A 72,089-nucleotide genomic window follows, 5' to 3' on the forward strand; every position below is an offset into this window, starting at 1 on the left:
AATGCTAACACAAAGGTGGTTATAAATGTTTTACATTTCAAAGTTCTTCATTAAGAAGAAATGGTCTTTTTATTTTAATAGATATTGCTATATATATCTGATGTATTTTTTGTAAAATATATATCTATACTTATATATCTTCATGAATATATATAGGTATATACTGTACATATATATATATATATATATATACTGTATGTATATATATATATATATATATACTGTATGTATATATATATATATATATATATATATATATATATATATATATATATATATATATATAGTGGATGAAAAAGAGAAAATCAAAAAGGGCGCACAGCTAGGCACTAGAATAAAAATTGACTATTAGTAAAGTAGGTATGTAGTTTTCAGACCTATGTGGTTATAGTAACAGGATAATAAAAATAATAATAATAATAATGTCCTTGGATTGTTATTGTATTCTAAAGAGTTCAGTAATGTGCTTTAGAATATTCGACACTTCTTTGTCTGAGGTGAGTGGATTTGTGCTTACCAGAGGTAACCTCAATCATATGAGGTAAGTTGTAGACTTGTCTGGGTTAGAGATGTTTCTTTGGCTCTTGTCCAGTCGATTTTGCTTTGTTCTTTGCTGTAGGAATCTTTCCTTTGTTGAAACCCTTTGGGATCTTTGTTTCCAGGTGGCTCCTGGCAGCAGTATGTTGTTTTGAATGAAAATCTTGGACTCTCTTGTATCGTTTGTTGAAAGGCAATGGAAAATCCTGGACTCTCTTTTTCTTCTTGGTGATGAGAATCTGGGTTGTCTCAGGTGTTCATATCGATTGAGATGGAATAAGAAAAGAAAACAAGAACATAGTGTGATAACGTTTAAATAAAAAAGCTCTTTTTAATTAGAACTAAGTAAATGTGCTTACATCAAATGCCCTCAATCAGAGTATGAGGTAAGTAATAGACATTGATTAAGTATTTCGATCTCCTGGTCAGTGCTCTGGTTGGCTGCAGTACAAAGATTGCCCAATGCAGTATTTGAATTTAAAATACAGTTCAGCCTGCTTGTGGGACACTAATGGCTGTATGCTTAATGTGGTTCTTTTAAACAGTTTAACCTGCTGGCCGTAATTTGTGGTTAATAAGACCAATACGTTTATAATGCTGTTAGGCTAAAAAGCCTCTGTTGGCAGTTGGTAAGTTCAAATTGTGCGTATAATATGCTCACAGAGGCATATGTATAAGGAAGGGTACAGTCGCTCAACAAGTCCTGTTACCCGTTGTGTTAAATATGATGCCGTGCCGCAATGTAGCAAAAGGATGTCCGCCCACCTTAAGATAATCCTTACGCGTTTCGAAGTGATCAGTCACTTCTTCATCAGAGGAAAAAAGTGGAATTTTTTCCTCTGATGAAGAAGTGACTGATCACTTCGAAACGCGTAAGGATTATCTTAAGGTGGGCGGACATCCTTTTGCTACATTGCGGCACGGCATCATATTTAACACAACGGGTAACAGGACTTGTTGAGCGACTGTACCCTTCCTTATACATATGCCTCTGTGAGCATATTATACGCACAATTTGAACTTACCAACTGCCAACAGAGGCTTTTTAGCCTAACAGCATTATAAACGTATTGGTCTTATTAACCACAAATTACGGCCAGCAGGTTAAGCTGTTTAAAAGAACCACATTAAGCATACAGCCATTAGTGTCCCACAAGCAGGCTGAACTGTATTTTAAATTCAAATACTGCATTGGGCAATCTTTGTACTGCAGCCAACCAGAGCACTGACCAGGAGATCGAAATACTTAATCAATGTCTATTACTTACCTCATACTCTGATTGAGGGCATTTGATGTAAGCACATTTACTTAGTTCTAATTAAAAAGAGCTTTTTTATTTAAACGTTATCACACTATGTTCTTGTTTTCTTTTCTTATTCCATCTCAATCGATATGAACACCTGAGACAACCCAGATTCTCATCACCAAGAAGAAAAAGAGAGTCCAGGATTTTCCATTGCCTTTCAACAAACGATACAAGAGAGTCCAAGATTTTCATTCAAAACAACATACTGCTGCCAGGAGCCACCTGGAAACAAAGATCCCAAAGGGTTTCAACAAAGGAAAGATTCCTACAGCAAAGAACAAAGCAAAATCGACTGGACAAGAGCCAAAGAAACATCTCTAACCCAGACAAGTCTACAACTTACCTCATATGATTGAGGTTACCTCTGGTAAGCACAAATCCACTCACCTCAGACAAAGAAGTGTCGAATATTCTAAAGCACATTACTGAACTCTTTAGAATACAATAACAATCCAAGGACATTATTATTATTATTATTTTTATTATCCTGTTACTATAACCACATAGGTCTGAAAACTACATACCTACTTTACTAATAGTCAATTTTTATTCTAGTGCCTAGCTGTGCGCCCTTTTTGATTTTCTCTTTTTCATCCACATTCCTAACAGTGACACGGGTACACTGTATCAGAGGCAGCACGCACATATATCACTATTACTACTATTGTTGCAAAAATAGCCATTACTCACCAAGTGTTAGAGTTTTTAGCGCAGGTGCCCCTCCTTTTTTCTAACATATATATATATAGGAATATCTATTTAAAAATAAATTCCCTATGTCAAGAACATTGGAATGTAAAATATTTACAATACATACACAGTAAAACACATTGGGCCAGATTAAAAGTGGAGCGCTAATTAACGCTCCTGCTCGAGCATTAACTGTGCTAGAAGTAAGCTTTTTGCGTGCATCTCGTTGACTCGTATTATGAGTTGGAAGTAAACAGTTTCCCTCGCACGCTAACCCAAAAAGCGCAAAAATCCGACGATAGAGTATTGCATTTTGAGTTCACAAGCCCGAAAAGCACAAATACCAGCAATAAACCCCTTATCGCTTGTGCACAAACATTTGTGACTCGTAATCTGACCTTTTATTAAATATTACAATTTAATAAAAAAAATTTTTTTTCCATTTTTTCAGGTATTTGTATATATACTGTACATATATGTATATATACATACTGTATATATATGCATAGAAATACATATATATATATATATATACACACATATATTTAGACATTAATATGTATGTATCTCTATGTTGAATATCATATACATTTTAACCTTTATGGTTATTTTATTTTAATATTTATATGAATAGTTTTTATTAGATAGCGTTTATATGAGTTTAACACTTTATTTTAATGTATTTATGTTGTTTTTGGTGCAACTTTTTATTTAGCCCTAACCCTTTGCGTGAGGACTTCAGTTGCGCTAACCTGACTAGCACAAATTTATTTTGCCCTTGTGAGGATGCGCTTACTTTCAACTTGTAATCAGCATGCAAATTAGCATAAGTGCAACATTTTAATATTGTGTGCGCACTAACATTAGAGTGCCACTTGTCATCTAGCACAATATCAGTTTTCAGCATTTGCAAACTTTCATTTTTTTAAATTTTACGTTTTAAATTAAAAAGTGTAACCATAGAGCTGTGGTAGGCTTCATAGTGGATCATTTTAATCAATGCTGTAGACTGATAAGGTTAGAGGATTAGTAAATCATTGGTCTCTAAATAAATCTGAAGAGCCCTTGTTCCCTTTGCAAGCAGATAAGCACTAGTGTTGCTGTCAAGTGCAGGCTGTTCCCCTCTCTCCACCTTATGTTTCTCTCTGTGCAGTGATGTCGGCCTCAGAGTAATTAGAAGCCAGGAGGACACAGGCAGTAAAGAACATGTATGAGGAATAGGGGGATCATTATAATCAAATATCAACTAAGCTCCCTCCCTGCAGCGCTCAACAGGACACATATTTTTAACCCCTTTGCAACCATACATGATAAGCTGCGAGCAAGATGTTTACACTCTTTTCCTGCCCCCCCCTCTCATTTTCTATGCTAACCCTGCCACATATATGTCCCTCCCTAATTGTTTCAAACAGATAACTGCAAAACAATTCACTTTATACTTACTTAGGGTTCAGTCACAATCTACCTGTGATTTGCTCTAAGTATTTTTTTTTTTTTTGCTTTCCGGCTTAGCTTGTCATGTTTTTCAAGTGATTACAATGTAAAATGGATCCGTGCAATTAAACCTCAAAGCTGCAAAACCATTTTCAACAGAAAAATTACCAAAAAGGCCATGGGACATATTTATCAAGCTGCTCCATAACCTGCCCGTCTGCTCTAAGGCGGTGTACAGAAATCAACCCGATCGAATACGATCGGGTTGATTGACACCCCCTGCTAGCGGCAATATTGAATCATGTCTGCTTGCACATTAATAAATAGGCCCCCATGTGTTAAGTACTGGTTTTCGGGATAGAAACTGGCAGGTCACACAAAAATTACATATTCAATAGCTGTTTCATAAGGTTACAGTAAAGTGCTTTTGAATTACTCCCTTTGTTCACTGTGTAAGGGAAATGCTAATTATATGTGTTAGAATAACCTATTGCACTCTGATTCCATCCTTACCATTGCTAAATCATCTGAATGCCATTTGTATGTTGGCATGATGGGCATACTGGACATGATTTCTTAGTGATTGTCACTTTTAATATTTTACAAGCGTTTTTTTATAATATTTATATTTATTAATTTAAAAGTTGTGGTTTGGCATGATCAGAAAACTTTATGAAGGCTAAGGGGTTTCTATTACATGGACTTGTGTTATATTCTTATACTTGATTTTAACAGTACTGAAACTCGCAATATGTCATCTGCAAAGAAGATGTTCAAATAAAATTGCGCCTTTTTGACCAGATTTTGTATGTCCTTCTAATAGAAACACGTAGTCTACATCTTGTTTTCACTTCACACCAAACCAAAAATGATGATTTCACAAAAAATAAATGTAAACATTGTAAAAAATAATACCTGCAACATAGTAACATAGTAGATGAGGTTGAAAAAGACCGAAGTCCATCGAGTTCAACCTATACAAATCTAAAATACTTACAAAAAGCTCCAGTTAAGCTTAAATAATACCACTAAAATGTGACCCATTTAATACTAGCAAACATATCCATGAATTTTGTTTCTAGACAGAAATGTATCCAAACAATTTTTAAATGTATTTAAGGTATTGGCATTTACTACCTCCTTTGGTAATGAGTTCCTTAATTTTATTGCTTTTACAGTGAACAAATGTTTCCGTTGCAGGAGATTAAATCTCCTTTCACCCAACCTTAAATTGTGACTTCTTGTCACAAACAATTTTCTTGGCATAAACAGAGCTTCTGCCATCTCTGTATATGGGCCTTGAATATATTTATATAAAGTAATCATGTCACCTCTCAAGTGCCTTTTTTCTAAAGAAAAAAGACCCAGTTTGGCTAGCCTCTCCTCATAGCTTAAGTTCTCTATTCCCCTTATTAGCTTTGTGGTCCTTCTTTGAACTTTTTCTAGTTCTGCAATATCTTTTTTTGCAATCGGTCCCCAGAACTGCACTACATACTCAAGGTGAGGTCTTACCAGTAATTTATATAGTGACAGAATTATTCTTTCCTCCCTTGAATCAATGCCTCTTTTAATACATGCTAGTATCTTATTAGCCTTTGTAGCCACTGCTCTGCATTGTGCACCCATCTTTAGCTTGTTATCTATTACTACTCCCAAATTCCTTTCCTCCTCTGTTTGGCTAAGTCTTGTCCCATTTAAATAATACGTTGCCTGCTTATTTTCACTTCCAAAATGTAGAACCTTGCATTTTCCTGTATTTAAACTCATTTTCCACTTACCTGCCTATACTTCTAATTTTTGCAGATCCCTTGTAACGAAAGTTCATCCTGCTCTGACCTAATGACCTTACTTAACTATCATCTGCAAAAATAGAGATGTCGCTATTTAATCCTTGCTCCAAGTCATTTATAAAAATATTAAAAAGAACAGGGCCCAGTACTGATCACTGGGGGACTCCACTGATTACCTTTGTCCAATCTGAGTATGAGCCATTCACTACTACTTGTTGCTCCCTATCTTTTATCCAGTTATTTATCCATGAGCTAACATTTTCAGCTATTCCCAGTCCCTTAACATATTAAAAGTGACAATATAGCTATTGAGCAATTATGTCCAGCATGTCAAGATAATGATACAAATGTCATGACCCCTCTAATAGGTACTCTCAAATAACAACACAACTCAACATCTGGGTTACAAAGGCTGCAGTTTTTATTTTAACAATTGTATTACAACAATAAATAACTGAACATCTTAAAACCCCAACTTAGTGCTTGCCCCATAGCAGCCACATTTTCACCAGATAAAATTGACCTACTCCTCTCCTGAAATCAGGAGGTACCCATCCAAATGCTATTCCACCAAGCAAGCACTCCGCCAACACAGCTGTGACAAACACATCCAAACCTTAAATTAGGGAGGGAGGGAGCTTTCTTCCACACTTACCCTCTCTCTCAAATTTTCTTGGCGCTCTTACTTGGCCACCCCCACCTCTTTTATCCCAGTTCACCCAAACTCTGCCTATCTCCTCCCCTTAACTCCCAACCTATCTTGCTCACCTATACAGGGGTTAATAGCCCTTCCCCTGCATAGGTGCCGTCCAGGGCTTGACCCCTCTAATAGGTACTCTCAAATAACAACACAACTCAACATCTGGGTTACAAACGCAGCATCTTTTATTTTAACAATTGTATTACAACCATAAATAACTGAACATCTTAAAACCCCAACTAGTGCTTGCCCCATAACAGCCACATTTTCACCACATAAAATTGACCTACTCCTCTCCTGAAATCAGGAGGTACTCATCCAAATGCTATTCCACCAAGCAAGCACTCCGCCACCGGCAAGGCCTAAGGCAGCACCCCGCCAACCAACTCAACAGCATTTGAAACCCAATCCTTCACATTGAAATTAAATAAGTGTAACCCTACTTCGTTCAAATGAACTCCGTCTTTTAAGAAGAAACATTTCCCCGACTCCCCTTCAATTTCAACATGCCGTATTGGCAGCCCACCAACCCTTTTTACGAAACTGCTCATCATCCTATTCACTTTTCTCCGTGATGCATCTAATTTCCTGCCATCCCAAGCTGTTCTCTAATATAACCTCGGTTCAATCTCAGACCACAAGATTACCAATTTAGGAAACAATACCATTAACCTCTTCACATCCCATTTCATCCCATCCACCAACTCCTTCTGAGATCTAGTCCCCAAATCATTTCCCCCAAGGTGAATCATTAAAATGATTACATTTTTTTATAAGTAATTGGTCCCACCTCATGCCTCTGATTCCAAACCACCGTATGTTGACCTCAGCCGATGGAAACCCCAGCTGGCCCCCATCCTCTCTAACCATTGCCGCTTTTCTAGCCCAGTATATATAAGAATGGCCAATGAGCCAACACTGAATCGGACCTGAAACGAGGCAAACAAGCATAACTAGACTAAAGCAGGCCTAACATATGAGACATATTTGTTTGAACCCCACCTACCAATCCTCTTAATTCCATCCGCCCCAATCCCCAACGTATGAGCCTCTGTAGCTGCCCCAATTCTAAACAAATGCGTCCCAAAGTCCCTCAGGTTAAACCCCCCTCTCCCCAAACCTTTTTGAAAAACTGCCTGGAATTGAAAAAGTGATAGCGACGATCCATCCCTGTGCACAAACAATGCCCCCCCCAGGCCTTATGCTAACGAATTCCTGCACCACTTTCACTGGGCAACATGGGCCCCCCATAGCCCTCAGGATTATCTGCATGCCCTTTCCCTCCTGGTCTTTGACCTTCTCAGCCACATTGACAACTTGTCTTCCTCAATCACCACATCTGACCTCTGGATATCCCTCATGTCCCACCTGTTCTTACCGACCAGTTCCGATACCCTAAATGCCCCAAAAAAGGCTATCACGAAAGCAGCTCTAAACAAATCCCCCTCATAATATGAGCTACAAATTGCCGGCAGCTGCCCCACCACTACCTTCAGGATCGAAAAAACTACCGGTCACCTGCCATCTGCGACCACCCTACCTCTACACAAACCTCTTGCCACTAAACGGACCAGGAAATGTTTCGACACATCCTCCCCACCCATCAGCTGAAACAAAAATGCCATAGCAGCAAGTCTCCTCTTGACCATGGACCTTGAAACTCTGGCCTCCTCCCACTCCTGCATCCACACCTTCACTCTTTCCTCAGATGAATTAACCGACCCACGCCCTTGCAGCCTCCTACACCATAACCCCCATACCTGGGTGTATGCCCTCCATGTGCTTGGAGCTAGAGCTCCCCTCACCATGTTCATTGTGCTGACAATGCTATCTCCCACAGCTCCTCCGGACACTGCTCCCCAACTGCCTCCGCCTCTGGAGCCAAGCGATGGAACTGGTCCCACTGCAAACGGGAAAGTGCATCAGCAACCTCATTTAACTTCCCTGGCACATGTACAGCTCTAAACAACACATTGCATTGCATACATTTCACTACAAAGATTCCTAGCAACTGAACCACCGGGTGTGACAATGCTGACAGCCTATTCAAAACCATCACTACCCCCATATTATCCAAATGAAATGTCACCCTTTTGTCCGACAATAGATGCGGCCACACATACAATGCCACTACCAGCGGGAACAGCTCCAAAAGTACGAGGTTCTTCGTTAAATCCAGCTCTACCCACCTCTCTGCCACTGACCCATGCACCACTTACCATCCAGATAAGCCCCGAAACTAATGGCCCCTGAAGCATCCGTAAATAAATGCAGATCCGAATCCTGCACTCCTTCCTCCTGGACCATGCCCTCCCATTGAACTCCCGCAAGAAACCCCACCAGACTTTCAGATCCTCTTTGAGCTCTTTTTTCAGCCGAATGCAGTGAAAAGGCTCCTTCACCCCTACCGTCGCCTGGGACAAACTTCTCATAAACACCCTTCCCACCGGAATGATCTTACATGCGAAATTGAGCTTCCCAATCAGTTACTGGAGATCCCTCAGCTTTAGCTTCTGCTTCCCCAATATCCATTCAATTGTCTCAACCAAATCCACTATTTTGTCCTCCGGCAATCTACATTCCATCCTGACTGAATCAATCTCAATACCCAAAAAACTCAGGCATGTCGTCGGGCCCTCCGTCTTCTCCCCCACCACTGGAATGCCAAAATCCTTTGCTACCCGCATAAATGTTGCCAGGAGCAGCTCACAATCCCGCGACCCATCCGGGCTCACAAATAGAAAGTCATCCAAATAATGGACCACTGTCTCCAAACCCGCCTGTTGTCTCACCACCCACTCTACAAAATGACTAAATGTCTCAAAATATGAGCAGGAGATCGAACAACCCATCGGCATGAACAAATCTACAAAATATGAATCATCAAACCTGCAACCTAGTAGATGATGACATCTGGGATGCACTGGCAACAGGCGAAACGCCGCCTCAACATTAACTTTATCCAACAACGCCCCCTTACCCGCCGACCGGACCAATCCCACCGCTTTATCAAACGATGCATAGCGAGCTGCCGTCAATTCAGGATCAATCCCGTCATTCACAGAAGTCCCCTTTGGATATGACAGATGGTGGATCATCCTATACTGGCCCGGGAATTTTTTGGGGACTACCCCTAATGGTGAAACCCTCAGATTGGCCAACGGAAGCTCTTTAAATGGACCCACAATCCGACCCAATGAAACCTCTTTCAGCAGCTTACTATCTCTGGGAATTTTTTCACTAAATTTAGGTTACCGGACCCTCTTGCCCCCGCCCCCTCCTTAAAAGGAATCCAAAACCCCAAACTAAAACCAGTCAACAGAAGCTCCGCATCTCCCCTCCTCGAGACCCCCTTAGTGTACCGGTCTAACCATGGCACCATCCTTACGACCTTCACCAGCGCCCGCTCCCTGTACAGCCATGTCCGCTGCCCTAGCTGGCATTCGGCCCCGCTTGAAGCACTTCGAGTATGCATGCCCTCCCCCACAACCTGAGCACTCGTGCTTATATTTACATGCCCCATCATTAAACTGGAAACACAGCCCTTTTCTGAGTGCCACTGCAGCATTTGTTCCGGCCCCCCCAGCGCTTGCTCCTGCCCCTCGAAGCAGAGTCATCATCTCCAACGAAATCCCCATGTCCCGGTCATCCCACTTCATGTTCAGGCGTAGCGCTATCCTCTGCCGAAACTGTTCATCATACCGCCACCATGCCATGCCGCCATATGTGCAGTACGCCGCTGATATTTCATCGAAATAACAGAACAACGCAGAGCCCTCTTCTGGGAACTTCTCCGAGTTCACACTAGCCAGGATACAAAAGGCCCGCAAGCAATTTCCAAACGTCGTTGGTAGTTTCCTGTATCTCTTTTTGCGTTCCTCCTCCTCCTTCTTCCCCTGCTCTGCCTTCGGGTCCTCCTTAATCTCCACAAACTGTTCCAGAGGAAGCAACGAAAAGATCTCCAAGAACTCCCTCTTCAAGATCTTCCCTTTGATCTCTTGTGTTAAATGAATACCCAAGGGCCTGATTGTGCACAAGCACGGTCTGCTCATTGCCACTTCAGCCACCTTAATAATGCCCCCCCCAACCCATTCGCCGCTGGGGGGGCTGCACTGTCCCCTGCGCTTTGGGCCCCTTGTTGTCCCCACACTCCGGCCACCCCACCCCCCTCACTACATTGTTTCTCCACCTGAGCTACCAAATCTTTTAACCCTTTCAACAATACCAAATTCAAGCCCCCACTAGCAGCCCCTGTACTGCTATTCCCCTGAAGTGTTAGCCCCTGTCCCTGGCACCTCACCTGCCGAAGCCTGTGCTGTAGCGGGTCCCACAGTGCTGCTGTCTCCGTCCTCTGCCTGTACCGTCCCCACGGATCATCTGTCCGTTCTCCTTCTCCCTTCCCTGCACTGCTCAGGTGAATGCACCATCTGTTGGTCCCTTGCCCTCTCCGGGTTACTCCTTCTCCTGGGAGACCTGTCCAGTCTCCCCCATGTTGGTGATGTCCACAAGGCTCTTTCCCTCCTGGCATCCACTGGCGAGCGGGATCTCACTTGCCGTCTACTGCTCCCGGACCTGCCCGATTCTTGGACCCCACTTCTGGGGCCGTCCTCCCTTCCAACCTGTGAAGAAAACACAAGTTCAGAACCGGACCGACCCATCCGTCCCGTTCCCGGACCAGCCCTGCTGACCACCCTCCGTTGCCTCCTGTCTGTGCCCTGATCAGGACTCCCCACTGTCCCCCCTATGATCCCGGCAGCACCAGGCGACCACAACTATAGCAATTGTGCCAAAGCTCTCATATCCCCTACCTGGTCTGCCGTACTTGGTCCAGCCTCCTCTACCCCTCCATGCCCCTCTTCTTCAAATTAATTGTAGGATTCCCCCAGAAATATGGTGTCCATGTTCATGTCGTTGAAGTCCAACTCTTCAGCAGGCGTCGCCCGCCTAGCAGGCCCGCCGTCACTGGTCCCGGGTCTCTCTGGAATACAAAATGAGAAGAGATTATGAAGGGGGGTGGGTGGGGGCAGGATGAGAGCCAGCCTAACTTCATAGCCTTAGTCCAAACCCTCCCACTCACCCCCATACACCCCCCCCGCCACTGGTACCAGATCCACCGCATGAAGGGGGGAGGAGGAGGGGAGGGGGAATATACATATCACACACACATAATACATGCATATGAACCCATGCATACACATAATCTTATAGGTTTATAGCCTTTACTGCTTAATCCCATAGACTTCTATAATCCCTGGATGGGGATTTCCCCTCCCTATATTTCCCCCATGTGTACTAAACAAGTTCAGGGACAGGGAAAATAGGGGCAGGAAGCTGGTTCCCAGCTTTGGCCAAGGAGCCTGTAGGAACAATGCCATAGTCAGTTTATCAGCACAGGGAACCCTGGTTCAGAGGGAACTGTGTTCATAATCAACCAGAACTGGTTGCAATGCAGGCCCTGCTAACAGACATTTATTCCCTTAACCTGGCCTAACGCTTATGCCCACCAGACTTTTATCCCCTCTAGCCCTAGAACCGGTGACCAGCCCTCCCCTCATCCCTCACTAGCCACTGCCTCCAAAACACTTTAACCCCTTACCGGGCTCACCACCCCCTAACCCCCTAACATGGGGCTCATCAATACCCGCCCCCCTGTCAACACACGTACCCCAATGGTCTCCACAAACTTGACCCCCCAACCCACCAAGAGCACGTCCGGCACACACCCTGAGCCTCCTGCGTACACCGGCCCAGCCAACCTGCTCTCCAACTAACCGCTCCCCCTCACGCTGCCACAGCTAATCCTCCACCACCATTTCCCCGCCTCACTTCTCTCCGCAGCCCCATCCGATGGCTGCCTCTTCTCCTTAGCCCGACTCCCCGGCCTACCACCCACACGGTGGGTGGAGCCGCCTCCAGCTCCTCCTCCTGAAGTGGCCTCCTCAGCCAATGCCAGTCCTGCTACAGCCACAGGCCTAACCGACGTCAAGCTCCTGGAGGGTCAACCCACCGGCCTCCCTGGCGAGGTCCTCTTGCCGCATCCTCTCCGAAGGCTTAGGCCCCTCGTGATGGCCCTGCCCCCCAGCTCCGGGCTCAATCTTTTGGGCAGCCTGGCCCTCCTGCCAGCCTAGTCCCAGGAGGCTGTGTTGTCCCACTCCTCGTCGCCCCATCCACTACCAGAGCAGCCCCTACTGCCTGGAGTTGCTCCATTATCCACTCTGCGCCTCTGGCTTGGGCCAAGGCCGTAAATGCTGCCAACAGGTCCGGGTTTGCTGCCATGGAGTAATCCGGTAAGTGTGCAACAAAGCAAGCAAGCTTTCTTCCACACTTACCCTCTCTCTCAAATTTTCTTGGCGCTCTTTCTTGGCCACCCCTACCTCTTTTATCTCAGTTCACCCAAACTCCGCCTATCTCCTCCCCTTAACTCCCAACCTATCCCCTTGCTCACCTGTACAGGGGTCAATAGCCCTTCCCCTGCATAGGTGCTGTACAGGGCTTCCTTTCAGATGATTAAGCATTGGTGAGGATGAATGGGATTATAATGGATTAATTTAGAACTCATGATTGCACAATCCAGTTTTAAAGACCTGTTATGAAGATGCCAGTTTTGTTAGTGACAATTACAGTGAAGCAAGTGTCACACTCAAAGAGAAGTGTCTTTCCAGGTAAAGACCCAGTAGCTGAGAAGTGACTTTATAAACACTACATAAACAACCATGGATGTGACTACAACGTTGGAGGGATTATCTAAAGACACGATCAGACCAGGATATAGGTTGGTAAATTGCGGTAAAAAGAGGTACCAAATCAGAATCCAAGGTTCAGGTGAATTTGAGACAGAAGTCAGCAACTAGCAGTCAAAGTTAGTACAAAAGGAGAATCCATAGGAATGGTCAAAAATCAAGCCAAAGGTAAAGAAAATAGGTGTTTTACTATAAACAAGCACACCCAGGAATGAAATACAAACAATGGGCAAAAAACAATGTTCATTGTGCCATTACATAGCAGCAATCACAGGAGAAGATTTGTGCTAAAAGTGATGCAAGTGTAAACACAACAAGGCACAAAAAGATTGATGCTATGTTGACAAAAAATGATGAGATGCAATAAAGCAAGTCACCACAGCAACAATGTTGCTAGGAAATTGATCGTGACATGGGAGTGAGTGTAATTTTGAATCAAACATTAACAGAAAGAGATTACTACATGCTATTTGTAAATGTTGGGGTCCTGATCTCACTTTTCCTACTTAGCTGTACAGGATATTACGTACTCAACACATAAACAAATGTAAATTAACCTTTACATATGTAAATGTGTGCCCTGTCCACTGCAGACAGACTATACAATAGTGATGAATAGAGCTTTAATGAATTGATACCATGTAATATTAATACACCTCTAAAATGTCTCCTGTGACCATTACTAGAGTGTTTTTAGAATGTGCAATATAATAGAATGTTTCCAACTTGTCTTAAACACTTGCAAAGATGTCCAAAAGGCCTCTTCAGGGCATTGAGGTGTTGAATTTGAAAAGTCAAAACTGTTCCCAAAAAGGTGTTGATAAATCTCTTGAAAATGAATTGTAATCACCCAAAAAAAATAAAAAAAATAAGATGTTTAGCAAGGAGCTGTAAGCACAATTAAGTGTGCAGGAAAATGCTGGAAAAGGGCTATTGTGATCATGTTAAATCAAATTCTGCCCTTTTCAACCAGAAAAAAAGATGAAAAAGCCTCAGCCAATAGATTGCGAATGACCCCTAAAAGGCACATTAAACACTTAATAAATGCTAAATAGAATGATGCATTCAAAAATAGAATAGTCTGAGAATAACATGTAGATGTATTTTTTAATGTTTCATTAGCTGTTTAAATATTGTTAAAATAAGTGTATAGTTTTAGTGTCTATAAAACAATGGGAGCTGCCATGTTGTAACTTAGGTTACCTTCTCTGCAGTAGCCAATTATAGACAGTTATAAATAGGTCACTAGAGTGTGCAGCCAATGGCTGTGTGGAATCTAACAGTTTTCTGCTCTTCCATTTCTAACAGGAACTGAAAAGCTCATAATTTCAGAGTGGAATTGCAGGAAAAGGGGAGAAAATAAATAATGTAAGTATATTGCAGAGTTCTTTTTATATATACGATTTATCATTTTATGCTACCATCTCAAAGTGTTTAAATGTCCCTTTAATAACTTTGACTAGCCTGTTTTCTGTCAACTCAAGTCTACTTCAAATAAGGGTGGGCTGAATTTGGCTACTGAAAACCAAGTGCAGTAAACAAAATGTTAATTTGTTTTAATATTGTCTACAACTTGGTTGATGTCATTCTATAGCAACAAAAAGGTCTTGTAATTACAAGGTGTTTACAACACTTTTAATACTTTTTTTTTTTTTAAATTTGCAGTTTTTATTAGTTTTTTGTAACAAGAGAATAAGAGATACAACAACTGTACAAGACAATCATACATCAAATGCAAATACACCAAGACAAGTATGCAATACTGTCATGACGTTAATACCTATTAAAAAAGGGGTACCAACATTCCAAAAGGACGTAAAGGAACATCGAGAGGGGGGTGGTGGAGAAGGGAGGGAGGGGGGAAGGGAGTGGAGTATGCTAAGAGGCCTTTTAGGGGAGGGGAAGGGTCATGGGAGGAGCCAGTTCAGATACACAAGAGGAAGGCCAGGCATTCTGCCAAAGTGATTGGGGGTGTACTTTCACCTAGGTGTCAAAGCTGGGGAGTCAGAGAGTGTTAAACCTACTTTTCCAATCGGACCATACTAGTTCGAAGAAATCAGTCCTGCCTGAGGCATAATAAATGCTCTTCTCCATGGAGTATATGTAAGCCATAGTGGAAACAATATCCGACCAGGCTGGGGGGAGGGATCTTTTCCAAGATCTCGCTATATTAAGTTTAACTGCCGACAAAAACGAAATACTAAGTGAACCATAATGTTTGGGCAGTTTGCATGTGCCTAAATGGAATAAGGCTGTCTCAGGTGTTCTAGGTAGGTTGATACCTAAGCTGGCTAGCGTAGAGAAGCATTTGTTCCAGATAGGTTTGAGTCTGGGGCAGCTCCACCAGATATGGATCATGTCCCCTACATGCGAGCAGTCTCTCCAACAGGTGGGGGAGGCTCCAGGGAAGATCTTCGCGAGTCTAGCTGGGACGTAGTACCAATGCGTGAGCACCTTAATGTAGGTTTCAAGGATGGTAATGCAGTGGAGGGTTTTCTTCGTCAATAGGAGTGTACGTTGCCACTCTGTGAGGGGTTTCGTGAAGTCTAACTTCCATTCCCATTTTAGAATATGTTGAGTTTTGTCATCTGGGACAGCACCCTCCATAAGGGTGTAGTGTAGGGAAAGTGGTTTGCCCAGCCTAAGCCCCTGTTGCCATCGAGCTTCCCAGATGGTGAGCTGTCGAGGCGAAGAGGGTTTAAAACCCCACCTTGAAAAGAGGCTGATCACTCTTGAGTATTCAAACTTCATATACAGGGGTGTGGACGGAGAAACCTCAAGTTGGTTGAAGGAGGAGAAGGTTATGGTAGGCGAGGTAGACCAAAGGTCCGCCACTCTTGTGACACCCAGCCTAGCCCAAGCAATCGGGTGTGAATCAGGTAAACCGGACAAGAGGCTGGCAATGGAAGTGATTGGGGACGGGTGGGGGGCCACCTTAGGGTTATGTCGTAGACGGTCCCAGGCGGACAGGCATTCCCGAATAATCGGGTTAGAGGCACCTAGGTTCCTTCTACATTGAGGTGGCGTCCATATTAGGTCCCTCAGGGTAAGATTGTGCGGTAGGGAGGCTTGCTCAATTGTCCTCCACTTGCAGACTGACTCCTTAACTCCCCATTGGGAGATATGGGTGAGCATAGCGGCATCCGCATACCTAAAAATAGAGGGAGAAGCGACCCCACTGTGTATTCTAGGGTACTGTAAAATGTTATGGGCAACTCTAGGGGGCTTACCCTGCCAAATGTATTTAGTACAAGCGCTCTGGAATTGTATGAGAAGGGTTCTGGGAACCCTGATTGGGAGACAGCGAAGGGTGTATGTAAATTTAGGTAGGTAGCTCATTTTTAGGGCCGCTATGCGCCCAAGCCAAGAGACACATTTAAAGTTCCATCGCAAAGGCAGGGACCGAAGCTCGGTCAAAAGGGGTTTGAAGTTATCTTCAATAATTTGAGGGAGAGAATTGGACAATTTAACACCAAGGTGAGAGATATACTTATGGCTAGGGATAAACTTATAATTTTTGCATAGGCTTCTGGAGACCTCCTCAGGGAACCCAGAGGTAAATAATTCTGATTTTGAGTGGTTTAATTTATAGTACGACATGGTACTAAATGTCTCGAGGAGGGACAGGAGTCTCGGGATCTCGGTCAAGGGTCTGGAAAAGAACAGGGTAGTATCATCGGCGAAAAGGGCCACTTTGTGAACCGTACCGTGTAGGGTGATTCCCGAAATCTCTTTATCTGCCCTAATAGCCGCGGCCAAAGGCTCCATGGCTAGCGCAAACAGAATCGGGGAGAGGGGTCAACCCTGTCGGGTGCCATTGGAAATAGAAAAGGGGGTGGGGTCAAACCCCATTCCTCTTACTGAGGCTATTGGGGAGGAATATAGGGCCTTAATTGCGAGTATAATTTGCGTGGGGAACTGGAAGTTCTCTAAAACCCGCCAAAGGTACTTCCATCTGACGTGGTCAAAGGCCTTCTCAGCATCAAGAGAAAGCACCGCAAGTGGTCTATCCAGTCTCTTGGCTTCTAGGAGGATGTCAAGGAGCCTCCTGGTGTTGTCTGGGCCCTCTCTCCCTGGAACAAACCCAACTTGGTCCGGGTCAATAAGTGCTGGGAGCAACTTTGCTAGCCGGCTAGCTAAGATTTTGGCGTAAATCTTAACGTCAGTATTGATGAGCGAAATGGGTTGGTAACTAGCGCAGAGGGCTGGGTCTGTGTTGGGTTTAGGGATGGTAATGATGGAGGCCTCTAGGAATTCCTTATCGAATTTCCCTGTGGACATTGCCTTATTAAAGAATCTGGTAAGCATAGGGATGAGTTCTTCCAGGTACGTCTTGTAAAAAATAGCCTTAAAGACGTCTGGCCCGGGGGCTTTAAGGGACTTCAATTTTTTAATGACCAACTTAACCTCTTGGCCAGTGATCGGGGTGTCAATACACTCTATATGGGTTTTGTCAAGGATGGGGAGTTTTAGGGATTGAAGGAATGAACTGATGTTTTCCGAGGGAGCTTTCCCGGGTGTCGCAGTGTCGCCTATATTGTAGAGCTCGGAGTAAAACTTATTGAACTGTCGGCCAATTTGGGAGGGGAGTCTAAAGGATTGTGTGCCCGGTTTAATTTCGTGGATGCGAGTGGCACCTGTACGTTGCCTAATTTTGTTTGCAAGTAGAGAGTCTGCTTTATTGCCTTTGGAGTATAGGAGGTGTTTTAAACGGAGGAGATTAGATTGTGTCTTACGGAATTCCAGCTGGCAGATGTGCCGCCTAAGGTCTTCCACCTCAGATTTGTTGGCTACAGGATCTGAGGTCCGTCGTTGGGTTTCAAGAACCCGCAGTCTACAGTGTGCCTGGGATAGGGAGAGACCTGCCTGTCTCCTTAGGTGAGCCTGCTTGCGGATAAAGAGGCCTCGGAGGGTAGCTTTAAACGTTCCCCATATTGTGTTCTCGCTAACATCTGGGGTATCATTAGTCTGGAGGATGAAGCGGATCTCCTTCCTGATCTCCTCTCTAAATGGGACATCCGAAGGAGATGGTGCGGCAATCTCCAAGGAGCCCTGGTCTTGGTACTGTGGCTATAGTCAATGTCTAGGGTGACAAGGTCATGATCCGACCACAGGCAGGAATGAATGCTTGCAGAGCGGATCAGATCCAGATCTGTGGGGTGACAGAAAAAGTAATCTAACCTAGAGTATGTAGCCTGTGGATGGGAGTAGTGGGTAAAATCCTTGTCTAGGGGGTGTAGGGACCTCCAAATATTAAAGTAAGTAAACTGGCACATAAGTTCCCTAAATTTACGACAGTTGGGGTCATGGCTAGAGGGGGGTCTCTTAGAAGGGCTGGTTTTTCTATCTATCTTCCCATCCCACACCATATTCAGGTCACCTGCAAGGATTACCCTGCCCTGTTTAACTTTTTCCACATGTAGGTGAACTTTCCTGAGGTACCGAGGTTGGAGCGAGTTCGGAAGATAGACCGAGACCAGAGTATATGTGACATGGTCTAGGTTACAAATAAGAATGAGGTATCTGGCCTGAGGGTCTCTGAATATTAAGAAGGGCTCATAAGCCACTCTTTTGTGTATTAGGATGGCTACTCCTCACTTTTAATACTTTTAATATCACGGCATACCTACTGCTGCCTATATTTTCATTGAAATTCCTAAAATAAAATGGGCCAGATTATGAGTTGAGTTCAAATGTTTGTGTGCGAGCACGGGGCTTATTATGGTTGTTTGCGCTCGTCAGGCTTATCGCTCCTATTAAGAGTTGAAAGTAAATGTTGCACAAAACACATCAAAAATACATTACAAAGTACAGTTATACTCTTAATAACACTATCTAATAAAACATATTCACAAACAATATTATATATAAAGGCTCAAAAATATGAGATATCAAACATATTCATGTCTAAAGATGTATATGTATTTATATTTGTATATATGTATTTACAATGTATTTACAAAATTGGAATGTGAAATATTATTTTATATACAGTATGTATACATATTTATGTATGAGTCTGAGGACAGGGGAGACCCCGTAAACGTTTATTCATTAAAGAATAAACTTATTGTAAAGAGAGTGCCTTCCTGGATGTGGCTTTTTGTATAGTGGCTATTGAAGTGCACCCCAGCAGCTGCTGTATAGTACAATACAGGGAGTGCAGAATTATTAGGCAAGTTGTATTTTTGAGGATTAATTTTATTATTGAACAACAACCATGTTCTCAATGAACCCAAAAAACTCATTAATATCAAAGCTGAATAGTTTTGGAAGTAGTTTTTAGTTTGTTTTTAGTTTTAGCTATTTTAGGGGGATATCTGTGTGTGCAGGTGACTATTACTGTGCATAATTATTAGGCAACTTAACAAAAAACAAATATATACCCATTTCAATTATTTATTTTTACCAGTGAAACCAATATAACATCTCAACATTCACAAATATACATTTCTGACATTCAAAAACAAAACAAAAACAAATCAGTGACCTATATAGCCACCTTTCTTTGCAAGGACACTCAAAAGCCTGCCATCCATGGATTCTGTCAATGTTTTGATCTGTTCACCATCAACATTGCGTGCAGCAGCAACCACAGCCTCCCAGACACTGTTCAGAGAGGTGTACTGTTTTCCCTCCTTGTAAATCTCACATTTGATGATGGACCACAGGTTCTCAATGGGGTTCAGATCAGGTGAACAAGGAGGCCATGTCATTAGATTTTCTTCTTTTATACCCTTTCTTGCCAGCCACGCTGTGGAGTACTTGGACGCGTGTGATGGAGCATTGTCCTGCATGAAAATCATGTTTTTCTTGAAGGATGCAGACTTCTTCCTGTACCACTGCTTGAAGAAGGTGTCTTCCAGAAACTGGCAGTAGGACTGGGAGTTGAGCTTGACTCTATCCACAACCCGAAAAGGCCCCACAAGCTCATCTTTGATGATACCAGCCCAAACCAGTACTCCACCTCCACCTTGCTGGCGTCTGAGTCGGACTGGAGCTCTCTGCCCTTTACCAATCCAGCCACGGGCCCATCCATCTGGCCCATCAAGACTCACTCTCATTTCATCAGTCCATAAAACCTTAGAAAAATCAGTCTTGAGATATTTCTTGGCCCAGTCTTGACGTTTCAGCTTGTGTGTCTTGTTCAGTGGTGGTCGTCTTTCAGCCTTTCTTACCTTGGCCATGTCTCTGAGTATTGCAAACCTTGTGCTTTTGGGCACTCTAGTGATGTTGCAGCTCTGAAATATGGTCAAACTGGTGGCAAGTGGCATCTTGGCAGCTGCATGCTTGACTTTTCTCAGTTCATGGGCAGTTATTTTGAGCCTTGGTTTTTCCACACGCTTCTTGCGACCCTGTTGACTATTTTGAATGAAACGCTTGATTGTTCGATGATCACGCTTCAGAAGCTTTGCAATTTTAAGAGTGCTGCATCCCTCTGCAAGATATCTCACTATTTTTGACTTTTCTGAGCCTGTCAAGTCCTTCTTTTGACCCATTTTGCCAAAGGAAAGCAAGTTGCCTAATAATTATGCACACCTGATATAGGGTGTTGATGTCATTAGACCACACCCCTTCTCATTACAGAGATGCACATCACCTAATATGCTTAATTGGTAGAAGGCTTTCGAGCCTATACAGCTTGGAGTAAGACAACATGCATAAAGAAGATGATGTGGTCAAAATACTCATTTGCCTAATAATTCTGCACTCCCTGTATATATATATATATATATATATATATATATATATATATATATATATATATATATATATATATATATATATATATATATATATATATACATATGTGTGTGTGTATATACTGTATATATATATATATATATATATATATATATATATATATATTATTCTTTCCCATGCAAAATCTTTAAATTATTTTTAACATAAAAAAACTTTATCTTATCTATTATAATTCATTTCTGCAGTTCTTCAATTTATGTCTTCACAAAGCTTTTCTGAACTATTATCATTGTCATCTTGAAATAACTACGCACAGAAATGATCTCAATCTACTAAATTACATCTAGCTAAAATTCTGACAAGCATTTTGCACTGCTAGTTTGAGTTTTTATTCTTGTGTGACATAAATTTAAATAGTTCATGGTTTCATGCTGTTAGAGCTGTGTCTTTGTCATTCAGTAGAGCTGGGGAGTTGCTTTTTTCACCCAGTGAGAAATCTGTCCCTAGGGATAAATTATACAGACATGCAATTCTTGTTAGTTTCAGGGGTCTATTTATCAATCTCCATATGGAACTTGATGCCCGTGTTTCTGGCAAGCCTTCTAAAGACCGCTGCTCCATAACCTGTCCACCTGCTCTGAGGAGGCGGGCAGACATCGCCGGATATCAACCTGATCCAATACGATCGAGATGATTGACAAATCTGCAGGGGGGTGGCGTTGCACAAGCAGTTTACAAGAACTGCTGGTGCAATGATAAATGCCGACAGCGTATGCTATCGCTATAGCGGATCATGTCCGTCCGCACAATGATAAATGAACCCCTCAATGTCTATTTAAACAGTTTAAACACAACTTTTTCATGCAAGCATATATAAAGTTTATTTCATTGTTATAATGTATAAGCACCAAGTAGTAGGTTATACTTTACAGAAATCATTGCAATATGTATTATTCATCATTTTAAAAAGATCTTTCCTTTTATTCCTATTTTTATTTTTAACTTAATGTGTGCAGGGTCCATTACTTCCTGCCACAGCCCCACAAGGAGGCTGGGATCTCTACAGGAGATTTCCCTTTGAAGTGGTTGCTAGGAGACAAATGCACTAGGTCCAGTCAGTTTCTTGCCCATTCTCAGTAAATTTATTTTGCTACAAAAATCATGCGACATTAGAATTCACATTTTATAATGGTTACTCCCTTATCTCACTAAAGGCAGTGGCTACATTGAGAATTTATAAGTGCTTATTTTACAAGAAAACAAGTAAATAACAAAATCTGTTTCCTTTTACGTTTACTTTTTCCCTAAAGCTGCACTGTTTCATATCCTTTTAACAAGTTTAATATTTGCTTCTGAGCTACCAACATACTGCTTGGTTTCTTTGCTTGACATTGTAGTGCTTAATAATGTATGTTTCCTATGAATGATAGTTCTTCTAAAGTGTCTGCATATCATTGTGGATTGTATCCTGCCTGAGGTTCTGCACAAATCAGATTGATCTTTTTTTGTTGTTGTAGGACATGAAACCAAACATTTTTTTTTAAAATATTCGGTTAGAACATACAATTTTAAACCGCTTTCTAACTTACAGCTAGATTACAAATTTTGTGTTATGGTGCGGTACGGCTATACCGCAGGAAAATTGGCCATTGCGCGGGGAATGGCAGGTCTCCCGTATTACAAGTTGCAGCGGTATAGCTATACCGCAACCATTTTAGCCTGTAATGCAACGATCCATTTCGCAATCAAAAAATTATGTTTTTGTGCGGGATTTTCCATAGCGCCATATTACAGGTTGTTCGGGCAGGCTATAACGCTAGCGTTATAGTCTATACCGCCACGATCCATTCCGCGACCTGAGACCAGTAGTAATGGATTTTGTGAAACAAAAATGTTTCACAAAACACATAACTAAAATCTTACAAAGTACACTAACACCCGTAAACTACTTATTAACCCCTAAACCGTCACCCTCCGCATCGCAAATACTATAATGAACCTAAGAACCCCTAATCCACCGCCCACCCACATTGCTAACACTATAATAAATCTAGTAAACCCTAAACCGCAGGCCCCCCACATTGGCAACACTATAATAAAACTATTAACCCCTTAACCCCCGGTCCCCCACATCACTACTAATAAACTAAACCTATTTACCCCTAAACCGCCGGCCCCCCACATCGCAACACACTAAATTAAACTATTAACCCCTAAACCTAACACCCCCTAACTTTAAATTAAACTCACAATATAACTATCTTTAAATAAAAAAAAACTTACCTGTGAAATTACAAACAAGCTAAGTTTAAACTATAATTTAAACTAACATTACTATTTTAAATAAATGAAAGAAACTAAAAATAAAAAAACCTAATATTACAAAATTATAAAATCCTAACACTACGATTAAAAATAAAAAAACTAACATTACAATATTATAAAATCCTAACACTACGAATAAAAATAAAAAACCTAACATCACAAAAATAATAAACACTATCATTACGAAAAATAAAAAAAATTCTAAGATTACAAAAATATTAAACGAAATTATCCAAAATAATAAAAATTACACCTAATCTAATAGCCCTATAAAAACCAAAAAGCCCCACCCAAAATAAAAACACCCCCTACCAGTAGTCAGCAACCTTAGCTCTCCAGATATGTTAGAACTACATTTCCCATGATGCTTAAATGTCTTTAAGCTGCCTAAGCCTTATGGGAAATGTAGTTCTAAAACATCTGGAGAGCCAAGGTTGCTGACCCCTGCCCTAACCTAACAATAAACTACCAATAGCCCTTAAAAGGGCCTTTTGTATGGCATTGCCCTAAGTTAAACAGCTATTTTACCTACAAAAAATTCTAAAGTCCCCCCAACAGTAAAACCCCCACCCAACCAACCCCCCAAAATAAAAAAACCTAAGTCTAAAATAAACCTAAGCTACCCATTGCCCCTAAAGGGGCATTTGTATGGGCATTGCCTTTAAAAAGGCATTCAGCGCTTTTACCCCACAGATTTTCAATCGGATTCAGGTCTGGGCTCTGGCTGGGCCATTCCAAAACCATTCCAAAACTTTAATCTTCTTCTGATGAAGCCATTCCTTTGTTGATTTGGATGTATGCTTTGGGTCATTGTCATGCTGAAAGATGAAGTTCCTCTTCATGTTCAGCTTTCTAGCAGAAGCCTGAAGGTTTTGTGCCAATATTGACTGGTATTCGGAACTGTTCAAAATTCCCTCTAGCTTAACTAAAGCCCCAGTTCCAGCTGAAGAAAAACAGCCCCAAAGCATGATGCTGCCACCACCATGCTTCACTGTGGGTATGGTGTTCTTTTGGTGATGTGCAGTGTTGTTTTTGCGCCAAACATATCTTTTGGAATTATGGCCAAAGTGTTCAACCTTGGTTTCATCAGACCATAACACCTTTTCCACATGCTTTTGGGAGACTTCAGATGTGTTTTTGCAAAATGTAGCCAGGCTTGGATGTTTTTCTTCGTAAGAAAAAGGCTTTCGTCTTGCCACTCTACCCCATAGCCCAGACATATGAAGAACTGAAAGTACTTGCCAGATATTCCTGCAGCTCCTTTAATGTTGCTGTAGGCCTCTTGGTAGCCTCCCAGACCAGTTTTCTTCTCGTCTTTTCATCAATTTTGGAGGGACGTCCAGTTCTTGGTAATGTCACTGTTGTGCATATTTTCTCCACTTGATGATGACTGTCTTCACTGTGTTCCATGGTATATCTAATGCCTTGGATATTCTTTTGTACCCTTCTCCTTACTGATACCTTTTAACAATGAGATCTCTCTGATGCTTTGGAAGCTCTCTGTGGACCATGGCTTTTGCCGTGGGATGCGACTAAGAACATTTCAGGAAAGACCAACAAGAGCAGCTGAACTTTATTTGGGGTTAATCAGAGGCACTTTAAATGACGGCAGGTGTATGCTGACTCCAATTTAACATGATTGTACATGTGATTGCTTAATTCTGAACACAACTACACTTATGCAACCACATTATTTTAGTTTTTTTTTTTTTATTCCCTCCACCTAAAAGATTTCATTTTGTTTTTCAATTGAGTTGTACAGTTTATAGGTCACATTAAAGGTGGAAAAAGTTCTGAAATTATTTATCTTTGTCTCATTTTTTTACATCACAGAAACCTGACATTTTAACAGGGGTGTGTAGACTTAAGTCTCAGGATTTGTCAAACGTGCCAAGTTTAATTAATGTTTCGGGATGTTTTTTCCCTTCTTCAGAACAAACAAATGGTGTAAAACACCCTCTTAAATAAGGCAAGAAATTACAAAGTGATTACCTCTTCCCCTCTGTGAAGGCGCCAAAAAACAAATGTTACAAACACTGGAAAAAATTGCCAAACCGGAAGTAGTATTGCAAGCCACTTCCGGTCCGGAATTACAATTATTTAGAAAGTCACAAATTGTGAAAAAAATACATCAAAATCATTCAATTACAAACCACTATATTATGTGCACAGTGAGCAGTAATAGATCATTGTTTAAGGTGCCAAATCAAAATTGGCTTGACAGATGTCCAAGAAACTGATAAGTATGTAGGTCCACCGATTGAATACTTACTACAATTACTTGAATTCTGTTTGAAGAAAAACTATTTTAATTTTGAGAAATCATTCTTTCTCCAAACGTCCGGGACGACAATGGGGTCAAATGTAGCCCCAGCCTATGCCAATATCTTTATGGCAAGTTTCGAGAAATAATATCTGTAGTCCCAGAATGTATCTCTTGTAATTTTTTACAGGAGATACATAGATGATATTATATTAGTGTGGAGGGGCAATGAGAACAGCCTACTTGAGTGGTTTAACCAGTATAATACTACACTGACCACAGTAAGATTTAAGATGAACTAAAGCATATATTCTATACAATTCCTCGATCTGCTAATTACTAAGAAGGGAGACAGGATTGAAACCTTATTATACACAAAATCTCCAGACCGCAAATCCCTCCTTAGAGCTGAAAGTTGCCACCCACCTTCATTAACAAAGGGAATTGTTAAGTCCTAAATGATCTGCACAGTTAGAAACAATTCAAAGACAGAGAAAGAGGTCTCACAATTATTTGACATGAAGACAAAATTCCTCAGCAGAGGGTACAAGTTGAAAATGAATGATCCTCTCCTTGAACAAACCAAGGGACTTACTCAAGACGATGTGCTTCAAACGCTGACTGATAACAAAAACTGATTATGACTACCATATTTGCTCCTAATACAGCAAAATTGGGCCAAATAGCCAAAAAACATTGGACAATCTTACATTCTGATCCAAAATTGATATTTGCCAAATCAATTACCCCTATGGTGGGATATAAATGTAATGCCAATATCTGTGACCTTCTGGTCAGAACTGATCCTGTAAGTTCCTATGAAGTTGCCACCAAAACCAACATCAGGGGCTGCTATAAGTACCCAAACTGTACTACATGTAATGGCCTTATAGCCACAAAAAAGTTTAACCACCCACACAACAATAAGAAGTACACCATCCTACATTCTATTATGTGCACTACGGAATATGTAGTGTACGTGTTGTTCTGTCTATGTGGGAAACACTACACTGGAAAGACCCAAGTGACACTAAGGGAGTGCATGGTGAACCATAGGATGGCCATGAGACAGGCCATTGAGAAGGGACGGTCGGACCAACCGGTGGCACGCCACTCAATGGAGGCAAAACACCTGGTGGCTTCGTTAAGGGTGATTCTGATTGACCACGACCCAAAACCTTTGAGAGGTGGAAACAGAAATTAAATGCTTCTCATGAGAGAGGCAGAATGGATTCTGAGACTGGAAACCATTGTTCCAAAGGGACTAAGCTCTTTGCCAGATTTAGAAACTCTTATGTAAACACAGCTAATTTTGTGCTGTTGGGTTTAGGGCAACAGATGTATCTTCCGTTAATGGGTGTGATGCAGGTGCCTTAGTGCCTTTAGACATCAGGTATCTGCATTTTTATACCCATTGTTAGTTCTACCCCAGGATTTTAATAATATTTTCTGCAAATATAACATTTGAACACCCACATTGACTCTACTCTCATGGTAGTTGTATATAACTACACCATAGCTGTGACAACCACATGAGACAACGTTCTGTTAAATAACCCCTTTTGGATTTATACCAGTGTGACCAACTACATTGTTAGATATGTATACAATTTTCTATAGTGTACCATGTTTATGATGTAATTTATTACATAGATCACTATATATACCATTATTGAGTCTGTTGTTCACAGTCAGTATCATAACGTTCTGTCTATATGTGTATATGACCCTGAGAGCACATTAATACTGCGCTTGTTTGTTACACATTTACTAACAGAAGGTTGCTTTTCTTTATGTGAGCTGGTGGTTTAAATTAAACAGTTTCACATAAGATCATGTTATTATAAGCAGTTCACATGTTTTAATATTCTGAATAGCGTGTGTGTGACAATTAAGCTTTGTTCATATTGTGTCACCATGATATGCCCCACTTCTGGTTTCTGGAACCGGCTATTTTTAACCTGCACACACAACATGATGCCCCACTTCTGGATTTACATATTCTACGTCACTTCCGAGTTAATTGAGGACACTCGGTCTGGAATTCTTTTGATTTGGCACCTTAAACAATGATCTATTACTGCTCATTGTGCACATAATATAGTGGTTTGTAATTGAATGATTTGATGTATTTTTTTTCACAATTTGTGACTTTCTAAATGTTTGTAACTCCAGACAGGAAGTGTCTTGCAATACCACTTCTGGTTTTGCGATTTTTTCCAGTGTTTGTAACATTTGTTTTCTGGCGCCTTCACAGAGGGGAAGAGGTAATAACTTTGTAATTTCTTGTCTTATTTAAGAGGGTGTTTTACACCATTTATTTGTTCTGAAGAAGGGGAGAAAAATCCCCGAAACGTTAATTAAAGGGACAGTCAACACCAGAATTTTTGTTGTTTAAATAGAAAGATAATCCCTTTATTACCCATTCCCCAGTTTTGCATATCCAACACAGTTATAATAATACATGTTTTACCTCTGTAATTATCTTGTATCTAAGCCTCTGCTGACTGCCCCCTTATTTCAGTTCTTTTGACAGACATGCAGTTTAGCCAATCAGTGCTCACTCCTAAATCACTTTACGTGCATGAGCTCAATGTTATCTATATGAAACATGTGAACTAATGCCCTCTAGTGGTCAAAATGTATTCAAATTAGAGGCAGTCTTCAAGGTCTAAGAAATTAGCATATGAAGCTCCTAGGTTTAGCTTTCAACATAGAATACCAAGAGAACAAAGCAAAATTGGTGATAAAAGTACATTGGGAAGTTGTTTAAAATTGCATGCCCTATTTAAATAATGAAAGGTTTTTTTGGACTTGACTGTACCTTTAAACTTAGCACATTTGACAAATCCTGAGACTTCACTGTTTGTTGTTTAATGTATGTTTTGAGTGTAAGCTCAGATGGTTAACCCAGTAGGGCGGATACACACATTAATTCTTTATACACACACATATATATATATATATATATATATATATATATATATATATATATATATATATATATATATATATATATATATACAGTCATGGCCAAAAATATTGTCACCCCTGCATTTCTGTCAGATAATGCACCGCTTCTCCCAGAAAAGTGTTGCAATTACAAATGTTTAGGCATTCTCATAATTATTTATTTCGTTTGTATTGGTATGACACAAAAAAGTGGAGAAAAAAAGCCAAACCTCACACATTCCAAGCAAAACTCCAAAAATGGACTGGACAAAATTATTGGCACCCCCAATTTAATATTTGGTAGCACACCCCTTAAATAAAATAAATAAATCAATAGCTTCCTGTATCCATCAATGAGTTTCTTATACCTCTCTACTGGAATTTTGCACCACTCTTCTTTCGCCAACTGCTCCAGGTCTCTCAGATTGCAAGGATTCCTTTTCCCAACTGCTGTTTTGAGATCTCTCCACAGGTGCTCTATGGGATTGAGATCTGGACTCATTGCTGGCCAGTTCAGTACTCTCCAGTGCTTTGTCTTAAACCATTTCTGGGTGCTTTTTGGATTGTTTGCTTTAGTACATTGTCCTGCTGTAAGACCCATAACATACATGACTAAGGGCCTATAGCAGGCCTGAAACGTTGTATTTTTTGCTTAAGACCCTAGCTTATGAGAAAATAAAGGTCTTTTAAACTACTGGCGGCTGGAACAATTCTTTGTTTGTTTGTAAGACCCATAACCTCTGATGGAGACCCAACTTTCTGACACTGCGCCCTATGTTGCACCACAGAAACCTTTGATATTCTTAAGATTTCATAATGCCATGCACACAGTCAAGACATCCAGTGCCTCTAAGCAGCAAAGCAACCCCAAAACATCAGTGAACCTCCACCATGTTTGACTGAAGGGACTGTATTCTTTACTTTAAAAGTCTCATTTCTTTTTCTGAAAACAGTAGAATGATGGCATTACCAAAAAGCTGTAATTGTGTTTTGTCTGTCCACAGCACATTCTCCCAAAAGGATACTCATGTAAACACCTCAACTTTAAATACAAACACTTCTGTATGGCCATAATATAAGGTACACATTCAGTGCCAGATTGCATTTAGGGGCACTTTTACGGAACCTACTTTTCAGTACTCTGCCTCTCTTTTCTGATCCCAAATTTGGCTCCCAATTTGGCTCGCCTTTGGATTCCTCAGGTAAGTTTTGGCAAACTCTAATCTGTTTTTTTTATGTTTCTGTGTCAGCAGTGGGCTCCTCCTTGGTCTCCTACCATAACGTCCTTTTTCATTCAGATTGGAATGTATAGTGCAAGCTGACACATTTGTACCCTGTGCCTGAAGGTCTGCTTGAATTTGTCTGGAAGTTGATCAAGGTTCTTTATCCACCATTCGAACAATCCTTTGTTGCAATCTTTGATCAATTTTTCTCTTTCATCCACGTCCAGGGAGATTAGCTACAGTGCCATGGGCTGTAAACATCTTGACAATGTTGCACACAGTGGACACAGGAACATTTAGATCTTTGGGGATGGACTTGTAACCTTGAGATTGTCCATGCTTTCCCACAATTTTTGTTCTCAAATCCTCAGATAATTATTTGCTGCTCTTTCTCTTCTCCATGCTCAGTGTGGCACACAGAGACACACAACAGAAAGGTTGAGTCAATTTTTCAACATTTTAATTTGTTGCCGGTGTGATTTCTATATTGACAGCACCTGTTAATTGATACAGGTTAGTTTAATAACAAATTACAGGAGCATCAGAAACTTAGAATGCAATTATTTCTTACAATTTTGAGAAGGTGAAAATAATTTTGTCCAGTCCATTTTTGGAGTTTTGCATGGAATGTGTCAGATTTGGCTTTTTTTCTCCATTTTTTTGTGTCATACCAATACAAACAAAAGAAATAAAAATGAGAATGCCTAAACATTGTAATTGCAACAATTTTCTGGGTGAAGTGGTGCATTATCTGACAGAAAAGCTGAAGCCATTGTAACAGTGCAGGCTCCTTACAGTGTGGGAATGGTAGTTAAAGATTTGAAAAACAGCTATGCTTATTTAAGTGTTGAATCAGATGCATCTAACCATGAAGGTGATGAAAGTGCTGCTGCAATTTCAGAACAAAATTTATGATCAGATATTGCCAGCTGGGTACTGATACTTCATAATACAGCTAAAAAGGCTTCTGATGTCTTAAATTGTGATGTGAAAAATCTCATTTTGAAATTATATAATTATTTTTCAATATCAGTCAAGAGAGTTTCCACACTGAAAGAAATGTTTGACTTTGTTGACCTTGAGTGGTCAGAACGTCTTCGCCATGTACCAACAAGATGGCTGTCTCTTTATCCAGCAATTGAGAGAGTTTTAAAAAAAATTGGCCTGCTGTAAAAGCTGACTTCCAAAGCATAGGTGAGGATGAAACACCTAAAGTGATATGGCAATTTATTATGGATGAAGACAACAGAACTGGACCCGCCATTAGTTCCTTAGTTATATCTCCAGTTTTTACACAACTGCTTGCCTATTTTTTAGACACCCATATTAAAACTGGAGTGAAATGATTCGATTGCAGTTGTTGTTTATGAGATCATGACATCAGTGAAAGGCAAATTAATCCAAACACAGACAGACAATTTTTTGGGATACCTTCTTGGGAAAACTTTAAAGAAACTACCTCATCTGCAAGCAAAACAAATAGAATCAGAATTCCTAAAATTTTATCAAAAAGCTGTTCAGTATTTAGAACAGTGGTTTGATTTTTCAGACAAAAACTATTTGTCTAACATTCGGTGCTTAAATTTGAAGGAGAATCCAACATTCGATAACCTGGTGGCAGCAGTTGAAGCTCTGCACTTAGCCTCTGACAAGAAATACACATTTAAACATCAGTGATACTGAGCTGGTACCATGTGGTCTAATATGGAAGGATTTGATTATGGTCATATTGCCATGTGAGCTGAATTAGAAAAAGCATTAATATTTCAGAGATATTACATTTACTATTATAATTTACTAATTTGTTACTAACTTTACCTTGTTAGTATTATATTTTAAAGAATATATTTATAGTAATACATCTGTTATTTACACATTAAGAAATACGTGGATTTGTTTCTGGTTTATAATTTATGGTTAGTAATAAAAAATCATCTTGATACATAAATTAAAATCTATGACACCTAAAGGCCTCAATAGGGAGTTGGACCTCTCAGTATTCCTATAGAGAGTTTAAATTAAGATGCATTATCTAGTCTTAGTAATTGGTTTAGTTTAAAATGTATGTTGTGTTTTTTGTATGTGAATTTAAATATGTATAGTATTGTACAATTTGATGTTTGCAACAATGTATGGGTTAATATAAAAACCCTATAAAAGGTTACACACACGTATTGAATGAGCATGATTAAGGGAGAATATCCTGAAATGTTGCTTAATTTTTTGATGTGCCTGTCAAATATGCTTCATTAAAAAATCATATGAATTAGTCCATGGTTCTGAGGATTCTGCAAATTTTTTATTAGAGGGAAAGACAGTCACCCCTGTTCCTCCTGCATCACTTTCAAGAAAGGTGCTGTATGATCTCTGTATCATTGAAGACTGTAGTATTTACTGGCATCTACTTTAACTTTCCTCAAAACCATTAAGATGAAGAATACATTTAAAACAGATGGCACAACATTTTTTACTTACTCAGAAGTGGATGCTGCATGGATAACTACACTCATTAGAGGATCTAGAGATTTTCTTAAAGAGGTCCATGTAGAAAAAAATCAGCCAAGATTATGAAAAGTTAAGCAAGAGAAATATGATATGGGGATTGCATGCTATCATATTGGCTGAATATTACAGGGTTGAAAGAATAGAGGCCTGTGAATGAGCACCAGGTCAACTTTATTGAGAGACCATGTTGATTATTGCAATAAGTTTGAAGCTATATTGAACAAGTGTTCATATGACCTTATGGTTCTCACAGTGGAAATGCTGCAACAGGAGATTGACAAGCAACAAGTCCTTATAGACCAAGGTAAAGAGGAATTCAAACAGACTTTGATAGAAAAATCAAGGAATTTGATGAAAAAATTACTTCTCTAAAGAAAGAATTACAGGAACTCAAAAAAACAAAGTTCCAGCGTGATGAATCAGATTACCTACAAGGAAGGGTCTTTAAATGGAGCTACAATACCTCGAAACTGGAGATATGGAGGGACCAGTAATGCGGCAAAAATGGATCACTGCAGATACAGACACTGAGTCCCAAAGGAGAGCAGTGCATCAAGTGGCTCTGATTCTTCCAGTAGCTCCAGTTTTTTGGAGTCCAGCAAGGATGTGATGACATCATCCAGAGGGGCCATCGAGGAGGCCGCAAGCATCGGAAGAGGTGTAACATGACGCCAGCAACTGTAGAGGGTGACTATAAGAAAGAGGGTACCAGTGAACAAGTAACCATCATGATTAACATCTCAAAAGGACAGATACCAGACAGTAAGTTCCAACTACTAGAAAAAGGTTTAACATTCTGTCCGGCAAAGGATATTTTTTAGAGCCCTGAAATTGAAGATAATGTTTTTTGGGGGAGGTAATACATTTGATAAAAGCAATAAAATAGTTAACACTACGGAGGACAAACTCACATTGAAAAATGTTGGTTTGTATTAAAAAAAAGTTAATTTACCCCCAATGAGAGTAATAGCAGTGTTGAAACTTATATAAAGTTAGTAAAACATTAATTAGAATTACTGGAAAATAAGATTCATCACAAACCATGGAGATATTAGTCAAATTTATCTAAGTCCCAGTATAATGCCATTAAAACCCCTAAGCAGAAAGAGGTTATAATAAAAAACATAATTTATGCTTACCTGATAAATTTATTTCTCTTGTGGTGTATCCAGTCCACGGATCATCCATTACTTGTGGGATATTCTCCTTCCCAACAGGAAGTTGCAAGAGGATCACCCACAGCAGAGCTGTCTATATAGCTCCTCCCCTAACTGCCATATCCAGTCATTCGACCGAAGACAACCAAGAGAAAGGAGAAACCATAGGGTGCAGTGGTGACTGTAGTTTAAAGTTAAAAAATACCTGCCTTAAAATGACAGGGCGGGCCGTGGACTGGATACACCACAAGAGAAATAAATTTATCAGGTAAGCATAAATTATGTTTTCTCTTGTAAGGTGTATCCAGCCCACGGATCATCCATTACTTGTGGGATACCAATACCAAAGCTAAAGTACACGGATGAAGGGAGGGACAAGGCAGGTACTCAAACGGAAGGTACCACTGCCTGTAAAACCTTTCTCCCAAAAATAGCCTCCGAAGAAGCAAAAGTATCAAATTTATAGAATTTTGAAAAGGTATGAAGCGAAGACCAAGTCGCTGCCTTGCAAATCTATTCAACAGAAGCCTCATTTTTAAAGGCCCATGTGGAAGCCACAGCTCTAATAGAATGAGCTGTAATCCTTTCAGGAGGCTGCTGGCCAGCAGTCTCATAAGCTAAGCGTATTATACTCCTTAGCCAAAAAGAAAGAGAAGTTGCCGAAGCCTTTTGGCCTCTCCTCTGTCCAGAATAGACAACAAACAAAGCAGATGTTTGACGAAAATCTTTAGTAGCTTGTAAATAATACTTTAAAGCACGAACCACATCAAGATTGTGTAATAGACGTTCCTTCTTTGAAGAAGGATTAGGGCACAAAGACGGAACAATCTCCTGATTGATATTCTTATTAGATACCACCTTAGGTAAAAACCCAGGTTTGGTATGCAAAACTACCTTATCTGCATGGAAAATCAGATAAGGGGAATCACATTGTTGTCACGCTCAGCTGCTAGGAAGCTCTGCAGTCCTCTCTGTGTGCTTGATTGACAGGTGTCTGAGCCACCCCTTCCTGATGATGTCACAACCAGGCTTTTTATTCTGGCTTCCTGTTTCTCCAGTGTCCGTTTGTTTGTTAACTTTGAGGCTTCTGTTAGGATTTCGTTGAGGAATCTCTCTAACTGCTGCTTTTCTGTTGCCAATCTCTTCAAGGACTTACTATGCTGGATTAACCTTCAACCTCCTGAAAACCTGTCTCCAAACAATGCAAGTACTGTTTTGTGAAACTTTCAAACTTCCTGTTTACCTGCTGCAAACCCTGCATATTCAGACTACTCTGTGTAGTGCAAACTATTCAAATTCTGTTATTTCTGTGAATCCTTCAATCTGCATGTTTACCTGTTTCCAAACTCTGCAAATACTATTATTCAGTGTAAACCTTCAAACTGCTGGATATCCTGTTGCCAATCTCCACAAGTACTGATTATCTGTGTTAACCTTCAAACTACCAGCTTACCTGTTGCTATCACTGCAAGTTCTGACAACACAGTGTTAACCTTCAAACTACCTGATTACATGTTATTAATTCTGCAAGTTCTGACTACACAGTGTTTACCCTCAAACTGCCTGATCACCTGTTGCATACTCTGCAAAGACTGTCTACACATTGTTAACTCTCAAATTGCCTGATTACCTGTTGCATACTCTGCAAAGACTGTCTACACAGTGTTAACTCTCAAACTGCCTGATTACCTGTTGCATACTCTGCAAAGACTGTCTACACAATGTTAACCTTCAGACTGCCTGATAACAAATGACCTACTCCTGCATTATTAACTGTTTCCTGTTTTACCCTTCTTCTGTCTGAGTATAAGTGACTATCCCTGCTCTCCTGATTCTGTGGAAGGCATTTCCTGAAACCAGTTCCTTATTCAGAAGTCTATCTGGCTGATATCATGAATTACTTTGGCACAGGCTAACCCTGCTCCATATCGTGAGTACATTGTTTTTTGGAGGTTGTCGTGGGGTCACGTCCTGGATTAAACTCAGAGTGCAAGGGTGTTGTTTAAGTTCGCCCTTGCATTTGGGTCTACTTCTGGATATTTCCTAACAATGACAATTGTAAGGCAGATAACTTGGAAATTCTACGAGCCGAGGAAATAGCTACCAAAAATAGAACTTTCCAAGATAAAAGTTTGATATCTATGGAATGAAGAGGTTCAAATGGAACCCCTTGAAGAACTTTAAGAACCAAATTTAAACTCCATGGCGGAGCAACAGGTTTAAACACAGGCTTGATTCTAACTAAAGCCTGACAAAATGCCTGAACGTCTGGAACATCCGCCAGACGCTTGTGCAAAAGAATAGACAGAGCAGAAATCTGTCCCTTTAAGGAACTAGCTGACAATCCTTTCTCCAATCCTTCTTGGAGAAAAGATAATATCCTGGGAATCCTGACTTTACTCCATGAGTAACCCTTGGATTCACACCAATAAAGATATGTTATATCTTATGATAGATTTTCCTGGTGACAGGCTTTTGTGCCTGAATTAAGGTATCAATGACTGACTCGGAGAAGCCACGCTTTGATAAAATCAAGAGTTCAATCTCCAGGCAGTCAGTCTCAGAGAAATTAGATTTGGATGGTTGAAAGGACCCTGAAGTAGAAGGTCCTGTCTCAGTGGCAGAATCCATGGTGAAAAGGATGACATGTCCACCAGATCTGCATACCAAGTCCTGCGTGGCCACGCAGGCACTATCAAGATCACTGATGCTCTCTCCTGCTTGATTTTGGCAATCAGACGAGGGAGCAGAGGAAACGGTGAAAACACATAAGCAAGGTTGAAAGACCAAGGTGCTTCTAGAGCATTTATCAGCGTCGCCATGGGATCCCTGGACCTGGATCCGTAGCAAGGAAGTTTGGCGTGGGGGGGCGTGGGGGCAATTGCCCCCTGGGCCTCTTTGATGTAGTGTGAAATGGGCCGCAGGCCAGACTGGCTGAAAAAAATAAGTGAAAGTGACAGTGCGTTTGCTTTGCGCTATTAGACAACGAGTGCTGAGTCTGTCTAAACTAATAAAATTTATTTAAATCCAATCCTGAGTTTTTAAATAATTAATTGTGACACTGATAATTTTTAAATAATGTCTGTCATGATCGATGTGACAGTATACAATACAGAGATGCAGATGATCATGATAATAATAATAATGCAATGATACGACCGCCCGGCCGGGCCGGCTGTGGCTGATCAGGGCAGGGGCAGTCACTGTGTCAGACTCAGACTGATTGATCACTAGATCAACATCATCAGTGCCGCACTGCCGCCACTGTCGGCCCGGGGCGGGCCTCACGCTCTCTCAAGTCCTCAGCGCTTCCTGAATCCTGACTCCTCCTCACTTCCGGCATCTTCTCGAGTTAGCCCCAGCAGCAGCTGCGCATTATAATTGCAGCTGCGTACTACAGCCCAGCCACGTGACGCTGGAAGACCACAGTGAGTACTCATGACTGAGTCAGGGAGAGTGCTGAGAAGCAGCGTGCGGCGAGATATTACTAGGCTGCTGCCTGGCTTGCTATTTAAGGCTGGTGCCATGGTTGGTGGACTGGGGAGGTTGATGGTGTCTGACTGTCTACTCTGTGGTGAGTGTGAGCATCACAAATGAAGTAAATGTAACCACAGTGAGTGGGATAACTGGGATTTAAGACACTTTTTCTGCCACAGATTGGAAGAGAAACAAAGCAAGCAAGCAAACAATGACAATCTGTGGCAGAAAAAGTGTCTTAAATAATCCCAGTTATCCCACTGGTTCAGATATTAGAAGTCTAATCAGGACAGGGAGAAAAAAAAATATGTCTTGCTGTAATAGGGGCCAGGGCAAATTTAAAAAGGGTGATTGGAAGAGAAACAAAGCAAGCAAACAATGACAATCACCCTTTTTAAATTTGCCCTGGCCCCTATTACAGCAAGACATATTTTTTTTTCTCCCTGTCCTGATTAGACTTCTAATATCTGAACCAGTGGGATAACTGAGATTTAAGACACTTTTTCTTCCACAGATTGTCATTGTTTGCTTTGTTTCTCTTTCAATCACCCTTTTTAAATTTGCCCTATTACAGCAAGTACAGCAATATTTTTTTTCTCCCTGTCCTGATTAGACTTATACTATATCTGAACCTGACCTTGGTAAATAATTTATAACTACAGTCAGACTGTAGAACAAAAGTGCATTATGGGAAGATCAAGATCTGCTTAACAGAACTGTAAGAATCTGAGAGTCTGGTTTTGGTTGCAGAGAAGGGTTAACTCCAGGCAGATCTTGCATTTTATTTTAAACATGTGGTTTGTTTAATTTTCTTTACCATGTTTGTTTTAAATTACATGGGGACAGGAATAGGTGGGCAGGTGCGGGAAGGAGGCAGGCAGGGGGTCGAGTTGCTGCACCATGGGCCTCTGGGTTGTACTTTCCCCCTGGGCCAAAAGTTGCCAGTCAGCCCCTGTATGGCAGTTAGGGGAGGTGCTATATAGACAGCTCTGCTGTGGGTGATCCTCTTGCAACTTCCTGTTGGGAAAGAGAATATCCCACAAGTAATGGATGATCCGTGGACTGGATACACCTTACAAGAGAAAGAGCAGATAATGGCTTAGCCACCATTATTTTAGATAATAATTATTAAATATTAGAGATAGAAACACAACTAAGAGATACATTAACATATAAGGTTATTAATGGTGATCCAATCATCAACATTCAAAAAGAGATTTAATATATTTTGTATAAGGCTTATGCTAAAAGTTATATAGACAAAAAGTTAAAGGAGTATAGTTTTATAGAATAGCCTAAAACACCAATATGTTATTCTGTACCCAAGGTGCAAAAGGACATAAGTGAGCCCCCTGGATGACCCATAGTAGCAGGCATATGGTCTATATTCAATAATATAGCCACTAATCTAGACACGATTTTACTGCCAGAGGTGTAGAAAATAACCTCTTATGTAAAAGATATTAATGATATTTTGGAAAAACTAAAAAAGTTGCCTTTACAAGACACTAAATATATACTAAATATGTTAGATGTCTGTAGTTTGTATACTGTCATCAACCATGAAAGTGGTATAACCATGAAAGTGGTAAATATACTGAATTACAATTAATTTTTTTTTTAAAAGAAATTATGATAATTGTGCTTAGGGATACTTGGTACCACAATTGAGAGAAACAGCAATGGGGGTCCAATGTCACCCCATCACACGGCAACATATTCATGGTCTGCTTTGAAGAGAGTGGCGTGTGGTGGGGTGACATTGGATTCCTCTTGAAATTTGTCAATCAGTTAAATGAAGCAGTAAGAGGTTTAAAGTTTACACTCACTTTTAGTGAGGAAATTAGTTTTTTTTTTAGGTATATAAAGATGGTTCTGGTAATTTAAATATAGATTTACACAGGAAACCTACGGATAGGAACACTTTACTTAGTTATCATAGCTTTCGCCATGATCCAGTCAAATGATGAGGGTAAAGAGAATAGTCACAGAGGGTTCAGTAATGGAACATAGGTTACAGGAAATGGCAGACAACTTTAAAGAGAGAGGATACCCAAACAAAATGATAGAGTCTGAGGAAAGGGTTAAAGGAGATGAGAAAAAATAAACTAATAAAGTGAGAGATTCAGAACATTTGGTTTGTGTCACTCAATATAATCCTTTTACCAAGGAGAATAATAGAATTGTTAATAAACATTAGAATATATTAAGGGATTGTAACCCCCAATGATGGCGTATAGGAGAGTTCCTAATATAAGAGATATAATAATTAGGAATGAGAGAGAGAGTTATTAAAGCGCCAAAAGGACAAAGGCCGGGTCTAGGTTTAGAGAAATATATCATTTATTCAACACATTAAAAATATAAAAAATAAAAATATACCTAGAACACATTAAAATATAATCGAGGATCCAAGATTTTACAATAAGTTAAAACCAAAATATAAAAATAGATATACAATACTTGACTTGATCAGTCTTGTGGACTGTCTAGCAGTGTGATAGGTTGTATTCCAATAGAAGAATAATTAGGTACAAACAATGTGTCTGCTGAGGGGTATTGTAGTGTAATTTGGCTAGGGTGGCTGTCTAAAATTAATTGACAGTGCCAAGATATGAATGGAATAATGTCCTATTAATTGGGTCTAAAAACTAAGTTTCCAAATCAAGTGTGGAAAAAAAGGTGAAAGAATAGTGGAAACAAACGTTAACAGAAGAACAGTGTAAAACTAACAATTTTTTTACACAATTAACAATCTAAAAAAGTTGTGTGGTGTTAATCAAACATAAAAGGTGAATCAAGTGTTATAACATGATGGCAAACTCCAAAAAAAAACAACAAAAAATAGAATAATAAAAATGAAAAAAATGAAAAAATGAAAAAAATATATCCTGAAAAATGTGAACAGTCATACAACCATGGATAATGTCAGAATTGAAAAAATGTACTTGTATGTCCCAAATAAGATGCAGTGGTTTTTCTCCCAGTGTTATTTCTCCCAAGTGTGATTGTGTCATGCATTGACCGAAACGAGTCGACTGGTAAGTGATACTCTGATAGGGATCTATTGTGGAAAACGTCTGCACTATTATTGTTCTTGTTTTTTTGACAGAAAGGATCAATATGGCAGAATACTGAACTGACCGATTGGGTCAGCACTTAAGAGTCCTATTTGCACCTCACACTTGGGAGAAATAACACTGGGAGAAAAACCACTGCATCTTATTTGGGACATACAAGTACATTTTTTCAATTCTGACATTATCCATGGTTGTATGACTGTTCACATTTTTCAGGATATATTTTTTTCATTTTTATTATTCTATTTTTTGTTGTTTTTTTTTGGAGTTTGCCATCATGTTATAACACTTGATTCACCTTTTATGTTTGATTAACACCACACAACTTTTTTAGATTGTTAATTGTGTAAAAAAATTGTTAGTTTTACACTGTTCTTCTGTTAACGTTTGTTTCCACTATTCTTTCACCTTTTTTTCCCACACTTGATTTGGAAACTTAGTTTTTAGACCCAATTAATACGACATTATTCCATTCATATCTTGGCACTGTCAATTAATTTTAGACAGCCACCCTAGCCAAATTACACTACAATACCCCTCAGCAGACACATTGTTTGTACCTAATTATTCTTCTATTGGAATACAACCTATCACACTGCTAGACAGTCCACAAGACTGATCAAGTCAAGTATTGTATATCTATTTTTATATTTTGGTTTTAACTTATTGTAAAATCTTGGATCCTCGATTATATTTTAATGTGTTCTAGGTATATTTTTATTTTTTATATTTTTAATGTGTTGAATAAATGATATATTACTCTTAAACTTAGACCCGGCCTTTGTCCTTTTGGCGCTTTAATAACTCTCTCTCTGATTATCCACTTCTCTGACCGCTAGGGGTCAATTTATTAAAGCTAAGGGTCCCTCTAGCATTAGGCGCTTAGTGTCAACCCTGTAAACTAATAATTAGGAATGATATAGGCCCTAAAATGAAATTAACTCAGACACATATTTCATCTAAACAAACAGGCACTAATTGCAGTGCTGTGATAAAGGGAAAGGAATGTTTGCATCCACAGACAGGAAAGAATTTTTTTATATCTTTTTTTTACACATGTGACTCATTCTATGTCATATACTTGATTAAATGTCTGTGTTCTAAGATCTATATAGGTGAAACGGTAAGAAAGGTGCAGGATAGGATGAGTCAACATAGATCTAATATTAGATGCAAAGATATTAGAGCACCTGTATCAAGCTACTTTTTAGAAGCCAACCATAATATAAACCAGCTACGGTGGCAAGTGATAGATGGAGTAAGGAAATTAAGGAGAGGCGGTGACAGGGCATAATCCTTTCACAAAAAGAATCCTTCTGGATACATAAATAAAAATCTATGAAACCTAAAGGCCTCAATAGGGAGTTGGACCTCTCAGTGTTCTTATAGAGAGTTTAAATTAAGATGCATTATCTAGCCTGAGTAATTGGTTGAGTCTATGAAAGCACTCTTTCATGAGTGCATAGCTTCCGTGCAATGCGAATTTAAGGTTGTGTTAGCATTGCACCTCACTTGTGTTACCAGCACACATTTGTGTGCACTGGTATTACCAAGTTGAACATTAATATCCATTTTGTGGAAGCGATATTTTGCGCTCAACTTGTAATCTGATCCTATATGGATAGATTACAAGTGGAGCACAATCAGTAGCACACAATGCTTAATTTCTTGCTCGATCTTGCACTGAATCTGATATTACAAGTGGATAGTTAAATATTTTAACCAAAACATTTTAAAGCAGACAAAACGTACATTCATTTTACAGAGTACCCCCATAGAAATCTATTATATGAGGGAATTTATTGTACTAATGCTATTTGACTTACAGATGTTAGCATGTCCTATTCTATCGCTTGAGTGCTAAAAAAAAAGTTTGAGCTTGTAATATGAGTGCAAAATAGAAGCACTATTGGGAATAGTGGAGTTATAAAATAAAGAATGTGGAGTTATACAATATATTTAATATAAGATAGTATTAGAATAAGGATTTATATTAGTCAGGATTTTGTTAGTAATGGGTTAAATCCTTTGAAGTACATTACATTTAGAACAGTGACATTCACATTCAGAACAGTTGCTCATGTCAATCAAAAACACTATTTAGTGTTAGATAGGAAAAAGTTATTTTAAATTACTGTTAAAGGGACACTCAATCAAAATTAAACTTTCATTATTCAATTTCCAATTTACTTCCATTAACTAAATGTGCACAATATTTTTATATTTAAACTTTTTGAGTCACCAGCTCCTACTGAGCATGTGCAAGAATAAGTGTGTATGCATTTATGAATGGCTGATGGCTGTCACATGGTACGTGTATGCATTTGTGATTGGCTGATGGCTGTCACATGGTACAGGGGGAGTGGAAAAAGACTAACGACTAGATTTAGAGTTCTGCGGCCAAAGGGGTGCGTTAGCTACACATGCTTTTTTTCTCCTGCACCTTTTAAATACCGCTGGTATTTAGAGTTCACAGAAGGGCTGCGTTAGGCTCCAAAAAGGGAGCGTATAGCATATTTACCGCCACTGCAACTCTCAATACCAGCGGTGCTTACGGACGCGGCCAGCTTCAAAAACGTGCTCGTGCACGATTCCCCCATAGGAAACAATGGGGCAGTTTAAGCTGAAAAAAACCTAACACCTGCAAAAAAGCAGCGTTAAGCTCCTAACGCAGCCCTATTGTTTCCTATGGGGAAACAGTTTCTAAGTCTGCACCTAACACCCTAACATGTACCCCGAGTCTAAACACCCCTAACCTTACACTTATTAACCCCTAATCTGCCGCCCCTGCTATCGCTGACCCCTGCATATTATTATTAACCCCTAATCTGCCGCTCCGTACACCGCCGCAACCTACGTTATCACTATGTACCCCTAATCTGCTGCCCCTAACACCGCCGACCCCTATATTATATTTATTAACCCCTTATCTGCCGCCCCCAACGTCGCCACTACCTACCTACAATTATTAACCCCTAATCTGCCGACCGGACCTCACAGCTACTATAATAAATGTATTAACCCCTAATCCGCCTCACTAACCCTATAATAAATAGTATTAACCCCTAATCTGCCCTCCCTAACATCGCCGACACCTAACTTCATGTATTAACCCCTAATCTGCCGACCGGACCTCACCGCTACTCTAATAAATTTTTTAACCCCTAAAGCTAAGTCTAACCCTAATACTAACACCCCCCTAAGTTAAATATAATTTAAATCTAACAAAATAAATTAACTCTTATTAAATAAATTATTCCTATTTAAAGCTAAATACTTACCTGTAAAATAAACCCTAATATAGCTACAATATAAATTATAATTATATTGTAGCTATTTTAGGATTAATATTTATTTTACAGGCAACTTTGTATTTATTTTAACCAGGTACAATAGCTATTAAATAGTTAAGAACTATTTAATAGCTACCTAGTTAAAATAATTACAAAATTACCTGTAAAATAAATCCTAACCTAAGTTACAATTAAACCTAACACTACACTAGAAATAAATAAATTAAATAAAATACCTACAATTATCTACAATTAAACCTAACACTACACTATCAATAAATTAATTAAATACAATACCTACAAATAAATACAATTAAATAAACTAACTAAAGTACAAAAAATAAAAAAGAACTAAGTTACAAAAAATAAAAAAATATTTACAAACATTAGAAAAATATTACAACAATTTTAAACTAATTACACCTACTCTAAGCCCCCTAATAAAATAACAAAGACCCCCAAAATAAAAAAATGCCCTACCCTATTCTAAAATTAAAATAGAAAAGCTCTTTTACCTTACCAGCCCTTAAAAGGGCCCTTTGCGGGGCATGCTCCAAAGAATTCAGCTCTTTTGCCTGTAAAAAAAACCCATACAATACCCCCCCCCAACATTACAACCCACCACCCACATACCCCTAATCTAACCCAAACCCCCCTTAAATAAACCTAACACTAAGCCCCTGAAGATCTCCCTACCTTGTCTTCACCACACCGGATCCCGATCTGTCCAGAAGAGCCTCCGATTTCTTGATCCAAGCCCAAGCGGGGGGCTGAAGACATCCATCCTCCAGCTGAAGTCTTGATCCAAGCGGGCAGAAGAGGACATCTGGACCGGCAAACATCTTCATCTAAGCCGCATCTTCTATGTTCTTCCATCCGATGACGACCGGCTGATCTTCAAGACCTCCATCGCGGATCCATCCTCTTTTTCCGACGACTAGACGATAAATGAAGGTTCCTTTAAGGAATCAGCCAATCAGCCAAACAGATTTTCCCTACCTTAATTCTGATTGGCTGATAGAATCCTATCAGCCAATCGGAATTCGAGGGACGCCATCTTGGATGATGTCATTTAAAGGAACCTTCATTCAGACTTAGGATGTCGCAAGAAGAGGATGGATCCACGACGGAGGTCTTCAACATGGAGCCGCCGCTTGTCACCACTTGGAAGAAGATGGTTGCCGGTCCGGATCTACTCTTCTGCCCGGATAGCATGAATACTTTGGAGCCTCTTCTGGATGATGGATCTCCAGCACCCGCTTGGGCTTGGATGAAGATTTCGGAGCCTGGAGCGATCGGTGATACCTGGAATGGTGAAGACAAGGTAGGAAGATCTTCAGGGGCTTAGTGTTAGGTTTATTTAAGGGGGGTTTGGGTTAGATTAGGGGTATTTGGGTGGTGGGTTGTAATGTTGGTGGGGGGGTATTGTATGTTTTTTTTCCAGGCAAAGAGCTGAATTCTTTGAGGCATGCCCCGCAAATGGCCCTTTTAAGGGCCGGTAAGGTAAAATAGCTTTTCTATTTTAATTTTAGAATAGGGTAGGTCATTTTTTTATTTTGGGGGGCTTTTTTATTTTATTAGGGGGCTTAGAGTAGGTGTAATTAGTTTAAAATTGTTGTAATATTTTTCTAATGTTTGTAAATATTTTTTTATTTTTTGTAACTTAGTTCTTTTTTATTTTTTGTACTTTAGTTAGTTTATTTAATTGTATTTATTTGTAGGTATTGTATTTAATTAATTTATTGATAGTGTAGTGTTAGGTTTAATTGTAGATAATTGCAGGTATTTTATTTAATTAATTTATTGATAGTGTAGTGTTAGGTTTAATTGTAACTTAGGTTAGGATTTATTTTACAGGTAATTTTGTAATTATTTTAACTAGGTAGCTATAAAATAGTTGTTAACTATTTAATAGCTATTGTACCTGGTTAAAATAATTACAAAGTTGCCTGTAAAATAAATATTAATCCTAAAATAGCTACAATATAATTATAATTTATATTGTAGCTATATTAGGGTTTATTTTACAGGTAAGTATTTAGCTTTAAATAGGAATAATTTATTTAATAAGAGTTAATTTATTTCGTTAGATTTAAATTATATTTAACTTAGGGGGGTGTTAGTGTTAGGGTTAGACTTAGCTTTAGGGGTTAATACATTTATTATAGTAGCGATGTGGTCCGGTCGGCAGATTAGGGGTTAATAAGTGTAGGTAGGTGTTGGCGACATTGAGAGGGGGCAGATTAGGGGTTAATAAATATAATATAGAGGTCGGCGGTGTTAGGGGCAGCATATTAGGGGTACATAAGTATAACGTAGGTGGCGGCGGTGTGCGGTCGGCAGATTAGGGGTTAAAAAAATGTAATCGAGTGGCGGCGATGTGGGGGGGCCTCGGTTTAGGGGTATATAGGTAGTTTATGGGTGTTAGTGTACTTTAGAGCACAGTAGTTAAGAGTTTTATGAACGGGCGTTAGCCCAAAAAGCTCTTAACTCCTGTTTTTTTTCTGCGGCTGGAGTTTTGTCATTAGATTTCTAACGCTCACTTCAGCCACGACTCTAAATACCGGCGTTAGAAAGATCCCATTGAAAAGATAGGATACGCAATTGGCGTAGGGGGATCTGCGGTATGGAAAAGTCGCGGTTGCAAAGTGAGCGTTAGACCCTTTAATGACTGACTCCAAATACCAGCGGGCAGTAAAAAACAGCGTTAGGACCCCCTAACGCTGGTTTTGACGGCTACCGCCAAACTCTAAATCTAGCCGATAGCTTTTAAAATTGTCAGAAAAAAAAATCTACTATTCATTTGAAGTTCAGACTAAATGCTATTGCATTGTCTTGTTATCTTGCAATTGTTGATTATGCAAATCTACTGTGTTGACTGGTCCTTTAAGTAATGGTATGTAACTGCTCATGAGTAAAGTTAAAATAGAAATATCTATATATTAGGCAAATTCATGAAGTCTTATAAGGATGTTAAGATATATATAATTAGCCTTTAATTTATAGAGGCCTATTTATCAAGCCGTCAACTGTGCTGCATTTGCCGGCACCAAAACGCTCGCCTAACATTGCCTAACATCGCGGCTGCTGAATACGCTCTCCATATTTATCAAAAAAGCTGTCAAAAAGCTGTGCACCAAGTACGGGGCGATAAGCATCGGACTGTTAACTAACAGTCATCGATCTCGCTGCTATTTGGCTTTTTCCCAACTTTATTTATACCCTGTCACTTAACACTGCCACTATACTAAAATGTTTAACCCCTATCCCTCCGCTCGCCGCAACTAAATAAAGTTATTAACCCCTATCCCGCCACTCCCGGAGCCCACCGCAACTAAATAAATGTATTAACCCCTATCACACCACACCCGGAGCCCACCACAACTAAATAAATGTATTAACCCCTATCCCGCCACTCCCGGAGCCCACCGCAACTAAATAAATGTATTAACCCCTAAACCCCTGGCCTCCCACATCACTTCCACTTACTAAACCTATTAACCCCTAAACCGCCATCCCCCCACATTGCCATAAACAAAATTAACCTATTAACCCCTAAACCTAACAACCTGCTAACTTTACATTATAATTACCTCATCCCTTATAATAAATTTAAACTTACCTTTAGAATTAAATAAAATTACATTAAACTAACTATTAAATTAACTATATTACATATTTAAAAACCTAACCCTACTCAAATTATTTAAATCTACTATTAAAAATTACTAAATTACAAAAAAATAAGAACTAAGTTACACAAAATAAAAAACACTAAGTTGAACAAAATAAAAAACACTGTTACAAAAAAAACCACTAAATTACACAAAATAAAAAATAAATTATCAAATATTTAAACTAATTACACCTAATTTAATAGCTCTATGAAAATAAAAAAGGCCCCCCCCCCCAAAAAAAACCTATCCTACACTAAACTACCAATGGCCCTGAAAAGGACCTCCTTTTATGGGGCATTGCCCCAAAGAAATCAGCTCTTTTACCTGTAAATAAAAATACAAATACCCCCCAACAGTAAAATCCACCACCCACACAACCAAACCCCCCCAAACAAAAACCTATCTAAAAAACCTAAGCTCCCCATTGCCCTAAAAAGGGGATTTGGATGGGCATTGCCCTTAAAGGGCATTTAGCTCTTTTTCAGCCCAAAACCCTAACCTAAAATTAAAACCCACCCAATAAACCCTTAAAAAAGGCTAACATTGTCCCCCGAAGATCCACTTACAGTTTTCGAAGACCTAACATCCATCCTCAACGAAGCGGCAGAAGTCATCAGCGAAGCCGGCAGAAGTCTTCATCCAAGTGGGCCGAAGTCTACATCCAAGCCAGCAGAAGTCTTCATCCAGACGGCATCTTCTATCTTCATCCCTCCAGCGCGGAGGGATGAAGATAGAATTGGCTGATAGGAACAGCCAATAGAATGAAAGCTCAATCCTATTGGCTGATTGGATAAGCCAATAGGATGAAAGCTCAATCCTATTGGCTGATTGCAACAGCCAATAGGATTTTTCCCCCTTAATTCCGATTGACTAATAGAATTCTATCAGCCAATTGGAATGTAAGGGATGCCATCTTGGATGACATCATTTAAAGGGAAACTTCATTGTTCAGAAGACGTCGGAAGAAGAGGATGCTCCGTGCTGGATGTCTTGAAGATGGAGCCGCTCTACGTCGGATGGATGAAGATAGAAAATGCAGTCTGGATGAAGACTTTTGCCGGCTTTGATGAAGATTTCGGCCTGCTTGGATGAAGACTTCTGCCGGCTTCGCTGAGGACATCTGCCGCTTCATTGTGCCGGCTTTGCTGAGGACTTCTGCCACTTCGTTGAGGATGGATGTCCAGTCTTCGAAAACTGTAAATGGATCTTCGGGGTTAGTGTTAGGTTTATTTAAGGGTTTATTGGGTGGGTTTTAATTTTAGATTGGGGGTTTGGGCTGAAAAAAAGCTAAATGCCCTTTTAAGGGCAATGCCCATCCAAATGCCCTTTTCAGGGCAATGGGGAGCTTAGGTTTTTTAGATAGGTTTTAATTTGTGGGGGGTTGGTTGTATGGGTGGTGGGTTTTACTGTTGGGGGGTTGTTTGTATTTTTATTTACAGGTAAAAGAGGTGATTTCTTTGGGGCAATACCCCGCAAAAGGCCCTTTTAAGGGCTATTGGTAGTTTAGTGTAGGCTAGGGTTTTTTTATTTTGGAGAGGCTTTTTTTATTTTCATAGGGCTATTTGATTAGGTGTAATGAAATATTTGATTTTTTTTGTGTGTGTAATTTAGTGGGGTTTTTTTGTAACAGTGTTTTTTATTTTGTGTAACTTAGCTGTTATTTTTTTGTAACTTAGTATATTTTTATAGTAGATTTAAATAACTTGAGTAGGGTTAGGTTTTTAAATATGTAATATAGTTAATTGAATTGTTAGTTTAATGTAATTTTAGTATAACAGGGTAGGTTAATGAATAGTTTAATATAGTTTAATGTAATTTAATGTAATTTTGGTATAATAGTTAGGGTAGGTTAATTAATAGTTTAATTTAATTCTAAAGGTAAGTTTAAATTTATTATAAGATAGGGATGAGGTAATTATAATGTAAAGTTAGCGGGTTGTTAGGTTTAGGGGTTAATAGGTTAATTTAGTTTATGGCGATGTGGGGGCTGGCGGTTTAGGGGTTAATAGGTTTAGTAAGTGGTAGTGATGTGGGAGACCAGGGGTTTAGGGGTTAATACATTTATTTAGTTGCGGTGGGCTCCGGGAGCGGAGGGATAGGGGTTAATAAATGTATTTAGTTGCGGTGGGCTCCCGGAGCGGCGGGATAGGGGTTAATAAGTTTTATTTAGGTTGCGGGATGTCGGGTTGGCAGATTAGGGGTGTTTAGACTCGGGATTTATGTTAGGGTGTTAGGTGTAAACGTAACTTTTATTCTTCCATAGAAATCAATGGGATATCTGGCAGCATCGAACATAAGCTTTCACTGCTTTCAGACTCCCATTGATTCCTATGGCATCCACGGCCTCCAGGGTGGCGGATTGAAAACCAGGTAAACTGGGCCGAAATAGTGGCGAGCGTACCTGTTAGAAGTTTGATAACTTGCAAAAGTTGTCAGATAGTGCCGAATTTGTATTCGGAAAATCTGTAATGAAGTAAGCATCGATCTGTGTTGGATTGAGACCGGCGGATCCTATGTTACGTCACAGATTTCAACTTTTGCCGGTCTGTAGGCTTTGAAAAAAGAATCAGGCTTGCCACAATTACGCTGCGGAATTCCAGCATATTTGTGGTTGACGGCTTGATAAATAGGCCTCATTGTATTGACTAAGCTGATTGGATTAAGATGTTCATAATTACAGTGAACTGGAACTAAAATGTTGTTATCTGAAACCTCCTGATCTCAAGGTATTGGGGCTGATTTATCATGGCCTGAATGGCGCCAAACACCACTGTTTCCGTGCGAGCCTTTAGGCTCGCTGGAAATAGGAGTTAAGAAGCAGCGGTCTTAAGACCGCTGCTCCTTAACTCGTCCGCCACCTCTGAGGATGCAGACATCAATCCGCCTGATCACATACGATCAGGTTAATTGACACCTCCTGCTAGGGGGCAGCACTGCACAAGCAGTTCACCATAAATTGCTTGTGCAATGTTAAATGCAGACAGCATATGCTGTCGGCATTCAGCGATGTCTGGCGGACATGATACACTACAGCATATTATGTCCGCCAGACATTGATAAATCGGCCCCATTGTATTAATTTTTACTTGTTTTGATCATTAAAAAATTGATTTTTGCCAACTAATATTTTGATAAATGATAAGTATTTTTTAATCTGTTAGATAACCCAGATTAAATGTTGTCTATAACTAGTAAATCTAGTCAAGGCATTATATACTTATAATCAAGAATAATCCTCACTGTTCTTTTCTTTCTCTTCCTCTGCGAGATCATACATCTGTTGCTAATCACTCGTTAGTGACAGCCCCTAGGCTCTAACAACGACAGGAAGCACTAATATTTTTCTGATATAGAATAAAAAAAATATAGAAAATATAGAAAAAAAGAACCATCCAGTGAATACCTGCTTACCCAAGAACGTGTTTTGCGGTTTTAAAGCGGATAGCAAAACCAGCATTGTTGGTTATTGCAAATAATTGTAACTTTATTTGAGTTATGCTTGAAATGAAGTGATGGTAAAGTTTATATAAAGGGGAAGTTGATAACATGTTATCATAGATGCTCCAATTGATATTATTGATTACAATCTATTACCATTATTATCCCCTCTCCTTCCGCCCTCTGCAAATCATTTCTTTTTTCTCTGACGTTTTGATCCCTTTGATGAACTGCTCTGCAACGCCTATTTTTTTTGGCAATACAGTGGACTGGATAAGGGTTTAAAGATTTACAGAGAAAAAAAATTGTGTTGCAGATAGAGGATGGAGAGGGAATAATAATGGTAATATATTTTAATCATTAATATAAATTAGAGCATCTGTGATAATATGCTATAAATTAACCCCTTAACGACCGAGGACGTGCAGGGTACGTCCTCAAAAAAAAGGCAGTTAACGCCTGAGGACGTACCCTGCACGTCCTCGGTGTGGAAAGCAGCTGGAAGCGATCCTGCTCGCTTCCAGCTGCTTTCCGGTTATTGCAGTGATGCCTCGATATGGAGGCATCCTGCAATAACCTTAAAAGGCCATCCGATGCAGAGAGAGCCACTCTGTGGCCCTCTCTGCACCGGACATCGGTGGCCGGTATCGTTGGTGGGTGGGAGCGGACTTGGGAGGCGGGTGGGCGGCCATCGATGCGCCGTGTAATGTGCAGGGGGGCGGGATCGGGGGCGGGAGCGAGGGGGGCGCGCATGTGAGCGCGCGCGTGCACGGGGGGCGGCGGGCGGACGGGTGCACGGGGCGGGAGCGGGAGCGAACCGCTACACTACAGAAAAAAAAATCTGAAAATAGCTATAATAAAAATGTTCCATAAAGTTTCTAAGTGATCTGCAACTGGTGGGAGGTTGGGGGGGGGGGGGCGGGGGGACAGCTACACTACAGATTCCTTTTTGTACTAAACTGGGTACTTGCAGACAGCTGCCAGTACCCAAGATGGCGCCCGCTAAGGCAGAGGGGGAGGGTTAGAGAGCTGTTTGGTGTGGGATCAGTGAGGTTGGGGGCTGAGGGGGATACTACAAAGCAGCATATGTAAATATGCTAAAAAAAAAAACTAAAAAAACCCACAAATATACCTTTTATTTTAGTACTGGCAGAGTTTCTGCCAGTACTTAAGATGGCGGGGACAATTGTGGGGTGGGGGAGGGAAGAGAGCTGTTTGGGAGGGATCAGGGGGTCTGATGTTTCAGGTGGGAGGCTGAGCTCTACACTAAAGCTAAAATTAACCCTGCAAGCTCCCTACAAGCTACATAATTAACCCCTTCACTGCTAGCCATAATACACGTGTGATGTGCATCGGCATTTAGTGGCCTTCTAATTAACAAAAAGCAACGCCAAAGCCATATATGTCTGCTATTTCTGAACAAAGGGGATCCCAGAGAAGCATTTACAACCATTTGTGCCATAATTGCACAAGCTGTTTGTAAATGATTTCAGTGAGAAACCTAAAATTGTGAAAAATTTAACGTTTTTTTTAATTTGATCGCATCTGGCGGTGAAATGGTGGCATGAAATATACCAAAATGGGCCTAGATCAATACTTTGGGTTGTCTACTACACTACACTAAAGCTAAAATTAACCCTAGAAGCTCCCTACATGCTCCCTAATTAACCCCTTCACTGCGGGGAATAATACACGTGTGGTGCGCAGTGGCATTTAGCGCCCTTCTAATTACCAAAAAGCAACAACAAAAGCCATACATGTCTGCTATTTCTGAACAAAGGGGATCCCAGAGAAGAATTTACAACCATTTATGCCATAATTGCACAAGTTGTTTGTAAATAATTTCAGTGAGAAACCTAAAGTTTGTGAACAAAATTGTGAAAAAGTGAACAATTTTTTTTATTTGATTGCATTTGGCAGTGAAATGGTGGCATGAAATATACCAAAATGGGCCTAGATCAATACTTTGGGGTGTCTTCTAAAAAATATATATATACATGTCAAGGGATATTCAGGGATTCCTGAAAGATATTAGTGTTCTAATGTAACTAGCGCTAATTTTGAAAAAAAGGGTTTTGGAAATAGCAAAGTGCTACTTGTATTTATGGCCCTATAACTTACAAAAAAAGCAAAGAACATGTAAACATTGGGTATTTCTTAACTCAGGACAAAATTTAAAAACTATTTAGCATGGGTGTTTTTTGGTGGTTGTAGATGTGTAACAGATTTTGGGGGTCAAAGTTAGAAAAAGTGTTTTTTTTTTCAATTTTTCCTCATATTTTATAATTTTTTTATAGTAAATTATAAGATATGATGAAAATAATGGTATCTTTAGAACGTCCATTTAATGGCGAGAAAAACAGTATATAATATGTGTGGGTAAAGTAAAGGAGTAAGACGAAAATTACAGCTAAACACAAACACCGCAAAAATGTAAAAATAGCCTTGGTCCCAAACGGACAGAAAATGGAAAAGTGCTGCGGTCATTAAGGGGTTAAAGTACAAAAAAAAACCCCGGAGTATCAGGATCCACTTTCACTTATATTAAACATTACCACACTATGGATCCAATGATCTAAAGCAGGCCTGTGCATTTGGCAGCTTCGTTAGCTGCCAAATGCGGAAGAAGTCAGCCGGTCTTTGGCTCTTTTCAGAGCTGGATTTTTTCTTGCGAAAGTGCAACACACTAAGATGTGTTGCACTAAGCTCTGTATTTGCATATATATTAGTGTGCTTCACGTTCACAAGAAGGAATTCCGCTTCTAATAGAGTCAAAGGGGCCTATTTATCAAATGTCGAATGCAGAAAGCAATACATTCTCCGTATTCAGCATTGCACCAGCAGCGCACAAGAGCTGCTGGTGCAACGCCGCCCCCTGCAGACTCATGGCCAATCGGCCGCCAGCAGGGGGTGTCAATCAACCCGATCGTACTCGATCGGGTTGATTTCCGGCGATTCTTGTCCGCCTCATGAGAGCAGGTGGACAGGGTTATGGAGCAGCGGTCTTTGTGAACGCTGCTTCATAACTGCTGTTTCTGGCGAGTCTGAAGACGGGCCCACAAGCTTGATAAATGGGCCCCAAAGGCTCTTCCGTATTTGGCAGCTAACTGAATGCACAGGCCTAATCTTAAACTCTCCACTCTGGTGAGATGATCCGAGAGGTCTTGTCAGTACTGCAAAGTCTCTCAAAGAATTTTAGAAAGTCAAATGCTGGATTCTGGATGTGAAGGAGGGACAATTAAATTACATTCTAAGATAAAAACATTCCAAAAGATTTTACGTGATTTCTCTCCATGCTGGCGTGTTTTTTAATCGGGTCCAATGTTCTACCAATTTCTATTTCTATTCAATTTTCTGTTATTATATAAAGTTGATTTCATCAATGAATTGATAGATTTATTGGCACTAAATCATCTTCGCAGAATAGCAAACAAACTGATGGTGTAGAGATTAAAGAGGCTTTCAGGAAATTTTGTAACAAGAAGACAATCATGAATCTCTAGCTTCACAGGCTTTTCCAGTGATATCAGGTTAAACTGACCGTCCATCCTCTGCAGCTTCACCAGTTCGTTTTTATTTAGTGTATTCACTTAAAGTGAAAGTAAACTTAGCTCTTCAGCTCTGCAGATTTACATAATTCCTTAAAAAACAATAGCACTTTCATTCATGATATTTGTTATACCCTTTTCGCCGCATTTAATCGCATATTTTTTGCATCTTCAATTCAGCCCGTTGCTGATGAGTCACTTTATTTCCTGGTCACGTTTTTTTGAAGTACCAATTGACTTTCTGGCCGATCGGCGGCCAGAAAGCTACGTCACAGCTTGCTCGCATCCAATGCGCATGCGCCGAGTCCAATATAAGCACGTGATGTCAGTCGCGCGTTCACAATTCGCGCATGCGCATACTTGACATGCGCGTTTTCATTAGGGGATGAGAAAGTTTGCATGCGCATTTGTACGCGGATCGCCGATTAGCGCATGCGCAATAGATCACAATATCATGAACGAGCTTTCAGCCTACGTGTAGAGCGGGTGGGACCGCTCTATACGTAATGAATACAAAATCCAGGAAGAGGAGGGTGGGAGGAGTAAAGCCAAGAACGGTAGGGACATAAATTATAGTAAAGTAAACAAAAAATAAAACAAGCGAAAATGTTATATTTGACCTATAGATTATAATGATATATTGCAATGTGGAATAATTTACTTTCACTTTAAAGGGATATTGTACTCTAGATTTTTCTTTGCATAAATGTTTTGTAGATGATCCATTTATATAGTCCATACAGGTTTTTTTGGGGGGGTTTTTAAATATATAGTTTTACTTATTTTTAAATAACATTGTGCTGTTTTTTTTACTCCTAACCAAGCCCAAAGTTTTATGAGTGTATTGATGTATACCTACTCAAGCTTGCTCCTGTTTGTGTAAAGGGTCTTTTCATATGCAGAGGAAGGGGGAGGGGGAGTGTCTGCTTCCAATGTGTGTTCCAGTCAACCTAATCAAAAGTGCTAAACTGGGAAATTCTAAGTAAGTTTTTAAAAGGTTTTATACTGGATTTTTATATCAGTATCTGTGCATATTATTCTTTATAGTAGTGTCTATTACATGTAGTTATATGAAAATTGGTTTATACTGTCCCTTTAAGCGACAGGGGTGGACTGGGCTGGGGGACAAGGTGGCATTTGTCCACCAGGCCACTGTTGGTGGTGGAATCAGGTTTAAACAGAAAATAGGAAGTCTAGCACCACTGCAATAGGTGCACGCTGAGGGGTACTGTACTTACCCCAATATAGAAAGAAAGCAATGTCTAGCAGCACCAATGTAACTTCAAAAAGGCTTTATTTCATAAGACCAAAGACAAACATCCATGACGTTTCGGTCCAAATTACATTAATCGTGTGGTACCACATGATTAAGGTCATTCTGACCGAAAAATTGTGGATGTTTGTCTTTGGTCTTATGAAATTAAACATTTTTAAAGTTACATTGGTGCTGCTAGACATTGCTTTCTTTCTATAAGGTGGTGGAATCGGGGCCAGTGCAGGTGCAGTGCCCAGCAAACAGTTTATTTTTCATAAATGTGCCCGTAGGATGTGCTTGGTTTTTAAAGTACATTACAATTTAGAGGCATTACAGCTCATTTACTTTGTGCACAAGCCAATCAGTTTTTTACTTAAGCTTTTATCAGTGCACAATACTTGACATTTATTAAGAAATTATTTTTTGCGTGTGTATAAACATACATACACAAGTACTGACTAAAAGGAAAAAAGCATGGAGCGCAAGGAAGAAAACAGAGAACAGATCATTGTGCAGTATATCAGATTTTAAAATGACAATTTATTGAATAGCAAAAAACAAACTCACAAAACAAACCCTCAAACAATATGAGCTATGTAGCAGCGTCTTGTATAGATGTTACTATACTCCTTTCAAATGTCCAGTTCCACCTTGCTGGTTTATCTGATTGTGACCAGCCTGTCTCGATGTTCCTTGTACAAAGTAAGGATATATAGTCTTTGTACTAATCCTTTTAGAACAAAGATATCCCTCCTGCGGTGGTTCAATCTGTGTAGCCGGCAACAGATTCTCCTAACCTGGAGGGATTGTAACGTAACTCAGCGTGTGCGTGTGGGCGTGGCCTTACGCGTTTCGCGGGACTCCTCCCGCTTTGTCAGAGGCTTATGCCCACTCCTCCTTAAGATGTCCTTTTTATACTGTTTCTCCTATGAATAATGGTGCACTGCAGCGATCCCATAACCTAACGTATTAGTTTATGCAGTGGTATGATACAAGTATTCTATTCTCTATGTGCACAGTAAAATAACTTCATACATAAAATTAGATCCTTTCTCTTAAAGGCAAACATTGTTTGTACATAAGTTCATGAAAACACTACAATAACAATAATACATTTTCCAAGGGAATATGTGATATCAATTCATATATATACATCTACTTCGGTGTAATGAATGTACAATTATCCTTCACTCTAAAAAATGAATAAATAAATAAACCTATATAAAAAATATATTAAAAAAGGAGGAATGTATATATATATATATATATATATATAAAAAATTGATATCATTTAAAACTAAACTATGTGTTCAATGCTTTTTTACCTACTAAAGCCAAATAGATTGCCATCATTAAAAAGTGTACATTTGACAAAATACAATTAAAAAAGTTCATTTTGTCAAGTTAAAAATGATTTCATTGAAATTAAAATACCCAAAACAGATACTTCCTCATAATTAATTAGTATGTATATGCTCTATTCTTCTATAAATGCTGCTAGATCGATATCCCTGTTGAGACCCACTGGTTCCATAGTGTCCAATTTATGGATCCAGTAGGTCTCACGTTGCCTAAGTTTGTACTGTACTGTACTGGTGTGTACTATTTGTGTGTAGCTATATGCATCCTGTCTATACCTACAGTGTCCAATATACTGTGCACCTTAGAAGTGGTTTGCTGCCTGCATCCCCCAGAAACCCTGGGTTACTATAGCTATAGGCTGCCATGTGTGCAGAAGAAACCACAGGATAACCAAGGAGCTAATGACATTACAGAGCACAGTAAGGGATCTTGAATCCCATAAAAGTAAATAGCTTTGCTTTTTATTATTAATTTATTATGTGTTTCTTTAAAGCAGTTTTTCTTTTATATAATATCAAATATTTTAAAAGAGTTGGGATGCTGTACTTGGGCCACTGGGTTGTACAAAAAGTGCCACTCCTCCCATGTAAAGCAAAATCCCTTTGCCCCACACTCCCTAGAAAGTTCAAAAAGTAAATTCTGTAACTTAGGTTTTCATATGCTCTACATTGCTTAAAGGGACACTGAACCTAATTTTTTTTCTTTTGTGATTCAGATAGAGCATGACATTTTAAGCAACTTTCTAATTTACTCCTATTATCAAATTTTCTTCGTTCTCTTGATATCTTTATTTGAAAAATAAGTCATCTAAGCTTTTTTGGAGGGTTCAGACTCTGGACAGCACTTTTTTATTGGTGGATGAATTTATCCACCAATCAGCATGAACAACCCAGGTTGTTCACCAAAAATGGGCCGGCATCTAAACTTACATTCTTGCATTTCAAATTAAGATACCAAGAGAATGAAGAAAATTTGATTATAGGAGTAAACCAGAAAGTTGCTTAAAATTTCATGCTCTATCTGAATCACGAATAAAAAAAATTGGGGTTCAGTGTCCCTTTAAACCAGCTATGTGATTTTCAGCATTTGCAGGTTACCAAATTTGCTTCTGGGTTTCTCTAGACATAACGGGTTAAGCACAACATCCTTCATGTTCTTTTCATCTAGCAATTCTTTTATTCATTTAGCAATTTTATGTGGAATCAGGTGCATAGAATAAGATAAGAACAGGTACAGCTCTATACATTTTTTAAGTACAGGGAAGCTGGAAAGAACAGAGATCTTAGATAATTTGACCAGTATCTAACTATATTTTATACATAATATTCATCCTATTGGGCCTATCTATCAAGCTCCGAATGTAGCTTGATGCCCCGTGTTTCTGGCGAGCCTGCCGGAAATCAACCCGATCGAGTACGATCGGGTTGATTGACACCCCCCTGCTGGTGGCCCCTTGGCCGTGAGTTTGCATAGGGCGGCGTTGCACCAGCAGCTCTTGTGAGCTGCTGGTACAATGTTGAATACGGCGAGCGTATTGCTCGCCGTATTCAGCGAGGTCTGGCGGACCTGATCCGCACTGTCGGATCAGGTCCGCGAGACTTTCTTAAATAGGGGCCTATTAATCAAAAGGAAAAGCAATTTTAGAATAAACTTAAAGAGCCATTAAAGGAACATGAAACCAAAAATTATTTCATGATTCAGATAGAGAAAACAATTATAAACAACTTTCTAATTTACTTCTATTATCTAATCTGTTTTATTATCTTGGTATCATTTGCTGAAGTAACACTAATGCACTACTGGTTTCTATCAGAACACAATGGTGAGCCAATCACAATCACTATATATATTCAGCCACCAATCAGCAGCTAAAACCTAGGTTCTTTGCTGCTCCTGAGCTTGCCTAGAAAAACATTTCAGCAAAGGATAACAAGAGAAGGAAACAAATTAAATAATAGAAGTAAATTGGAAAGTTGTTTAAAATTGTATTCTCTATCTGAATCATGAAAGAAAATTTTTGGGTTTCATGTCCCTTTAATTTACAGAACTTGTATTTAAATATAAACATTTAGCTTAAAATTTAAGAGCTTAATAAAGCTCTTATGCACATGCAAAAGCTCTAGTGAAGTTAAAGCTGTTTATTTTAATTTTTTTCAGCTCACCGTAAATGTCTGTCTCTGTACAACTGTAAATTGTAGAACTCTACAGCATGATCAGATCTCTCTCATTTATGTCTGTGGAGCAGAAACAAGCCCAGTGCAATATAGCACTAAATGATATGAACGTTTTGTTTCACTTACACTTTGTGCATTGTATTTTATATTTCTATACATTTTAGATTGGGTCCTTTCAGTATTATTGCATTTAAGCTTTGCACTTTCTCATTTGTATTTTAATACATTTACATTTTGATCTAGCAGTGATTTTATACATTCTGATTATGCTTTGAAAGTTTCGGTTACTTTAATAACATAAATGATAAAGATCATACTTTGTATTTTTTTGTGTATCTTTTACAAATTACATTGTACCTTGTATTTTCTCCATTGTAAACTGATAGTTTCAGAAAGTGGGAGAGACGGCAGTTCCCTGGTCTGAACAGGGGAGTTCCCAAGGTATTTCTGAAGATTTGTCCCCAGTCTTGTGAAATTTTGTAAGCATTTAAACAAGCTAGTCTCACTGAATTATCTAACCAGCTGTAGGCAGGTGGTTTGCTCATAATTCACAATACAGGTGACCCTTGATTTACAACGGTTCAATTTGCACCGTTTTAGAATAACAACCTTTTTTTCAGTCATGTGACTGCTATTGAAAAGCATTGAGAATCAGTGCATTGATTAAAATAGCCAGTAGGTGGAGCTATCCGCTTGTGTTGCAGCAAAGATATGCAAGCCAAGCAAGCTGAAATTAATCAGTTTAACCAGACCTGAGCTATTGAGCAGATTTCAAAGCAACAAGATCTTCCTGTCTATAAATCAGTCCAGATTGGAATGCATAGAAAGAACTGTTTGCAGAAAAATGCAAGTAAAGTCTGTGTTGTGTAATTATTTCATTAGGTTTATAATGCTGTTTAGCAAATGTTTTTGTTCATTTAACTTAGTTTAATTATATATGCTGTGTTGTGTGATTATATTATTAGGTTTATAATGCTGTTTAGCATTTAAAGTCTTCATTTCAAAGCTTTAAAAATAATGTATTAGGTGTTACTTATGACAATTTTGAGAGAGGCCTGGAACCTAACTCCCTTACTTCCCATTGACTTACATTATAAACTAGGTTTCAATTTACAACGGTTTCGATTTACAACCATTCCTTCTGGTACCTAACCCCGGCGTAAACTGAGGGCTACCTGTACACATATTTTAATTAACAGGAAGGTAATATATACTAAATTATATAGACAAAAGCAAGTTAAATTGTAGTCAAAAATGTTCTTTTTAATTTGGAATTGAGGTAAAGGGAACCTTTATACTGGGTCCTCCAGTTGCCATCTCTCTCCTATGTGAAATTTTGTATCCCAGAGAGCATCATTAGTTTCTATGGAAGGCATCTCTCATCTCTGGGATTTCCAGGTTCCTCCCTTTTTCTTAGAAAATTGAGTGAGTTGTGCCTCTTTGAAGTCAGCATTATAATCTCTCCCTTAAAACTGTCCCATATAAAGTAATTAGGCTCTCTGGGAAACTGAAGCTAACAGTTTTTAATTTAAATTAAAGACATCCAAAGTGCAATCTATACTATAATCGCGTTTGTAACATGTCCGTTGCCATCCTCAAAGGAATGTTGGCTGCACGTGTAGTCAAAAGAATTCACCTGGATGCAGCAAAGCTGCATCCTGATGGATTCCGAAAAGGTGGATTCTTTCACCATCCTGCCATTTTCGGAATATACTGGGATGCAGTGTAAGCAATAACTGCCCGCAATAAGTATTTAAAAAAAATCTGATTTGTAGCCAACAAGATTTCAGTAGCTCTCATCCTATTGGCTGATTGTATAGACTGCCCTCTATATATACAAAGTATGAGTCTAATTTGTTAAAGTTACACAGAAACTATGGCCTAGATTTAGAGTTTGGCGGTAGCCGTGAAAACCAGCGTTAGAGGCTCCTAACGCTGGTTTTAGGCTACCTCCAGTATTTGGAGTCACTCAAAAAAGGGTCTAACGCTCACTTTTCAGCCGCGACTTTTCCATACCGCAGATCCCCTTACGTCAATTGCGTATCCTATCTTTTCAATGGGATTTTTCTAACTCCGGTATTTAGAGTCGTGTCTGAAGTGAGAGTTAGAATTCTAAAGACAAAACTCCAGCCGCAGAAAAAAGTCAGTAGTTAAGAGCTTTCTGGGCTAACGCCGGTTCATAAAGCTCTTAACTACTGTACTCTAAAGTACACTAACACCCATAAACTACCTATGTACCCCTAAACCGAGGCCCCCCCACATCGCCGCCACTCGATTAAATTTTTTTAACCCCTAATCTGCCGACTGCCACCTACGTTATCCTTATGTACCCCTAATCTGCTGCCCCTAACACTGCCGACCCCTATATTATATTTATTAACCCCTAATCTGCCCCCCTCAACGTGGCCTCCACCTGCCTACACTTATTAACCCCTAATCTACCGAGCAGACCGCACCGCTATCATAATAAAGTTATTAACCCCTAATCTGCCTCACTAAACCTATAATAAATAGTATTAACCCCTAATCTGCCCTCCCTAACATCGCCGACACCTAACTTCAATTATTAACCCCTAATCTGCCGACCGGAGCTCACCGCTATTCTAATAAATGTATTAACCCCTAAAGCTAAGTCTAACCCTAACACTAAAGTTAAAATAATTACAAAATTACCTGTAAAATAAATCCTAACCTAAGTTACAATTAAACCTAACACTATACTATCATTAAATTAATTAAATAAAATACCTACAATTAAACCTAACACTACACTATCAATACATTAATTAAATACAATACCTACAAATAACTACAATGAAATAAACTAACTAAAGTACAAAAAATAAAAAAGAACTAAGTTACAAAAAATAAAAAAATAATTACAAACATAAGAAAAATATTACAACAATTTTAAACTAATTACACCTACTCTAAGCCCCCTAATAAAATAACAAAGACCCCCAAAATAAAAAATGCCCTACCCTATTCTAAATTACTAAAGTTCAAAGCTCTTTTACCTTACCAGCCCTGAACATGGCCCTTTGCAGGGCATGCCCCAAGAAGTTCAGCTCTTGGCTGTTCCGATCAGCCAATAGAATGCGAGCTCAATCTGATTGGCTGATTGGATCAGCCAATCGGATTGAACTTGATTCTGATTGGCTGATTCCATCAGCCAATCAGAATATTCCTACCTTAATTCCGATTGGCTGATAGAATCCTATCAGCCAATCGGAATTCGAGGGACGCCATCTTGGATGACGTCCCTTAAAGGAACCGTCATTCTTCAGTTGGACTTCGCTGGATAAAGATGGGTCCGCGGTGGAGGTCTTCAGGATGGAGCCAGTCCTCATCGGATGAAGATAGAAGATGCCGCTTGGAAGATGATGGTTGCCGGTCCGGATCTACTCTTCTTCCCGGATGGGATGAAGACTTTGGAGCCTCTTCTGGACCTCTTCAGCCACCGGATGATGGATCGCCAGCCCCCGCTTGGGTTGGATGAAGATTTTGGAGCCAGGACCGATCGGTGATACCCGGTGAGGTGAAGACAAGGAAGGATGATCTTCAGGGGCTTAGTGTTAGGTTTATTTAAGGGGGGTTTGGGTTAGATTAGGGGTATGTGGGTGGTGGGTTGTAATGTTGGGGGGGGGTATTGTATGTGTTTTTTTTTACAGGCAAAAGAGCTGAACTTCTTGGGGCATGCCCCGCAAAGGGCCCTGTTCAGGGCTGGTAAGGTAAAAGAGCTTTGAACTTTAGTAATTTAGAATAGGGTAGGGCATTTTTTATTTTGGGGGTCTTTGTTATTTTATTAGGGGGCTTAGAGTAGGTGTAATTAGTTTAAAATTGTTGTAATATTTTTCTTATGTTTGTAATTATTTTTTTATTTTTTGTAACTTAGTTAGTTTATTTCATTGTAGTTATTTGTAGGTATTGTATTTAATTAATGTATTGATAGTGTAGTGTTAGGATTAATTGTAGATAATTGTAGGTATTTTATTTAATTAATTTAATGATAGTATAGTGTTAGGTTTAATTGTAACTTAGGTTAGGATTTATTTTACAGGTAATTTTGTAATTATTTTAACTATTTTAGCTATTAAATAGTTCTTAACTATTTAATAGCTATTGTACCTGGTTAAAATAAATACAAAGTTACCTGTAAAATAAATATTAATCCTAAAATAGCTATAATATAATTATAATTTATATTGTATATATAATTGTATATATTGCTATATTATTATTTATTTTACAGGTTAGTATTTAGCTTTAAATAGGAATAATTTATTTAATAAGAGTTAATTAATTTCGTTAGATTTAAATTATATTTAAGTTAGGGGGGTGTTGGTGTTAGGGTTAGACTTAGCTTTAGGGGTTAATACATTTATTAGAATAGCGGTGAGCTCCGGTCGGCAGATTAGGGGTTAATAATTGAAGTTAGGTGTCGGCGATGTTAGGGAGGGCAGATTAGGGGTTAATACTATTTATTATAGGGTTAGTGAGGCGGATTAGGGGTTAATAACTTTATTATGATAGCGGTGCGGTCCGCTCAGCAGATTAGGGGTTAATAAGTGTAGGCAGGTGGAGGCGACGTTGTGGGGGGCAGATTAGGGGTTAATAAATATAATATAGGGGTCGGCGGTGTTAGGGGCAGCAGATTAGGGGTACATAAGGATAATGTAAGTAGCGGCGGTTTACGGAGCGGCAGATTAGGGGTTAAAAATAATATGCAGGGGTCAGCGATAGCGGGGGCGGCAGATTAGTGGTTAATAAGTGTAAGGCTAGGGGTGTTTAGACTCGGGGTACATGTTAGGGTGTTAGGTGCAGACGTAGGAAGTGTTTCCCCATAGCAAACAATGGGGCTGCGTTAGGAGCTGAACGCGGCTTTTTTGCAGGTGTTAGGTTTTATTTCAGCTCAAACAGCCCCATTGTTTCCTATGGGGGAATCGTGCACGAGCACGTTTTTGAGGCTGGCCGCGTCCGTAAGCAACTCTGGTATCGAGAGTTGAAGCTGCGTTAAATATGCTCTACGCTCCTTTTTTGGAGCCTAACGCAGCCTTTATGTGGACTCTCAATACCAGAGTTATTTTTATGGTGTATACAAAATACAATACAAAAGAGAAAGTGCAAAGATTAAATGTAATAAAATTGAATAGTAAATGCCCTTTTTTTAGATGCAAGAAAGAAAAACAGTATTGTCTTAATTTATAAGCTTCAACATTAGCAAAGGGGCAGAAATGCATAATGCTGGGGTATAGCTACTTAAATATAATAATAAAATAAATTTGTGTATAAATTTACCAAAATGTGTATATAAGTGTGTTATTATATATATATATATATATATATATGAAGTGGTGATCTTAGATTTAGAAAACCAGGTTTGTGGAAATGTATATAAAGTATAGGGGATATCTCCAAGATTATAGATTCAAAAACATAAGTGTTGTAATAAATAAATTTAATAGCAAATGCACAATTAAAAAACTACTATGAGTTGGACGTCCAAACTTAAAAGGCTAAAAACATAAGCAACCCAATGGATCCATTGAAATTACACAAACTTAGAAATGGTGCTTGACACCATGAGAAAATATATCTGCACCTCACACCCCTCAAACCCAGCAATCCTACTCACCCCTTCTATTAACAAAACTCTATGCTACTTCCCTCCTGTAACAGAGGAAGAAGTCTCTGTACTCCTATCAATGGCTCATCTCACAACCTACTTGACCCTATTGCTTCACAATTTTTTCCCTCTCTTTCTGCTTAACTAACCCCTACCCTAACTCATCTCTTTAACCAATCTCTCACCGCTGTCACATTTCCTGATACATTCAAGCATGCGTCAATCATACCAATCCTAAAAAAGCCCTCTCTTGACCCCTCCATCTCTCCTAACTATCGACCGGTCTCCTTACTTCCCTTTGCTTCAAAATTATTTGAACAACTTGTCTATAATCGGCTAACTCAATTTCTCACAACTTACTCCTTACTTGATCCACTACAATCTGGTTTCCGCCCTAAACACTCAACAGAAACCGCTCTTACTAAAGTAACAAATTATCTGTTATCAGCTAAAGCAAAAGGCCACTACTCCTTAGTAATTCTTCTTGACCTGTCCGCTGCCTTTGACACAGTTGATCATCCTCTCCTCTTAAAAATACTACATTCATTTGGCATCCAAGACACAGCCCTCTCCTGGTTTTCCTGGTTTGCCTCAGATCTCTCAAAACGTTCGTTTTCAGTTTCCTTTAACAACATATCTTGTGATCCTATGCCTCTCTCAGTTGGAGTACCGCAAGGCTCTGTCTTGGGTCACTTGCTTTTCTCTCTCTATACATCCTTCCTTGGAAAACTTATAGCTACCTTTGGATTCCAGTACCATTTATATGCTGATGATACCCAAATCTATCTTTCCTCTCCTGATATCTCTCCCTCTTTACTCAACCAGATTTCCAAATGCCTCTGCAATTTCCTCTTGGTTGTCTTCACACTACCTCCAACTCAATCTGTCCAAAACTGAGCTGCTTCTTATTCCCCCCTCTTCGAGACATCCAACACCTGACATTTTTCTGGTGGTTGAAGACTCTATTTTCAACACCTCACCCCAGGTCCGCTGTCTTGGAGTTACACTTGACTCAGAACTCACATTCAACCCACATATAAAAGTACTTACCAAATCCTGCCGTTCACACCTTCACAACATTTCCAGAATTCCAGAATTCTTCCCTTCCTTACTCAAAAAACTACAAAAACTTTTCCTCATTTTGTCACCCATTGATTATTGCAATCTACTTCTAAATGGCCTTCCAAAACACTGCCTCTGACCTACGTCTCTCCAAGACTTCGCACGTGCTGCTCCTGTCCTCTGGAACTTTCTACCCCATTCCATAAGACTGCCTCCAACCTTGTATAACTTTAGACGCTTCTTAAAAACCCACCTATTCAGAGAGGCTTACCATCTCTCCTCCATCTCTCATCCTAACCAAACTAATACATGAACTGCCTGACTCACTGCTGCAACTACAATTGATGTGACAAGCTACCCCCAACCTTATGTCTCTGCACCCTAAACCTGTAGACTGTGAGCTCTCCGGAGCAGGGCCCTCTTCCTCCTGTACTAGATTTATTTAGTTTTGTTATGTTTTGTATTTTATCACAAATCCTTGTACCCAGCGCTATGGAATTTAGCAGCGCTATACAAATATATGATAATAATAATAATGATGCTGAAGATTAGTTTATTAGTTGAAAACAGGTTTATTAGCGTAGTATATATTCCTTCACATATGCATAAATGCAATATCCTATTACACAGTTTACTGGTTGTTGCAGACTCTGACTGTCCGTTTTCTTACAGTGACATGCACCATGGGACTTGTTGGGTTGCTTATGTTTTTATCCTTTTAAGTTTGGATGTTCAACTCATAGCAGTTTTTTAATTATGTATTTGCTATTAAATTTATATATTATAACGCTTTTGTTTTCAAATCTTGGGGATATCTCCTACACTTTATACACATTTCCACACACCTGGTTTTCTAAATGTAAGATTACCACCTTTTATATATATATATATATATATATATATATATATATATATATATATATATATATATATATATATATATATATATATATATATATATATTAATATATTAATATATTTATATATATACTGTATATATATATATATATATATATATATATATACTGTGTGTATATATATATATATATATATACTGTGTATATATATATATATATATATATATATATATATATATATATATATATATATATATATATATATTATTTTAAAGAACACACTTATATACACATTTTGGTAGAATTATACACACATTTATTTTATTATACTATTCAAGGAGCTATATCCCAGCATTTACAGCGCCAGTATTTTCTGTTCTATATTTGATTGTCACCATTTTGCTTAGAAACCTTTTAAGGACAGGGTTCCAATAATACCTTGGCAGTGGGTATAGGGATAGTGCCAGAAGTCACACACCTCTATTTCAGAAATGCATAATAAACAAATACAAAATAAATGTACAATGCAATAACATTGAATTTGAACTTCAAATGAGCAGTAGATTTTTTTCTGACAAGTTTCCACTCATTTTCCTACCCCCTGTATCATGTGACAGCCTCCAGCCAATCACAGACTCATATTTATTTAATGGGAAATCTTGCACATGCTGCATAATGTGATAATGGGAGACAATTGGAAAGGTTTTTTTTTTGTTCCTCTCAGTCATTAAAGTTCAAATTCAATGCCCCTTTAATTTAAATTCTGCTCTGTAAAAAATCTATAGGACCAGGTTCCAATGATGTGTTTTCATTTTCTCTTGATGACTAGACCCGCCTTTACAATTAATAAATTAGTAATTGGTTTTAAAATGTTAATTTATTAAAACATTGCACCATGTTTTTACTAATTATGGAGAACTAGATGCCTGTATTTAAATATGGATTATTCATATGGTAACCCAATTGCTTCAACATTTTTGCAAAGCAATATGATGTGTCTTTCTATAGCAAACAAAGCTAGTTTATTCAGCTCTACAAATATAATGTGCAAGGCAATCTTTTCAACACCATTTCATTAATATTATGTTATCGGTGTGAAATATAAAATAGCAGTTTGCCTGCTGTTCTATTGTAAATAACAAATTAGTCTACTTTTTTTATATTTTCTAAAGTCCTACATTATTTTTGCCAGTATTGTTCAGGTAACCCTAGAAGAACCTTGCGGGAAGCTTATTTACTAATTGCCAGTATAGAATATCATTGAATGGTAAATAAGAGAACTACTATGTCAGAAAATAGCAAGGCATATCACAAGTGAAAAACATTTTATTAAGCTTAAGTAATAATATATTATTGGATACCTGGGAGAGCTTATGGCATATAAATGGCACTGGATCGTTATAAGGTTCATCTTTAAAGGGACAGTCTAGTGAAAAATAAGCTTTTATGATTCAGATAGGGCATGTCATTTTAAAAAACTTTACAATTTACTTTTATCATCAATTTTTCTTTGTTCGCTTGGCATTCTTAATTGAAAGCTAAACCTAGGTAGGCACATATGCTAATTTCAAAGCCCTTGAAGGCCACCTCTTATCTGAATGCATTTTGATTTTTTTCCCCAACTAGAGGTCTTTAGTTCATGTGTGCCATATAGCTAACATTGTGCTCACTCCCGTGGAGTTACCTAGGAGTCAACACTGATTGGCTAAAATGCAAGTCTGTCAATAGAACTGAAATAAGGGGGCAGTCTGCAGAGGCGTAGATACAAGGTAATCACAGAGGTAAAAAGTATATTAATATAACTGTATTGGTTATGCAAAATTGTGGAATGGGTAATAAAGGGATTATCTATCTTTTTAAACATTAAAAATTCTCGTGTAGACTGTCCCTTTAATAAGACTTAGAGTAATTAGAAAGAAATAAAAAGTGACTGTCCCCTATCAAAGAAATAAAAATGTTTTGGAATACCCCTAATACTATCTCAGATTACAGGTCGCGCGGCAAATCAGTTGCGAAAACTCTGCACGCGTTCTGACTTTTTCACAGGTGGGGTTGCACAGCAAGTTGAGAAATAACTTATTTTGTGCACCCATTAAGTCACGTAATACAAACTGCAAAATTGCATGCGCATTCATGTATACCCCATAGAAGTCAATAGAACAGACAGAAAAAAAACACCAAAACCGTAATCTGTTGCACAATGCCCATGATGTATTTTCCTCGAACAGTGTACATGAAAATGCGAATATTTCATATTGCGAAAATGTTTTTGCAACGGAATATGTTCTAATTAATTCTAAATAAATATTTCTTTATATATGTGATGATTTTTACACTGATATATCTATTTATTGTGAGATATGTATATATATATATATATATATATATATATATATATATATATATATATATATATAGATATCTTGAGATCTATAAATGCAAAAATATCTCTTTAAAAATACATCTGAGATATTGTTTAATGTGGATAAGATTGTAATGTGAAATATTTTCCTTATTTACATAGTTAAACCTATCTCTATACATATAAATTCATGTTTCTCTATGTATGTACTGTATGTCAATGTAAAATCCCTGCTTCTGCTTTATTTTTTCTAGCACCCGAGATCTTGTATCTTTGAGCCCTTATAACTTTTGTGTAAAATATTTTTTATTAGATAGTGTTAATATGAGTGTAAGTGTACTTTGTAATGTATTTTTGATGTGTTTTGTGAAACTTTTTTGTTGCACAAAGCTGCGTGGGATCGCCTTTTTTCAAGACTGGTCATACCTGAGCAACATAAATGGATAGAGAAAAGACCACATCGCTCTACTTATAATCTTGCCCTTAGATGGCTTTGCTCCTCTCCATTCCCTCTCTGTGACGTCACCTGGTCCTGCATTTTGACCATTTCCACTAGTATTGCTGTTTGTCATAATTGTATTTTGAACCTAGGTAGGCTCATACTAATTTCTAAGCCCTTGAAGGCTGTCTCTTATCTGACTGCATTTGACAGTTATTAACAGCTAAAGGGCATTAGTTTACATGTTTCATATAGATAATGTGCTCACCCCCATGAAGTTATTTAAGAGTCAGCATTGATTAGCTAAAATGCAAGTATGTCAAAAGAAGTGAAATAAGGGGGCAGTCTGTAGAGGCTTAAATACAAGATAATCACAGAGGTAAAAAGTGTATTAATATAACTGTGTTAGTTATTCTAAACTGGGGAATGGGTAATAAATGGATTATTGTTTTAAACAATACAAATTCTGGAGTAGACTGTTCCTTTAAATGGAATTCAAATTTAAAATATCATGGTTCAGAGCATGCAATTTTAAGAGACTTCTCAATTTACTTATATTATCAAAACTACTTTGTTGTGTTGGTATTTTTGGATCCTTTGTTTTAAAGCATATCTAGGTATTTCCAGGTGCAGCAATGTGCTTCTAGGAGCTAGCTGGTGATTGGTGGCTGAAGCCATAATAGTGGAACAATACATGCCCTTGTTTGTTGTATCACTACCATTTTATCACTGTCACAGCTTAGTGCTGCTGATTGGCTCAGCGTAAATTTCTGCTCTGGATGAGAAGTTCTCTTGAGCGGTAACTTTAATGGCCACTAAACCCAAAATCTTTCTTTCATGATTCAGATAGAGAATAGAAATTTAAACAACATTACAATTTACTTCTATTATTTATTTTGCTTCATTTTTTAGATATCCTTAGTTGAAGAAAAAGCAATGCACATGGTGAGCCAATCACACAAGGCTTCTATGTGCAGCAACCAATCAGTAGCTACTGAGCATATCTAGATATGCTTTTCAGCAAAGAATATCAAGAGAATAAAACAAATTAGATAATAGAAGTAAATTAGAAAGATGTTTAAAATTGCATTCTCTTTCTAAATCATGAAAGAAAAAATTTGGGTCTCATGTCCCTTAACCCCTTAACGACCGACGACGTATGCCATACGTCCTCAAAAAAAAAGCACTTAACGACCGAGGACGTATGGCATACGTCGTCGGTTTAACAGAGCACTGGAAGCGATCGGAATCGCTTCCAGCTGCTCTAACAGTATTGCAGGCTTGCCTTGAGGTCTAGGCATCCTGCAATACTGTTCCCGAGTGCCGGGACCGGATTGATCACTCCCCCACGAGTGATCACTTCCGGTTTCGCTCCACGTGGAGCCCGGCAGTGTTTCAGAGCATCGGAAGCGATCGGACACGCTTCCGATGCTCTGATTGTGTGCTAAGTGCCTCGGTGGGTCGAGGCACTTAGTTATAAAATAAAAGTAATAATTAAAAAAAAAAAAAAACGTATATTAAAAAAAAAGCCCTAAATAGCCCCCCCCCTCCCCCTTCACTAGGCATCCAAGATGGCGATGCCCAGTGCATCATGGGGCCTCTGGGGGTGTCCCTAGCCTGCCTCATCATAGGGGCAAGCTAGGGTCACCCAATCTGAGCCTCCCACCCTAAAAAAAAAAATAATAATAAAATACCCCATTTGTCTGATCATGTCAATATTTGTAAATATTGACTATGATCAGTGTGGATCTCCCTCCCTCTCCTCACTTGCCATTTTGTTGGAGAGAGAGACCTGTATTTAGCAGAGAGAGAGATTTATTTCTTTTATTTGTTAAAAAATATAGAACCAAAGGCTCTTTTCAGAGCCATTAACCCCTAGCTTGCCAGTGATCACTATATATCACTGGCAGTAACATAGGTGCACTTTTTTTTTGCTGCATTTTGCTGTCTGTGCATTTTTTTAGGGGTTAATTTTGTTGTTATAATTTTTTAAAAACCCAAAGGCTCTTTTCAGAAACATTTAGTTAATTTAATTTAATTTTCAGAGCCATTAACCCCTAGCTTGCCAGTGATCACTATATATCACTGGCAGTAGCATAGGTGCACTTTTTTTTTGCTGCATTTTGCTGTCTGTGCATTTTTTTAGGGGTTAATTTTGTTGTTGTAATTTTTTAAAAACCCAAAGGCTCTTTTCAGAAACATTTAGTTAATTTAATTTAATTTTCAGAGCCATTAACCCCTAGCTTGCCAGTGATCGCTATAAATCACTGGCAGTTGCATAGCTGTACTTTTTTGCTGTCTGTGCATTTTTTTAGGGGTTAATTTTGTTGTTGTAATTTTTTAAAAACCCAAAGGCTCTTTTCAGAAACATTTAGTTAATTTAATTTAATTTTCAGAGCCATTAACCCCTAGCTTGCCAGTGATCGCTATAAATCACTGGCAGTTGCATAGCTGTACTTTTTTGCTGTCTGTGCATTTTTTTAGGGGTTAATTTTGTTGTTGTAATTTTTTAAAAACCCAAAGGCTCTTTTCAGAAACATTTAGTTAATTTAATTTAATTTTCAGAGCCATTAACCCCTAGCTTGCCAGTGATCACTATAAATCACTGGCAGTAGCATAGCTGTACTTTTTTGCTAGTTAATTTAGTTAATTAATTTAGTTAATTTAATTTAATTTTCAGAGCCATTAACCCCTAGCTTGCCAGTGATCGCTATAAATCACTGGCAGTTGCATAGCTGTACTTTTTTGCTGTCTGTGCATTTTTTTAGGGGTTAATTTTGTTGTTGTAATTTTTTAAAAACCCAAAGGCTCTTTTCAGAAACATTTAGTTAATTTAATTTTCAGAGCCATTAACCCCTAGCTTGCCAGTGATCGCTATAAATCACTGGCAGTAGCATAGCTGTACTTTTTTGCTAGTTAATTTAGTTAATTAATTTAGTTAATTTAATTTAATTTTCAGAGCCATTAACCCCTAGCTTGCCAGTGATCGCTATAAATCACTGGCAGTTGCATAGCTGTACTTTTTTGCTGTCTGTGCATTTTTTTAGGGGTTAATTTTGTTGTTGTAATTTTTTAAAAACCCAAAGGCTCTTTTCAGAAACATTTAGTTAAT

This window comes from Bombina bombina, chromosome 5 (assembly GCF_027579735.1).
Source record: "Bombina bombina isolate aBomBom1 chromosome 5, aBomBom1.pri, whole genome shotgun sequence".
Taxonomy (NCBI): domain Eukaryota; kingdom Metazoa; phylum Chordata; class Amphibia; order Anura; family Bombinatoridae; genus Bombina; species Bombina bombina.